The sequence below is a fragment of the Miscanthus floridulus genome, chromosome 4 (assembly GCF_019320115.1).
Source record: "Miscanthus floridulus cultivar M001 chromosome 4, ASM1932011v1, whole genome shotgun sequence".
NCBI lineage: Eukaryota > Viridiplantae > Streptophyta > Magnoliopsida > Poales > Poaceae > Miscanthus > Miscanthus floridulus.
In genome coordinates, this window is record NC_089583.1 from 117864394 (window position 1) to 117933414 (window position 69021).

Consider the following 69021-nt stretch of genomic DNA (forward strand, 5'->3'; position numbering starts at 1 on the left):
ATCGTCCATCGGCGCCAAGTCTTGCTCAAGCTTCACCGCCACGCGGTCCATCACTCAAAAGCCTTCGACTTGCCCTTCACGCTTGCAACCGGTCCATCAAGTCAAGTCTTGTCTTGATCTTCTCCACCTTGATCACATGACTCAATGTCATGTCTCATGTGCATTTAAGCTCCTTCATCATCACATGTGTGAGCTTTGCAACATCTCCAAGCCATTTTCACCTTCATGGCATATGTTGCTCACACACATGTACCTGTGGACTAATCACCTATGTATCTCACATAAACATAATTAGTCCACCTAGGTTGTCACTCAATTACCAAAACCAAACAAGGACCTTTCACCCGAGCACCTAGAACAGATCCCAGAACTACTTGGGATGATCCTGTGGAGGAAACTAGACGGTCCGAGCATGGTCGGGAACTTCATCAGCCGAAGGATCCAGCCCTGCTAGAGGAGGGTACATCCTGGCTACGAGTACCAAGGTAGCGTAGACCCAACGAGGATCAGGCAAGAGGCGCTTGACAAGATCGAAGTCAAAGCCAGGATTAGAGAGCTATTCAACTTAGCTGATCCAAATTATGTCAGATTGAGCGACATCGAGCACGCTTTCAAGCTTGCCCGACCTCCCCCAAAGGTAAATCAATCTACCTTGTACCCGTAGTGTTATGTTGTAACAGAAACTTACTGTGTTATCGCCTTTGTGTTTCCCAGATTAATGGTTGTGATAGAGCAACGGTGTTTGTGTCTCCACCCCCTGGTGTAGATTGGCCGCAAGTTGCCGGCCCAACCGCCCAGACCAACGCCGGGACCGAAGACATCGACTGGGCCGTGCTCGGAGTTGGGGAAGAGGCAGCGGCCAAAGCTGCTGGTAAGCGGCCGGCGGCCAGCAAGCATCGTCAGGCGATCTTTACACTGTCAGACGATGAAATAGAGGATGCAGACATCTTTCGACTCGTCCCTCGAAAGAAGAGGAGGCAACTGGAGTCGATGGAGCAAGGTGGCACCTCCGTGCCGGTGGGACCCGCATCACCAACCACTGCGGCGCGGAGGACAAGCGGCGAAGGGGTCGAGCACCAAGCCTCGGCGCCGGTGCTGGTCATAGAGGGAGACTAGGTGGCACCCGCAGAGCATGTGGAGCAAGCACGGCCGAAGAGACGTGCCTTCGCCACATCATTCCGTGCTTCCAACATGTAAGTATTTGTAGCCTTGATGTAAGCTTACAATTTATATTGATTACTGTTGTCTTCTGAACTTATCTCGGATATATTAGGTCGGCGTCCACCGAAAATCCAGACCAACTAGCCGGGAGCGGCGTGGCTCCACCAGCAATGTCAGAGAAAACTACCCAGTAGCCGGCCATGGAGGAACCTATAGCAGAAAGTCCACCGGAGCCTCAGCAGACAAGCGGCCAGACAATAGTCCCCGAGCAGGTGGTTGAGGGGAGAGCTGAGCCGAGTACAAGTGCTCTGAGCACCAATCCTGCGGAGGGCAACACCTCAACACTAGGGGTAACGGGACAGACCGATGAGCGGCGGCTAGAGTCAATAGCACAGAGCACGCTTGTCGATGCTAAGGCCCATGGGAAAGCCATAGTTATCGTAGAAGCTGCCAACTCCGGACCAGCACCGGTACCTAAAGAAGAGGACAAAGTAGAGGAGGTCCTGGGCCGTCCCTAGGACAAACGACAACATGTATACGTGTCGCGCTAGTGGAACGACCATTGGGTTGTTCACGAGGAAATCCCAGAGGACGAAGAGACCATGAAAGTTGAACGAGCGGCGAAACGTCTCGTGACGGAAGTCCAGGTATGCTTTGCTTGACCACCTGATCTTGCTATCTAGTCAAAACTGTCTTACTTAGCTTTTTACATGCAGGACTTAATGAAGACCACAAGGTACCAAAAGAAGTGCTTCGACCAAATTGAGGGGATCACAGCAAGCAATAAAGAACTGGCGGTCGAGGTGGAACGCTTGCGCCACCAACTTGAAACCACCAACCATGAGAGGATGGAGCAAGAGGCGCAGAACCAGAACCTGGTCACCCAGCTCAGTAACAAAGAGCATGAAAGAACAAGTAAGTTGTCACTTTATCACAACGAGGGCATGACACATGTTGTTGCATTGTTGGTGGTAACAGCTGTAGTGCAGGCTTAGAAGCCAAAGTAGTCCGTCTCTAAGAGGAGAATAGCCATGTGGTCGTAGAGTGTGATCACCTAAAGGAGGACAACATGAAACTGGCGCATGACCACACAACCAAGATAAAGGAGGAACTAAAAAGTAAGTGTTCCAGACCACCTTGCTCACTTTTGTTGCCCGCCTTATCTTGTCGTGGCATGACGTTTTAATGTCTTGTGCGATTTGCAGTTTTAAAAGTCAATGCCAAGAAGCATCTGGAAGCCGTGATAAAAGAATGTGACAGCTGGAAGGCGCAGTGCCAAGAGATCACCAAGGATCAGGATGCATGGAAGAAACGGTGCTAGGAAGTGGCAACCAGCATTTTGCCAGTCCTCAACCTTATCGACCCAGCACTTACAGAGGAAGTGACAAGGACACCGCAGCTCAGACTGGTCGATAGATGCTGAAAGGCATGGGGATAGTTCCAAGAGTTCATGAAGGAGGCAGGTGAGTACATAGGCGCACATGTGCTAAGCATGGTACGTGCTCACTACCCCTTGATCGATCTCAAGCGCCTGGAGGCTGGATACCCAAAGGAGGTAGATCTAGACAAGGCTGAGGAGCTTCGGATGACCTAGCTGGACTTGTCGGCAAGAATAATTGGCGACATTAACCTGTGTGGAGGCGGGACAGCACCTGTACAGGGTATGCCATCAACAAGTCAGCTGGAAACGCCATCAGTTTTGAGCCAACCGGCGAAGCCTGCGGTCTCGACCAGCCAAGAATCGGCGGGGGCATCTTCTTCAGCTCGATCAGTACAAGAGTCCTTGGGACTCAAGCACAATATCAGGCCCAGCGAGCAGCAGGTGCCGGCGTGCCGCATAACCTGATCAACCAATAGTATAGGCTATAGCTGTAGAAGAAGATGTAGTTGTGTTATTGTAAACTTGGACCTTTTCAGGCACGCTTGTAATAACGTAACTGTATATCATCATAAGCTTGTTTGTTTTGTGAAAAACGTATTTAAGCTTGAATCTCTCGTTGGTGTAACTAAGTGAGAACATGTTAGCATTCTGTTTAGTTGTACTAGTTTAGTCGACACGTCATCCTAACAGGTTTGTATGGCCCTAGTTTGTCTTGTGGTCGGAGTGTGAGGAGCGTAGCCTGTGCACATGTAGACGCTAACAAGTCAAACCAGAGGGGACCTACCGATCACCCGCAGCGTAGAGAGCAGATCTCATGCACGCATTGGGAGGAACCAGAGACAGGGCCTGCTCCGAAAACCTAGGAAGGAATGGAGGTCGGTTTTAAGTTAGAATAATAATGGACTTCGAAGTGACACATTAGAGTGGTCGGAGAAATAATAATAGCTTTATTGAATTAAATCGAAAGTACAAGAGGAGTACATATCTTAGTAGTTAAGCATAGAAATGCCTGAGCTTGTCGATGTGCCATGAATTGGGTACGTCCATACCGTCCAGGTGAGCTAACCTGTAACACGTTGGTCGTGTGACTTCCTTGATCATGAAGGGCCCTTCCCATGGAGTTGCGAGTTTGTGGACACCAGCCTGATTCATCTTCCACTTCAGGACCAGGTCCCCGACCATGAAGAACCGCTCTTTAACATTCTTGTTGTAGTACCTACGCAAAATAGCAAGGTATTTGGCTGTACGTACGCAAGAATCGAGCCGCTTCTCTTCTACACTATTCACTTCTAGCTCCCGCACTTCATTGACCTTGCCTTCGTCGAAGTTCTCTACCCGTGCTGATCTGAAGGCTATATCTGCTGGGAGGACTGCCTCAGCACCGTAAACCATAAAGTGTGGTGATACGCCGGTATTACGACTGGGCTGGGTTCTAAGGCCCCAGACCACGGCTGGTAACTCCTTGAGCCATCTTCCGGGAGCTTTGTCATTTTCTCTGTACATCCTCTTCTTTAGTGCATCCAAGATCATACCGTTTGCCCGCTCGACCTGTCCATTAGCTCTAGGGTACGCCACCGAGATGTATTTTACTACTATGCTCCTTTCATCACAGAAGTCCCAAAAGGCGTTCCCGATGAACTGAGTACCCAGATCAGGGATGATGCTGTTGGGTATGCCGAAACGGTGGATGACCTGGTCGAGGAACGTGATAGCCTTTTCTGAGGATGCCTGTACCAGAGGCATGTACTCTATCCACTTAGAAAATTTGTCGATCAGCACAAAGACACATGTAAATTCCCCAGGAGCCGGTTTGAAGGGCCCAATCATATCTAGTCCCTAGCATGCGAAGGGCCAAGAGGCTAGTATTGTCTGGATCTCTTGTGCTGGTACATAGATTCTTTTGGCGAAGAACTGACAACCCTCACAGTGGTGAACTAGCTTCTCTGCATCGGCTACCGCTGACGGCCAATAGAACCCTACTCGGAAAGCCTTGCCAACCAATGTTCTCGAGGCCGTGTGGTTGCCGCAGGAGCTAGAGTGGATTTGATCCAGGAGATGTTCGCCATCCTCCTGGGTTATACACTTCATCAAGATTTCCTCCTTTGTGTTCTTGCACCATAATTTGCCATCGACGAGCAGATATTGCTTACTGCGGTGCATTAGGCGCTCGTTTTCTATCCGATCAGTGTAACCGCTGCCATCTGTTAGGTACTTGATGAAAGGTACTCTCCAGTCGGGCTCATTAGTGGTCGGAGGTGGCTCGGTGATGCTTGACGCCGGAACTGTAGCCACCAATAGCTGGTCTGGAGGCTTGTCGACTGTGGGATCTTCCTCTTCGATGGAAGGCGTGAGCAGGTCTTGAACGAATACGCCATGTGGGACTTTGGCTCGGGATGATCCTAACTTTGACATCGCATCTGCTGCTTGGTTTTTGTCCCAGACCACATGTGTGTACTCGATGCCATAGAACTTGCCTTCCAGCTTTCTAATCGATTTGCAGTATGCATCCATCTTTTCGCTGGTCGTGTCCCAGTCCTTGTTGAGTTGGTTAATGACCAGAGCCAAGTCTCTGTAGACATAGAGACATTTAATGCCGAGCTCGACCACAATGCGCAAACCATGTAGGCATGCTTCGTACTCGGCGATGTTATTAGATGCTGGGAAATAAATCCTGAGGACGTACCGGAGCTGCTCCTTGGATGGTGACACGAAAAGAACTCCTGCTCCTATGCCATCGATGTTGAGAGAGCCGTCGAAGTACATCTTCCAATACTCATTGGGCCCCTGAGAGGCAGGCGTGCTTAAGTCTGTCCACTCGACGATGAAATCGACAAGTGCCTGAGACTTGATTATAGTACGGCTTGCAAATTCCAAGGAGAAAGGGCATAGCTCCATTGCCCATTTGACGATGCTCCCGTTTGCGTCCTTGTTGCGAATGATGTCTCCCAGAGGGTACTCGGTCATGACCACCACACGATATCTATCGAAGTAATGTTTCAACTTTCGGGATGTTATCAGTATGGCGTAGATCAGCTTCTGAATCTGTGGATACCTGGTCTTGGATTCATTGAGTACCTCACTAATGAAATAAATTGGTTGCTGTACCTTATAGGCGTGGCCAGGCTCGTCGCGCTCGACCACCATGGTAGTGGAGACCACCCGATTAGTTGCCGTAATGTAAAGTAGGAGAGTTTCATCTTCTCTGGGAGCAGTGAGGACCGGAGGTGATGTAAGGTATTGTTTCAGCTGTGTGAAGGCAGCGTCTGCTTCCTCCGACTACTCAAACTTCTCGGATGCTTTGAGCAGCTTGAAAAATGGTAGTCCTTTTTCTCCTAATCTTGATATGAAATGACTGAGAGCAGCCATGCATCCGGTAAGCTTCTGGACATCCTTCACCTTTTTGGGCGGCTTCATGTCTAAGACAGCTTTGACTTTCTTCGGGTTAGGGCATATGCCGTCGTGACTGACGACGTTGCCAAGCAATATACCAGAAGGAACACCAAAGATGCACTTCTTTGGGTTTAATTTCCATTGGAAAGTATTAAGGGCTGCGAAGGTGCGTTCTAGGTTGTCAACAAGGGTATGTGCTTCCTTGGTTTTGACAACTACATCATCAACATAAGCCTCGACAAGGTCGTCTTTTATCTCGTCTTTAAGGCAGGCCTGTATGGCGTGTTGGTAGGTAGCCCCGACGTTCTTGAGCCCAAACGACATGGTCGTGTAGTAGTAGGCGCCGAAAGGCATGATAAAAGATGTCTTGATCTGGTCGTCCTTTTTGAGAGTGATCTGGTGATAACCAGAGTAGCAATCGAGAAAGGAAAGCAGCTCGCAACCGGCGGTTGAATCTACGACCTCGTCTATGCGAGGTAAGCCGAAGGGGTCCTTAGGGCAGTGTTTGTTGAGATCAGTGTAATCAACGCACATTCTCCATTCATTATTCTTTTTGCGTACAAGAACCGGGTTGGCTAACCACTCCGGATGATACACTTCTTTGATAAATCTGGCTACCACAAGTCATGTAACTTCTACCCTAATCGCCTCCTTCTTGTCGCGAGCGAACCATCGTAGCTTCTGCTTGATAGGTTTGGCCTTGCCGTTGACATTCAAGGAGTACTCGATCAAATTCCGAGGTACACCGGGCATGTCAGCAGGTTTCCATGCGAACACATCCACGTTGCTCCTCAAGAACCTAACGAGCATGTCTTCCTATTTGGGATCTAGGTTGGCCCCGATAAGGGCCGTTTTGCTGGGATCACCGTTGACCAGCTGGATCACCTTGTGCTCCTTGGACTTGATGTTCTTACGTGGAGCCTCAAGCTCTGGGATCTCCAGTTGGTCGGCTGGGGTCTTCTTGGCGTCGAGCATGGTCTTAGCCATGCGAATAGAGAGGTCGTGAGCCTCTGCTATTTTGAAGCTATCGTCCTCGTAGGTATAAGCTGCATATACGTTGCCCTAGAGAGTTAGAACTCCTTTCTCGGTAGGCATCTTGAGCACCAAATACCTGTAATGAGGTATGGCCATGAACTTGGTGAGCGATGGTCGACCAAGGATAGCATGGTAGGTGCCGTCGAAGTTAGCGACCATGAAGTTAACGTAGTCGGTGCGGAAGTGGTCTGGGGTCCCAAACTGCACAGGTAGTGTGATCTGCCCGAGAGGTGTAGAGCTCTGTCTGGGGAGAACACCCCAGAACTGTGCCTCGTATGGCTTGAGATCCGCCTGGGTTATCTTCAGGGCCGGTAGACTGTTCTTGAACAATATATCGACGGAGCTGCCGCTGTCAATCAGCACTCTGTTGAACTGAACCTTGTTGATACAAGGATCGAGGACCAGGGGAAAATGTCCTGGTTCAGGTATTGCGGCCCATTGGTCCTTTCTGCTGAAGGAGATCTCGCGGTGAGACCAAGGAGGGAGTCGTGGATCAGTGATGAGGTTGTCGGTGTTGGCCACGTTCAAGCAAGCGCGGGCGAGCAGCTTGCGTTCTCGTTTGGTTTCGATGGACACTTTGCCTCCAATGATGGTGTGCACGCGATTGGTTGGCTTGACGTACTTGTGACGGGGATCTGCGTCTTCATCGTCGTTGTCCTTGTTGTATTCTTCCCCTGTGTCGTTAGGCTTGTCGGATGTATCCGGAGCCTGTTGACGTGTGTAGATAGACTTGAGAACGCGGCAATTCTCCATGGTATGGTTTGACTTGGGATGGAGCTGGCAGGGCCCTTTCAATGCTTTGGCATAGTCTTCTTCGTAGTTACGACGTCTGCCACCTTTTTTAATGGTGTTGACCTCGCCGTCATCTTCCCGAGCACGCTTGCCCCTGTAATCGTCATGGCGGTTACGCCGCTGATTATGTTGGTCGCGGTGGTCGTAGGAGTCGTTGCGCTGGTTGCGGCGGTCAAAATTGTCTTTCCGACCACGATTGCCGTGGTAGTCATCGCGGTGTGGGGGTGGTCAGAGCATGGAACCCTTGCTGCTTCTTCGATAATTATCTTTTTGGCGTCGTCGGCGTCCGCATATTTCTTAGCAGTGGCCAGGAGCACTGTGACTGATTCAGGTCTCTTGTGGAGGAGCTTATCCCTTAGGGCGTCGTGGAAGCGGAGGCCAGTGATGAAAGCCTCGATTGCCTCATTGTCAGAGATTGACGGGACCTTGATGCGCATCTCCAAGAAACGCCAGACGTACTCGCGCAGTGGCTCATCTTTCCGATCTCGAATCCGCTGCAGATCGTATTTGTTGCCGGGTTGCTCGCAAGTAGCAATGAAGTTGTCGATGAAGGCTTGCTTGAGCTCTTGCCAAGAATCAAAGTAGTTCACTAGCAAGCTGACCAGCCATTGGTGACCTGCATGGCCAACAGCGACTGGGAAGTAGTTAGACATAACGTGCTCGTCAGCCATGGCTGATCTGCATGTAGTTTCATAGAGCATGACCCATAATTCGGGGTTCTCCTTGCTGTCGTACTTCTGAAGTTTTTTTAGCTTGAAGTTCTTGGGCCATATGACTTGGCGAAGGTGCGGAGTAAACTGCTTCAAACCCGGTGGGCCATGGGCAGTATCATATTCCATACGGTGATAGCTTTCGTGGGATGCATGATCGTTGGCTCTTTGGTTGATGTGATCGCACAGATCACGTCCTCCGAGGTAATAGCGGAGATCGTTATTGCCATCACGGTGATCTCGGTTGCCATCCTGATTGACCCTGTGACCGTGGTTATCATGGCGATTATCGCGGTTGTCTCAGCGGTTGTCGTCTCGAACGTCACGGCGGTTGTCCTCCCGACAGCGGTTGTCATCCCGACCACCATCATGGCCACCGTTTCTGCCTTGACGGTTGTCTAATGGGTTGTTGTTGTGCGAGCCACGTTGGTTGGGTGGCTATGAGCGACTTGAGTGCTGGCGACTGTGGCTTGATTCGACTGAGACGGATGGAGCCCGGGCTTGATTTACAATCTCTGCGGTCTAGGCCATAGCAGCCGTCAAGTAAGCTTGTATATCATCGCGAACTGCCTAGGTTTCTGAGGTATTGGGTAGCCATTGCATTGTCGCCATAGCAACGGCTACATTGGCGCTTGGAGTCCTGAAGACCTGTTTGTCCCCCACCCTGTCGAAGGCATTGTTGAGGTCGCATGGCTGGACCCTTATGCGTCGTGCCTCCTCTTCTGCTTCGGCTTTGATTTGTCGGCGATTAAACCGGTCAATATTGCGTGCTTCGCGTGCAATCCTTTCTTGTTCTATTTTGCCAACTGCTGGTGGTTCATCATTACTGACAACATTGATCAAGTCCCCTCGCCTTGGTGGGAAAGACGGGAATTGTGGGAACCCCGGGGCGTGGTCTAGGATATCCAGCGTATTCAATGCCTTCATCGTCATGACGCTGGAGCTCGGTGTGGACAGAGGCATTAGATGCGATGTTAGATGAGGAGCTGGAGCCACCCTCTCGGACTGTGTGGACGGATCCTTCTTGATAATCCTCAACCCAGACCATGTTGATGAAGTTGTGTGGCTTTAGCTGAGGTCGATGTATAAAACATAGATCTGAGCGGCGTTGTATATTGTACGCGTAGTTGGAGGCAGTATTTCGCAGGCCATAGGGCTGGGCCTGGTAGTTCTCCGTCGAGGCTTCGTACTCAGAGAGCCGGAGACCCATCGCGGAGGCTGGCCGGCGACGAGCGGAGCGCCCTTTAGGAGTAGATGTGACCACAAGATCTGTACCGAGTTGTGCAGGACGACTAGCCCGAGCTGGTCGGGTAGATCTGTTGTGGGTTGCGGTTACCTACTCATTAGGTTGACTTTGAATTAAACTTACCAGAGCTAGGGTTTCAACAAGTTTGGTGCCGACCCGATCGATGGAGTCGAGCAGGTCGGTGTTGTCGATCTGCTTCCCTTTGTAGCGAGGAAGCGGTCGATAGGTTGTCGGCGTGGCTGGAGACGATGCGGGTGTGCTCGAAGTCAGATCCACCGTGGTCGGAGCCAGATCCACCGTGGTTGGAGCCGTAGCCGATGCAGGTGAAGCAGTGGTTGACGCAGATTGAATCCGCGCCTCCTCCGTGGTCGTGGCGATGAAGTCGTCAAAGCCGGTGGTCCAGGTGATCTGGCCGACGGTGAACGTGAGGCCGTTCGGTGTAGCCATGGAGTCGGAGATGATGGCCATCTTGTTTGCTTGGAGAGCAGTACACACCCCCCTACCTGGCGCGCCACTGTCGACGAAATATGGTCAGCAGTCTACCTAGGGGTATGCCCAAGGTAGTAGATTGTTGGCAGACAGATGCACAAGCCACAAATAAGATGGTGACGCAAGATAGACACGAGGTTTTATTTAGGTTCGGCCACCAAGAAGGCGTAATACCTACGTCCTGTGTCTGATTGTATTGCTGTATGTCAATGAGAGATATTTTTTGGAGGGGTCCCCTGCCCGCCTTATATAGTCCAGGGGCAGGGTTACAGATCCGGAAACTAATCCTAGCCAGTTACAATTGCCATAGGTGGCTGGATAAGGATTCCTATTCTAACCGACTAGGATCTTGCTTGATATCCAAATCTGCCTTGACTCCTTGCGCGGGACTCCGAACAGGTTGCTTGGGCCGGACGTCGTCTTCTGGTGGACCGAACTCCCTGATCCGGGCCGGCCCAAGCCTAGCCGTAAGGGTATAGGGGTTAATACCCCCACAGCGAGCTACTCCTTCATCGGCTCGTAGACGCGCTCCTCCAGGAGGGGGACAGGCTCGAACAGCCCTCCCCAGTTGTCGGCGACCACAACGACATCAAACTGTCTGCTCAGGGATGACGATGCGGGACTCGACGACGGCGACGCGCCGCTCCCGTGCGGCTCGGGGCTCGGAGTGGCGCCACTCCCAGCGAGCCTCGATCTCGTCGAACTTCCTGAGAATCTCATGCGAAGGCAAGCTTGAGGGAGGGATCCATGGTGGAATACCAAAATCGACGGCTCCGGTACCAGATGTTAGCAACCCAACTAGGATTGCCCTTAGATAGTAGCAAGGAACTAGATACAGTATAGAGGCCTAGGACGAAGATGAACAGTAACTAAAGGTAAAAGGTAATTGTTGATTTGGTTGATGCCCCTTCGCTGCTGCCCCCGTGCCTTCTTGTAGATGACGCCTAGCTGTCCAGCAAGCCATTGCTCGACTAGGCCCAAGCCCACGGCCCATACTAAGGCCTAACCATGGGTAGTCCCGGACAAATAACGAGAAAATAAAGTTGAAAACAGAAATGGATCTCTTAAAATAATAAAAACACCACTACTGAAAAAAAAACATATGTTCCTAAATCCCGGATTCCATCCAAATTGTTTTGATTCCTATCATTGGTACAAGAAAGGTTTTAGGAGATATATATGCTCTTTTATCTACCAACAAATAATGTCAAAATGTGTATCTATCTTTAAAAATACCCCTAGGATGTCCATGTAAAAATTTATTGACCCCTAGGACGGCGCTAAGGTGTCTTGTAGTGAATATTTTCTCTACCTTAATATAAAGACGTACATCTTTTGTCTGATTGAGAGAATAAAAAACACCCATCAATTTTCAGACCAGTCGACACATTTTTCAGACCGGCCTTGTGTGGTAGATGTCCAGATGTCAACGGGGAATTCCCCGTCGGGGAGTGCCTCCCCATCCCCGTCCCCGTGGGGAAGAAAATTCCCCATCCTCATCCCCGTCAAGTGCCACGGGGGAGACTTTCTCCCCATCCCCATCCCCGCGGGGAATTAGTCCCCGTGGGGATCCCCATGGGCCGCAGATATTTCATCGTCATCTACAAAGTTTGCACTTCAAACTTTATTTAAGTAGCACATATATGTTCTATAGCATTTTCGCTTAATAAAAATTGGTTTAAAACCCTAAGTGATATAATGGGACTATGAAATGTAACTTTCGTTTCGCGTTTTCGTTGATCGTTTCGACACGAGCTAGGGTTGCAACATTGCTTATATATCACAGGTATTGGGCATTGCCAGTATATGGGCCTTTGGAATCGGGTCCCTGCGAGGACGGGGGCCTGCATACCATCCCCGTCCCCGTGATCTCCGACGGGGATAACTTCAGCCCTGTTTAATCCCCCGTGGGGGTAGAATTCATACAATCCCCGTCCCCTAATGGATGAATTCCCCGCGGGGATTCGGGGAACGGGACCCGTTGACATCTATAGGTAGATGGTGTCGGCTTACCTCGCAGTAGAGCGGTGGCATGATAGTTGAGCGAGAGAATACTTTCAATTCCTAAGTATAGTACAGTTTTTCTGTGTCTGCTGTTGCACAGGCACAGCACAACACATTCACACCCTGTTCGTTTGATCGTATCAACCATATTTATCAGCCAAGATATAATGTTTCTCTCACACAACGAAACAGCATCAATCGGCTTATAAGCCATGTAAACAATCAAGCCAACATGATGTCAATTCTTAGAATATTCTCTCTTTCGCTAGGCACGAATCTTATGATTCACGGCAGCATGGTATGTACCTCATGGGCAAATTTTACTTTCTCATAGTCACAGCAAGTACCGGGACTTTTCACGTACGACGTGGTCAACACTCAACAGTCACACACGATTGTATTCCAGTTCCAGCTGCGATCAAGCACTCGACTCCATGAACGCCTTCATCTTCGCCGTGAGCTTGCCGGTCTCGGGGAGCTCGGGGAACCAGAAGAAGCCGTGAATCGCCTCATCGAACTCCTCCAGCTGCACCACCTTCCCCTTCTTATCCAGCACGCCGGCGTACTGCCGCTGCCAGTCCTGCAGCGGGTCGAGCCCGCCGACCACCACCATCGCCGGCGGGAATCCGTCCGCCAGGTCCGCGCTCTCGTCGGTCACGTGCGCGGCCGGGTGGTTCCGGTCGGCGCCCTCAGGCAGGAACGCCCGCCACGCCCAGTCCGAGTCCCGCACGGTCACCACCCACGCCTTCCCGTCCAGCCTCTCCTCCGAGCCCGTGCGCGCCTCTCCGCCGAAGAACGGCTGTATCAGGATGGCGCCGGCGAGGCGGAGGATGGTGGGGCTAGAGGGCGCCATGCCGCCCGTCCAGCGCTGGGCCACGTGGTGGACGATGTTGCCGCCGGCGCTGTCCCCGGCGAGGAAGCACCGCGAGAGGTCCACGGGGACGGCGACGTCGTCGGGGAGGCCGGCGGAGGCGAGGTGCCGCAGCACGTCCACGCCGTCGTCGTACGCGGCGGGGCACCGGTGCTCGGGGGCCAGACGGTAGTTGACGGACACCACGACGGCGCCGAGGCCGTGGCAGAACCGGCGGCACATGTCGTCGTACGGGATGGACGAGGCGGACAGCAGCGTGAAGGCGCCGCCGTGGAAGTAGACCAGCACGGGGAGCGGCGCCGAGGCCTGTGACGGCGAGAACACGCGAGCCCAGAGCCCGCGCGACGCGTCGACGGTGACGTCGGCGGACCGGACACCGTTCTTGTCCTGGCGGGCGCTGGTGCGGGCCGGGCGGTCGACGGCGGAGAAGAAGCGGCGGTGGACCGTGCCGCTGCGGCTCATCGCGATCCTGCCGACGGCGACGATGATGTAGAGCTGGAGCTGCACCATCCATGGCAGCGCTGGCGGCGGTGGAGCGCGTGCCTCCGTTTCTTGCCCGTTGCTGCCACCTTCCAGCTCCATTTCCATCTCGCTCGCTCTTAGTCTTAAGCTCTTCTTAGCTGACGCGTTGGAGATGGTGGACTGATTACTTAATTAGTAGTAAGCCACAGCCACGATTGCTGCATCTTATCCTGCTACATACTCGTACTGGGCTAGGGCCCATGCTGCCATGCATCCAACCTGAGCCAACCACACCTCATCCAGTAGTCAACCTGTCACCATCGCCGACATCTAACGATTTTTTTTTTGGGGAAACAACCGACATCTAAAAATTTGGATTAAACCAAAGAATTCATGTCTAAAACGATATATATTAAGAACAAAATAGCAATTTCATTCCCATACGAGTTTGAAATAAACATCTAAATAGATAGTCCTGTAAAAACACAGTTCGTAAAGGCAAATTTGAATAAACTAAAAATATAATATATAGTTTGATGTCAAAGTGAATCGTAAAGAAAGAATATCTACATAAGTTACTCATATGAATTATAATAAGTAAATATCAAAATCCAAAGTTAAAACTTTCAGAAAAAATAGTAATTTGATTTGTATACGTCGGAAAAAGCACCTAAATAAAAGGTTAGTGTATTGCTAAGTAAATGCAAAAAGTTAATGTCTTTCACGCTAGAGGCTAAAACCTACCACGTTAATCTTATTCTTATAGTTTTAGATTGTAATGGTCTAGATCGATCAAAATATACGAGGAATTTCCTTTCATATAATACAAGTTCGGCAGAGTTGCTGACCGTTTTAAAAAAAAAGATACAAGGGAAAAATAAACACTCCAATACATATACTACCGATAGGGAGGAAGGTAGTATTGTAGGATTTAATGGATGTTACAACTAAATTTTTCATGGTAATTAAAAAATAAGGAATGTGAAAAGAATTACACATGCACAAGAGGTATCCAAGCGAGACACCAATGATAATACGTCATTGGTCTTAGCACTCAAATGAAAAATAATCAAAATCCTTTTTTCATGTCGTACTTTAAGGCCCCGTTCGCGTGCCCTTAAACCTGGCTTGATCCGCTTATTTTTTCATCCAGAACAGTGTTTTTCTCTCACAAATTCATCCAGCATTCCTCCAAACCATTCAGATTCCTCCAAACCTCCAATTTCTATATGTTCCCTTGCTATAGCTCTAAGCTCGTTGGAGTTGCCCTTTCCCTTCATGACCGAAAAAATCTGCATCATCATTGACGTCAGCAAAGAGAAAACGACAGAGTGTCGATTCCAATGATCATGATAAAAATTTGACAGATTTCAAGGCGGTGACCTAGAGAAAGAACAAGTTTTGGCATCATGATTCTCATATTATGACCAAATCAAAAAACATATTGTCTTTTGACACTTTAAGTGCAATTTACAATTTGTCAATCTATTCCACGATGCACATGCGTAAGAAGCTTGCAAACAGCCTAATAGATATCATTAGATTTTCTTTCTCCATAATGTTTCAAAGCAAAAGGAAGTGAACCTAGCTCAACTGGTTGGGTGAGAGGTGTGGCTATGCACCCAACCACCCAAGTTCAAGTCCTGTCTTGGACTGAATTTAGGTGTCTATTTCTCTTCTTAATGAAAAATCACCTAGTTCCTCGTAGGTCACAGATAGCGAGCCTGAGATGAGTAGATGACTGGTGATGGTTCTACTGTTTGTTTTTGGGAATGCTTGAGGTGATGGATATTAGCACAACAGCAGGGTTGTCCGCCGGGTATTTGGGACATTAGTAGTTCTAGAAGATATGAGCAATTGTGGGGGTTGTAACCCCAGGTACCCACGGTAAGGGACATGGGCCGCACAGTCAAGGACGGTCCAGCCCACAAGATTTAAGACTTGCGGCGCACGACACTGCTCGGCGTACATTGTAAGACATCTAGAAGATTTGATCGGATACTTCAGATATTGTAATCTAATACTTGCCATGTAATCGACTAGGATACTTTCCTTGTAACACTACCCCTTCAGAGTATATAAGGAGGGACAGGGGGCCCCTAGTCTGCATGCCCCATCCCACATCCAATCACACGCGCAATATCATATGATAGCCAATACAAACCAACAGATCACAAGAGTAAGGTATTACGTCGTGGAGACGGCCCAAACCTGTCTAACTCTTGTGTCTCTATTGCCTTCTTGTTCTTGATTACGCACACCTCTGTCGATTAATCTACCTTCGTGGGATACCCCACAGAGGACTGCTGATGATATTCTATCGACAGTTGGCGCGCCAGGTAGGGATGTGCGCGTTGTTTACAAGATGGTACACTTTTCAAGCTCTTCGTCCTCTCTAGAGCCCGACCAGATCTTTATGGTCGGATCGATCTCTTGGGTCATCAATGCTGACGGAGACGGAGAGATCTTTAAGCCGGTGCAGATCGATTCTGCGCTGACCACACCAATGCTTGCGACAGCAGATTCGATCTCGGAACCGCCTCCGAGATCGTCTTCACCAACAACTCGCCACCTGCTGCCCCGCTACTAGAGGAAGCAGGTCGACAACGATGATCTGATCGCATCCATCGACCAGGTCGGCCAGAAGCACGCCAACTGTGTTTCCCTCATGGAATCAGCTCTGACCACTCTGGTTCGGCGCCGACCACCTTCCAGTTCTGATCTATCGAAAGCCGATCGAGAAACTCTAGGGGATACGGCCACCATCCATCGGGATGCCCTAAGGGACAAATTCGTCAACCAAATTGGAGACATCTATCCTCTCGCCGACCCGATCACTGACCAGCCCTCGCCAACTGTCAATATGCTGCAAATCGGCCAACGTCCCGAAGAATCCCTCCACACCATCCTGGAGGAAAATCCATACTCTGAGTCCTAGGGTTCTACGAAGATTGTCGCTGAAACTGTTGTCGTCCAACCTCCTTTTCCACCCTTCCGAGGAGGCGGGATTTTTAATGTCAACATCGACAGCCCTCCACGGGATGGAGAAACCGATGAGGACCGCATAGCTCGCATCAACAGAAACGCCAACCGTGTGCAGCGCCGAGCGAATGAGGCCGCCATTGTGTTAGCCGAGGCTATTCGCAACAGAGAACAACTCGACTCACAAGGGAGGCCACGCCCACTCCACCGCAACCTCAATAATGAATTCATCCGTGTTGATGGCCATGATGTCTATAAGACCCCAAGCGCCAACTTGGCCATGGCCGCTAACGAGCTCGCTCGGCTCAACAAATGCCAGAGGTCGCCAAGGTCGCCGCAATGCTTAAAGCTACGCACTGCCAGGTCAATGAGATCCGCCAGGATCAGGGACCTTCCTGCTGCTCCTACACCATCGCTGATTGCGAGCTGCTAAGCGAATCTCCTAAGCCATCAAGCTAGCCGCTAAGCAAGCCGCTCGAGCCATCAATCAAGCCATCCACACAACATTCACCTACTCAGACATCATTACACGCTGACTGCTCCGCTCGACCGTCTATCAAAGCGCCATGCAGTATCGCTTCTCCGACCAGATCGAATACGGTTACATCAACAATCTCCCCGAAACTGATCTGCCTAAGGCTGACCAGCACCATAAGGACGACGTCGCCTGGACTACTCGTTCCACGCCAACTGCATCGCAACGATGATCGCTGCGTAGAACTATGCTATGATGACCACGACCGCTGCCATAACGACAGGCCAAAGAGCTGCAAACCCGACCAGATAACATCATACGTCGCCGATCAGACGTTCTCACTAAAGATAAGTACCCTTCCTATATCTAAATTTGATATAATTTTCTTCAAGTTTCGCCATGTTTTCTCATATTGTTATTTCTCCAATGTCTCCATGATTAATGTCTCCAATAATCTCCATTTGTTCTGTATGCGAATTATATTTAAGATATTCCCCAGTCGACTCGCCGACCAGCCATGTTCTTACTCGCGGCACCTAGAAACAGCCCTTACCTCGACTTCGCTCCTACACGTGCATAAGCCACGCTCTACGTTATGGACAGTCAGCAGGGGCTCCTTGGCGACGCTCTCTCTCTTACGTGTACACGGGTGCCGACCACTCTGCGCTATAGAGCTTGGGCTAGTTAGGGCTGGTGACACGATATAGAACCAACTGGAAGGAAGTTACTTATATTTAAAATATGATCACTTCAAACAAACATAATGGTTATCTACCCCGCTCTGTTTTCTTCATCGTCGAGTTCATATATTTTATTTTTATATCATGTACTACCTGTTCTACATATTTGTATTACAGGATCATTGTCCAGGTGGTTGGACCACCTGGTACTTGGACTTCTCCACCGATTAACTGGTCGGACCGCTAGGTTTATGGACTTCATCAATGACCAGTTGATTAGACTGTTCGCCGGTCACTTCTATTCAATGCTTACTTCGTCGCCGACCAGTTGGCCGGACTGTCCGTCGCTCATGTTTCATCATCAGCTACGCTGTGGGCTTACCAGCTAAGCTGGAGACTCATCGGCATTCGGATTCTTCGTGCAAGAGTTGCCAGCTAAGGCTAGGGACTCCCTTGGTGGCCGGGTCTTGCTACATCTCATCGATGTGCTATTAAGTTGCTCCATGCTATTCGGATCAGAGTGCGAATCTTGGGCAGCACGTCTGGGGTCTTGATACGCGCATGTCAGATGACGTCGGCAAGCTTTCAGACTTCTTTTCTTTGACCCTACTTCAAGATTCATTCTTCATCTTCCAGCATGCTCGAGGACTAAGTGGCTACACTTCACCTGGCGGTGAATGTAGTGCTTATTTCTTGATTTACCCTCCTTATTAAAGGGTCTAAGTGGCTACACTTCTCCTAAGGGGAAGAATTTTCAAATTTTATCTTGAGCCCCTTACATCCTGCTGGCAAGCCTTACTTGGCTAAGTCCGAGGTCTCCTAACCAGTAAAACTGGTCGGCATTGACTTTCACCGTCCAGGTCACCGGTTAAACTGGTCGGCTTTAATTTTTACCGCCCAGGTCACCAGTTAAACCGGTCGACTTTGACTTCCACTGCTCGGATCACCAGTTAAACTGGTCGGCTTCACGTCAAACTGGTCAGACTTGTTCAAGACGGCACTGCTCAAAGGATACAAAGCGCTCGGAAACTAGCTGTAGGGGGTGTAACCCCAGGTACCCACGGCAAGGGACATGGGCCGCACGGTCAAGGATGGTCCAACCCATAAGATTCAAGACTTGCGGCGCACGGCATTGCTCGACGTACACTGTAAGGCATCTAGAAGATTTGATCGGATACTACAGATATTGTAATCTAATATTTCCCATGTAACCAACTAGGATACTTTCCTTATAACCCTACCCCTCCAGAGTATATAAAGAGGGGCAGGGGTCCCCTAATCGACATGCCCCATCCCACATCCAATCACACGCGCAATATCATACGATAGTCAATACAAACCAACAGACCACAGGAGTAGGGTATTACGTCGTGCAGACGGCCCGAACCTATCTAACTCTTATGTCTCTGTTGCCTTCTTATTCTTGATTACGCGCCCCTCTGTCGATCAATCTACCTTCGTGGGATACCTCTCGGAGGACTATCGACGATATTCTGTCGCAGCAACGATGTGATAAATTTCGATAGTGTTTTAGGAAAAAAAACTATAAATCCCCAAAATAATGTGCAAGATGATCTAAAATTTAATATAGAATAGGAGCTTAGGTTCAGTTCAGCAAAGCTCCGCTCCGAGCTTCTTGGGAGCGGATTCTGTGGAACCCTACAAAACACTTAAAATGCAACTAAATTTTGGTGAAGACCTGATGAGGATCACTTCTCCATTTACATTACGAGCTGTGAGCTAAAAAGAACCCCGCTCTCCACCGTACTCCATGTTCAACCGCCACTCGAATCACTTCAGAATTGATTCTCACCTGCTCCCCACCCTACTCCTCCGCTAAAACCACTCCATTTGAGAAATTAAGAAGTGAAACTCAAGAATCATGAATGGGGGCTCTAGCAAACTGATACTTAATGAACCGAACAATTTGTGAGAGACTTGATAGTGGTTTATAAATGAATGGAGTGACTATAAAAGGAAACATCGTCCAAAAAAAGACTATAAAAGGAAACATAAGTCTAACTTAATTTGACATCAGTATAAATTATACAGCTGATAATAATTTTAAGGCAAGAATGATGATAGTTGTACACAGTTTGTGCACATGGATAAAGCACGCGGAGAGAGGACCAATAGGGCCAAGTAGGTCCACGTTGCTTCCGCCGGGACCTCTTAGGGTTGATGATCAGTCAGGCAGCCGAGTCAGAGGATGCGTTGCTGTCATCTATGAACGTCTTCATCGCCTCCACGAGCCTAGCGCAGTCGGGGAGCTCCGGGAAGAAGAACGTGTGAATGGCCTCCGGAACTCATACCAAACCCGCACCGCCTTCCCCTTCCGCCGCAAGCACGGTCGGCGTACCCATGGGCGGATCCAGAACGGGGCTACACCCGAGCTTGAGCTGCTGATTCACGTTCAAAACAGGCTGATCTTGCCTTTCTAGGCCTCCGTTTGTCTAAATTAAGATAATAAATTTTAGGCTAAACACCACATATGTTACAGGGGCTACATGGGACTCGCCCCGGCTGCAGCCCGGGCAGCCCGGCACCTGGACCGCCCCTGGGCGTACCGCCTCTGCCAAGCCTGCAACGGGTCGAGGCCTCCGATCACCACCATCGCCGGCGTAAGCCGTTCCGCCAGGTCGTGTGCTCTCGTCGTCCAACGTGTGCGGCGGGGGTGGTTTCCGGTCGGGCGCCTTCCGGCAGGAAAGCCCGCCCACATCCAGTCCGAGCCCCGCACGGTCACCACCTGCACCTTCCCGTCCACCTGGACCTCCGCGTCCCGTCCGCTCCTCGCCGCCCAAGTACGGCTGCACCAGGACGACGCCCGCGAGGCGGAATGCGCTGGAACGCGGCACGGACGAGGAGGACGCGACGCAGGCCGTCGTCCAGCGCCGCGCCACGTGGTGGGCGATGTTGGCGCCGGCGCTGTCCCCAGCGAGGAAGCAGCGGGAGAGGTCGACCGGGACGGCGACGCCGTCGGGGAGCCCCGCGTTCGCGAGGTGCCGGAGCACGTCGACGCCGTCTTCGTACGCGGCGGGGGCAGCGGTGCTCCGGGGCGAGGCGGTAGTCGACGGACACGACGACGGCGCCCAGCTCTTGGCAGAACCGGCGGCACATGGCGTCGTAGGGGACCGAGGCCGCGGAGAGCAGCGCGAATGCGCCGCCGTGGAAGTAGATCACGACGGGGAGCGGGGACGCGGACGCGGCCGCCTCCGACGGCGAGAACACGCGCGCCCAGTGACGGACCTAGGTTTTTACCTCTGGGTATGCGCAGCAAAAAAAATTCTTATGCAATTCGGTAAACCAAAAAAAATTCTTATACAATTTTTTTTATATTGAAAATTTCTACCTATCTCTATGACTGGCAAACCCCAGGGTATGCGGTGGCCCACCCTGCATACCCTGTAGGTCCGTCGCTGCGCGCGCCCACAGGCCGCTCGATGCGTCCACTTCCACGTCGGCGGACCGGACGCCGTGCACGTCCGGGCGCGCGCTGGCGCGGGCACGGCGGTCGAAGAGGCTGAAGACAGAGCGGTTGATGGTGCCGTCGCGACGCATCAAGAGGCCGCCGGCGAAGTTGAGGGCGAAGAGCATGAGCCGCACCTTCCACGGCAGGGCCGGCCTGCGCGGCGCGCTCGGCGCTCCTTCCCCGGTGCCGGGCGCCTGGTTCCATCTCGCTACTAGCTCTCGCTCCTGGGATGGTAGTACGTCATTATTGGCAGGAGACCAGGAGTAGTGACTAGTGAGTACTGAGCCACACGTATTGTCTACAGTACGGATTAGGAAGTTTCGACACAATATCACGCTCACGGCAACAATGAATGGTCACATGGAATCGATCTTATCCTGCTGGTCGTCGTCAACCGCAAATCCAACCAAAACTACTCACTCACCTAGCCGAATTCAATGAGGTGTTGCTGTCGGCGGATCACGTCGCTGCCGGTGCAATCCTCTCTCCAGATAACACTCATCCATCTATACTGATCGAGCCTGCACTGGCAAGCACGGTCACCACGTCCACGTACTATACGTACGTCGCTGACCTTGCGCAGTCGGGCCACGAGGCTGGCGGCCTTAGGCCTTAGCGGAAATGGCAAACAGGACGACGCCATGTGATATTTGTTCTTGCCACCTCGATCATCTCTAACTGTATGTCAAAGTCGATCTCAATCACGATTGCGCTGGCAGAGGTTAGTGGCAGCACGTGAATGAACGATCTCCATTCCCTTTAGAGGTAAGGTAGGTAATAAAGCGCTTTGGTTGGAGTTTTGACGCTACATCATCGATCAGAATATACTACTATAAATAATACAGAAAAGCTAAAGCTTGCGTGTGTGATTTGTTTTGCCTCGTCACACGAATTTGTGTACGTTGGATTTGCCCACCGACTTCATCCGTGCCATTCATATCACGCCACGCGTCAGTCTCTGATCTTCTCGTCTTCTGCCATAGTGCCATTATTTTACCTTTAACTGTTCGAACGGCAGTGTCACCTTGAAGTACGCTCTGACATACAAATTTACGGAGTACACGCCATCTCAATGACATTTCATTCCATTTTGTAGTTTGTATACCTGATGCCGTATGCTTCTAGCCTACACGTACACCAACACAAAAACAGTTTTGCTTTGTCAGGGGACAGTAATTATTATTTCTAGTTCACTCATTGTTACTGTAGACTTTGCCTTTTGCTTTTTAGTTCAGCGTTGAGTTTTTAATTATGTTTTTTTTTTATTTTTTCTGTTTGTTAATGTTGTTTATTTTGGCAATAACTCTTGTTTTTTACCTAGATGGCTAATTTTGTTTCATTTTTAATACAAGGCCCTCTAACATTGTTAATTTGCATTCATCAAATACTATCATTTGATGTTATTTCTCACCCTTTTCCTTTGTAACATGAGATTTCCCTATGTTTTTTATATGTTTGAAATTGAAGGCTCAAATATTTTTTACAATTTTTTAAACTTCGATTATTTGTTGATCTCGATATGCATTGTTCCAATTCTTAAAATTTATTTAGTTTCACTACATATATCATGCTCGGTTGTAAATCTTCTTTTTCTTACCTAGTTTTTTTTATTTCATCACCTTACAATTTCTTTTTCCTAATTAGCATTCATGAAAGGAACTAAGATTTGAGTCCTCTCTCCTAGAATATGATTTTAGTTACTATGAATTTATACTAGATTTACACTTTACTCGGGTTTATGTTATGGTGATTATTTTGGTATAATTTCTAGGTAGTATTAGTGTAACTTAATATTAATGTGAAGATTTGTGTTTTTCTCAATTGTATTTATTATTTGAAATTTTCCAATTTTGATATGTTTGGTTAATTGAAGGCTCAAATATTTTGTTATTTTGCAATCCCTAATAAACTTTTGTATTTTGTAACTTTGATATAATACTTAAAATTGAAGGCCCTCTATCTTTGTTAATCTGCAATTCATAGAATAATATGTGTTTCTTTGTTTTTTCTAAATTTTTTGTCATTTGAATTTTTCTATTTTGATATGTTTGATTAATTGAAGGCTCAAATATTTTGTAATTTTGCAATTCCTAATAAAATTTTGGATTTTGTAACTTTGATTATTTGTTCATCTACCTATGCAAGTTCCAAAACTTGAAAATTATTTAGTCTTACTATATTGCTCGGATGCAAATGTTCTTTCTATTACCGAATTTTTGCTTTTATCTCCTTTTCCATTTATTTTTCCTAATTAGCATTCATGAAAGGAACTAAAATTTGGGTCAAATTCTTCTCTCCTGGAATCTGATTTCAGTTACTAATTCAGAAAAGCTATCCTTTACCTGAGTAATTTGTTTGCGTTCATCACACAAATTCTGGTTCATCCGATTTGATTGCCCCCCCCCCCCCCCCCCCCCCCCCCCCTCGTGATGAAATTTTGCTCAATGAGAACACATGCGCTGGGTACGTGGTGTTTGGTAGGTAGACCCTTTGGTCATTGGGATGGTCGCTGCTTTCGTGAACTGACTATCAACTACCTACCTAGTACTAGCACTATGTATTATTATATGGACTATAAATTAATAATTTTTCCATTTATACTAGATTTCATCTATACTTACAGTCCTTATCAGGTGTAATTGATAAATATTATGAATGTATGTAATACTAATTATAAAAGTTTATTAGGCACATGTGTGTCTCATAGTTTTATTGCATTGTACTGTGCTTACTTTGATTTGTTTGTTTGATCCAATGCCGTCAAAATCATTTTGTTTTTTGCATTTCATAGAAAATTTTTGCTTTTTGTACTTTGTATATTTTTTGTTTTGTTTGTTTCATGCAATGCTTTCATATTGTTTTTGGTATTTGCAATCCATAGAAAATTTTTGTTTTTTTGTATTTGCTTATTTTATTTGATATGTTTGGTATATCCAATGGCCTCGAAATGTTTTTGGTTTTTGCATTCCATAGAAAATTTTTGTTTTCCGTAGATTGTTAATTTTCTTTGATTTTCTTGGTTCTTGCAATGGCCTGAGAATTTTGTTTTTATAGTTTTTTTTGTTTGTTTTATGTCCGACTACTTGGATCTCACTAATTGGCAAGGTGTAATGGTTGTTTGAAGGTTATTTTTCCTATATTAATTCATGTTTTGTTCTATTTTTTGAAATGTCATTCAAGTTTTTTCATTTGCAGTTTTGATTTTTTGATTATGTGTTTGTTCCTTATCATCTTGCTTTCTTCTTGGCAAATTTACCTTTTTTATGGAGTATGAATTAATTTTTTTATTTACACTAGAATTGAACTATACTTACAGTGCTTAATCAGGTGTAATCGCTATGTATTATTGATGTAGGTAATACTAAGTGAAAAAATTTGGTAGTTGATTTGTTTGATTCATCCATAGAACAATTTTTTTTGGTTCTTAGTTTTTTCTATCATTTGTTCTTGTTATTTTGAATATTTAATTTACAAGGTTTATTGTATTCATAATTTAGCAAATTCTTGTTGTTTTTTATCGTGCATGAAGGTGTTTCGAGGGAATGCAAAATTCGTGTGATTTCAACTCATGTTTCACTCAGATTCCAGTTCTAGTTAGTTTTGAGTGATTTGACCTCTAGAATTACTCGTGTGATCATAGGGCCTCAATCACTCAGATTTTGTTTTTGGTTTCATTTGTGTGATTTGTTCCCTCAAATTGCTTGAGTGATGAGAGGGGTGAAATCACTCCAGTTCCAAATAGACAGATCCAAATAATATAGTCATACACGCGAGAAACATGAGCACTTTCATAATTGGGTTGGCAGCAGATATATCAAGTGATGAACCAACCAACACAACACTAGAATGGAATGGAGTTCGTCTGTTCGTTCATCACGCGTCGGCGAGCTTGGGCGTGGCCCTGTGGCTGTCGACGAAGGCCTTCATGTCCTGCAACACCTTGGTGGCCTCAGGGAGCTCCGGGAAGCCGTAGAAGCCGTGGAACATGGCGGGGTACTCCGCCACCAGCACCTCCTTCCCCTTCCGGCGCAGCACGTCGGCGTACCGCCTCTGCCAGTCCATGAGCGGGTCGAAGCCGCCGATGATGACCATGGCGGGCGGGAACTGCTCGGCGAGGTCGGCGTTGTCGTCGGTGACGTGCGCGGCGGGGTGGTCGCGGGTGGCGCCGACGGGGAGGAACGCGGTCCACGAGAAGTCGGAGCGCCGGAGGTTCACCACGGGCGCCACGCCCTCCAGCGCCAGCTCCGACGGCGTGCGCTCCACGCCGCCGAAGTAGGGCTGCACGGGGAAGACGCCCGCGACGCGGAGCGTCCGTGCGGACGCCTGCCACGCGGCGGCCCAGCGGTTGGCGACGTGGTACACGATGTTGCCGCCCGCGCTCTCCCCGGCCAGGAAGCAGCTGCCGAGGTCGACGGGCACGTCGTCGTCCAGGCCTGGGACGCCGCCGCGGGCGTCGAGGAACCGCAGCGCGTCGACGCCATCGTCGTAGGCGGCGGGCCACCGGTACTCGGGGGCCAGGCGGTAGTTGACGGACACCACGACGGCGCCGAGCGCGGCGCACAGGCGGCGGCACACGCCGTTGAAGGGCCCGATTGCCGGGGAGAAAAGCGCGAAGCCGCCGCCGTGGTAGTACACGACGACGGGCAGCGGGCGGTCCGCCGTGGCCGGGGCGAAGACGCGCGCCCAGATGCCGCGGGACGCGTCCATGGTGAAGTCGAAGGAGCGCACGCCGGACGCGTCCGGTCGTGGGTTGGCGCGCGCGCTCAGGAGCCGGTCGATCACGCCGTACAGGCAGCGGTTCACCGTCCCGTCGCGCCGCTCCACGGCGTCGCCGTCAGCCCGGCCAACTGGAGCCGCACCGATAGAGGCGTCGGTGGCGGCTTCGGCTTCGGCTTGGCTTCTGCTGCTCCTGCTTGGTTGCTGCTGTCGCTGGCCATGGCCTCCGGTTCTTGGCTCTGGCCTGCTCGGTATCTTTGCTGGATCGGTGTCGCCCTGGAGTTGGACGCGCGATATATCAGCATGTTGCTGGTTCGTATCGTCGCTGGTTCGTGAAAAAGTATTGTTGATTGATTTGTGTGAGAGAAAAATACTGTTCCGATTAAAAATTTACGATCGTTTACGACAAGCCAACGCGTGCTCTGTGTTTCTCAAGACGGGTGTGGCGAGCGACGTGGCCACGCGGGGGGCCAACCCTTTCGAAATTACGGCAACGGAGGGAATGCCCCATCCCATGTAATCGGCCGGCGCGGCAAATTGAAGTCGTCAACAGAGGCAATGGCGCGCGCGTCGCGGTCGCGTGCACGGCCGCCGCGAAGCTACTGGGGGCTGGTGCGTCCACGCTGGCGTGGGCAACCACATGACGCCCGCTGCTGCCAGTGCCAGGCCACACCGCTTTTGCGTGCGGATCTCGGCGGAGGAGCCACGATACGGCAAAAAAAAAAAAAAAAATCAAAGCATACAGTATCCACTCAGCTTACACGCTCCTATCGACTGCCACGAGTCCACCTAAGGGGAATCGACGTCAGTTATCCGCTCACCTGTAGTTCGGCCCACTCGGCTTCCACGCGCTCACACGCTGAAAACACCTGCCGTCGAATACGGACAGTGCCCATGCAGCAGTCATCCGGTGTACGGTACCTAGCCTGATCGGCTGGGAGCGGCTGGCTGGGCTGGCTGATCCGTCCTCTCACATAAACACTGTTCACACGAACCAGTCAGCAATACTTCTCTCTCACGTAAACGAACCAGTAACAATATGAACCAGCCAACCGAACAGGATGGAGCATACTGTATGTATGGGGGTCGGTGTAGCTGGTCAACGATCTCTGCAGCAACATGGGGCTTGGGGCAGTTTTCTCTATTAAAAAAAAGCTACTCCCTCCGTCTAAAAAATAGAGTCGTTATATGAATCGTGCTGGTGAAACTTTCTTAACTTTAATTAGGTTTGTAGAAAATACGTGCAACATTTATATCTTCAAATAGGTTTATTATGAAAGTATATTCAACGATCTACCTAATGATACTAATTATGTATCATAAATATTAATATTTTGTTAAATATATTTGATCAAAGTTAAAAGTTGCTGATTTTTTGAGAAGCGAGAATGACTTTTTTTTTGGACAGAGAGAGTAGGTAGATAAGGGCAGTCCCAATGCTAGAAACTATATACCTATTAATTTTCATAGAGACTACATATATAAACCATGGTTCCAATGTGATAGTTTCTATATAACAATTTTTTATCCAATTACATACATTTTCTCTCTATTCTCTACCAATCATATTCCTTTATGTCTTGGTTCTTGTGTAGACATGGTTTCTAATTTAGATCCGGTTTCTATGATTTTTTTCTCTCTCTTCAATAACTACCTTACCACATCATCCAAACGTTTAAGTGGCAGTACAATTAATGTTCATAGAAACTATGATGATTTCTGTATTGGGAGTGCCCTAAAATCATGCACAACACGAGGACGTGGAAGGGGCTTGGGGGGGGGGGGGGGGGCAGTTTTCTCAATTTCTTTACCACGGTGTGGAACTCGTTGCATACTTGCATGGCTTTAGACATCGCGGTTACTGTTACCTCAATCAATTGACAAACCGCAACCACCAGACACAACGATCTTAGCAAAAGAAGGGCTCGGCACATGCTTTCAAATGACAAAAGATGATAGAGAGAGTTGTAGGAGGAATTTTTTTTTGAATGCCTCGATACTTCGAGTAGAAGTTGTAATATTTGAACTTACGTATGGAGAAAAATTGAAAAGCACAGCCTGCCATGAGTGAATAAAGAGAGTTGTAGTCTCTTGGTCACTTTCTCAGTCTCTTAACTATTTACGAGAGATTACTAATATTTATAGTATGTTTTTTGTGTGATCGAGAAAAAAATATTTATAGTATGTAAAAAAAATCATTGGATTAATTAATCATTGAATATATTTTGTATTAGATTTATTTAAAGATATAAATATTACTAGTACTTTTCTATAAATTGTGGGTAGAACCATAAGACGGAAATCTGGCGGATATAACCTGCGATGGGGCGCACTTGTGTCCTGAGGCTTGAGGTTACCAAACAGGACGCTACCAAGCCACCTGTCGAGTTCATCAATGCCTAGGGATACTATATAGCACCGGTAGTCTATTCCCTCCGTATCAAAATAGATATGCATCTTGCATTTTGAGAAGTTAAAACAATCTAAAGGTCCTGTTCGTTTGTTTTATAATCTGTATTTTTCAGCTTGTTTTTTCAGCAGAAACAGTGTTTTTCTCTCACAACAAATCAGCCGGAACAGTGTTTCGTCTTGTTTTTCAGCGAAGCGAAACGGGACCAAAATTTAATCAAATACATATAAGTACCCATATTCATAATATCAATAAGTATCTTTAGATTAATCACGTCCTATATTTTTATGCTGAATCTATTTAAGTGTAAAAATATTAATACTATTTTGTAGAAATCTAGTCAGATTTAAAATTAGGTGACTACTCAAAGTATTTTAGGACGGATTAGGCAGCGCTGAACGGTGAACGCACGGATGGAGCCGTGTGAGGCACTCGTACCTCTCTCTCAATTTGCTCCACGAACGTCGGAGGAACTATCATTCTGTCCCTTCACTAAGTCCACGTATATCTGCCTGTTCGTTTGGCTAAAGTCAATGGTCGAAACTCGCCTAAAGTCATGGCGTAGCTCCTGTAGCTCCCTGACTCACTCATGTCTACAAAAGAATACAACTAGAAGATTTACGCCAATTAAACAAGTCAGTTTTATAATAAATAGTATTAACATTTATCTCTAAAGAATTATTATAAAAATATGATTAATCTAACAATCCTTATTTTGTATATGTTAGTATTTTTATATAACTTTAGATAAAAATTAATTTGATTGACTCTATAAAAGCAAAAAATACAATTTTTTTATGGACAGAGAGAGTAGGGATTTATGAATGAGTTCTACTCCATCAAAAAGAATGTTACTCATGACTGCCACTGCAAAACTAGTTCGCAGATTATATTCTTATTCTCACAGCATTACCAATACAAAGCCAAAGGAATGTTGGGCTCCCTAGTTCATACCTTAACAGCATTTTCTCAACTCAATCCAAAATCTAACAACAGAACTGCTGATTGCTGAATACATATACTTTGTTTGCTATCCAGCTCCTGCAGCAATTATTTTCTACAACTCTTGGTATTAGATTAATACAAGCCTGGAAATAAACAACAACTAACCAACATATAGATTAGAAACAGGAACGTTCACAGTCCCCGTGTAAGCTCAAGAAATACAACAGCCGAGGACATCTGCACTTTAAGATCGGCAATATCAACGTCATGACCTCCTTCCACCAAGCCCCATCGGTCAACCTGAGTACATTCAAAAACCTTAAGACGAAATAAAGGACAAATGATTCTAAACATCGGAGGAACATGATGGTTGCGGGATAAACACCTGGTGGTCTTCTTCTAGCCTGATCAACTCAATGGCCTCTTCAATACCCAACCTTTCTCTAAATATTGCAAGAGGGATCACCAGGGAATGGGCTGCTGCAGCCATAGCATCAATAGATGCCAACTCACAGTCAGTTGCTTTCTTAAGAACAGTTTCTACAGCCTTAGCAAGGCCCTCATCTTGCTTTCCCCCAAAGAAGGTCGTGTAGACAACGGGCTTGAACCCAAATTCAGTATCTACCCACTCCAGAATTGGATCAATTTTCTCCTTCTGCTTTTCTACAGACAGAAATTCACGAAGCATAAGAAATTAAGAATTGAACCAAACACTGGTATAGATCTACTAGGGGGATTAAAACAGTTTTTAAACATATGAACCTCGTTTATACCAAACAAAGTCATGAGAACACAACTTACCATGAACTCCAATGGTCAGTTCACTATCAGCAGGTGAACGACAGAATACCAAATCTTGATGAAATTTCTTCATCAAATTATCAATTACTTTTCTACGTGTCAAAGGAACTCTCTCCAATGCAGTGCAAGCAAGCTTCATGAGAGGCATTGTGAAAGGTCGAATTCCATCTGATTCCTATCATAACAAGATAATCAGGATCAGTATCTATTCCATGGAAATTAAGAAAATAAATGAAATATAACATCCGCAAATAAGATAACTGAGATATAGATGCAAGGTGGTAGACCAGAAAAGAAAGCAACGTGCTGCAACTTCTCTGGTTGATTATTAATGGGCACATGTCACAGGCTCATGACATGAACTCAAACATACACAAATGTCATAGCTGCAGGGGGACCAAGCAGTGGGATGACAAAATCATGGTGTTAACAGAGAAAAAAAAAGATGAAATCAATTTCTTATCAGGTGAAAACTTCATATAAAAATAAGGAATACAATGTTTTGTTATGTTCACCCATTGCGGTAAGCAAGAAAGACATTTTGTGGTGATGCTCAATCAGTAGTATTTGTTTTGTATCAATGCCTAGGTTTAAAACAGAATACAATTTATTTGCCTGTTGGAGGAGTTGAAATTGACAATTTATAATATTAATCAACTTCTGTTGTAGATGTAAGAAACAAACAAATAAAACCAAAACGTTATATTATCTACACAGGTGAGGTCCATGAACTACATATCCTGACATGATGGAACAACCTCCAGTATCAGACTTCAAATTACTTGGTTTATTTTCTTCAAATTTTTTATCAATCTTTTTAGTTAATCTACAGCCCTCTAGCCTCACCCAGAAGAAACAAAAGGAACAGATAGCAGTGTCTACCCAGCCAAACTTGTGTAATTTGAGTGTACACATTTCAAACCCACCAGATAGAGTGATATCAACCCAGATTACACATGAGACGAGGAATACTAAGTGAGCACTATCGAGCTCGCACTTCACTACTGGCCTGGATGAACTAAACCTTGAGATCAGATCACGGTCTAGTAAGGCGCTAACTAGAATGTCTCCATCAAAATCATTTGAAGTTCATGCAAATATGCATAGGCCACTCCAGGATTCGAGACCTGGAGAAATCATCAAAATAGGTCATTCTTTAACCCCTATGGATATACTTAAGATAAAAAAGGCTGAACTCAATTCATCTCAAATGATGAACTAATGGTCGCAAAACTCTCATAATTCACTACTAACTACTAAGCTAGAGGATAAATCAGGCGCTAATCAGATACTTTTTCCATCCAAACCATTTGAAATTACTTGCAAATATGCATGAATAAGTCATTAAGTCAACACGAAATTTGCGGCCTGTAGAGATTTCCATTGCACTAAAGTAACTTGATGTTGTCGGACCATTTCAAGAATACAGCAGGAGAAAGGGATGGATGGGATGAGGACCTGGTACTCCCACTCAGCGGCGATGGCCATTGCGAGAGAGCGCGAGGGCAGCTTGACGGGCCGCTTGGCCGGCGACTTGAGCGTGCGGTAGTCCAACATCACGGTCCACCCGTTGCCGTCGTCGGAGCGCCGGACGGTGGCGTCGCGGTAGAAGCGCTTCCCGACAACCGACCCCGTCATGAACGACGTCGGCATCGCCACCGACGTCTCGTCCCGCGTCGTCACGGCCGTGGCCGCCGACGGCTTCTTCACGTAGATCGCGTCGTCGGATCCTCCCCCTCCTCGCTCGCTGTCCCCGCCGGGAGAAGCCTCCGCCGCCGTGCCCAGCAGCCGGCACCGCCCGCCGGCCACCCATCGCGGCTGGAGGAGGCGGCGGGCTGCGACCGTCGCCATGCCGGTTTCACCTGGGCCTTCCTCCTCAATCTGTCTCTTACTAGTACCCTACGCCCAGCAGTTTCAGCCCATTTAAAAATGCGGCCCAAGTTCTAGCCTGTATGCATTGAGGCCCATTCCAGCGGCCCATCGAAGGTTCCAGAGGCGTCCAGCTCCATGCTTTGACCACACCGCCACGCACGGCGGCTTCGTCTCCAACACGGCGACCAATTACCCCACCGATTCCGACGACCGTCCCCTCCCGGTCCCCCACACTTTTTTGTGGCAAACCCTGCACGCCTCCGCAACCGCGTCGTCGGCGAGCGCGATCCGGAGAGACTCAACCATCAGCCTCCTCCGCGGGGTGCCGGGGTGTGTGTATGCGCATACGCCGGCCGTGACCAGATCAGGCTAAGGCAAGGCCATGGCGGAGCCGGCCCTCCTCGCGCCGGACCCCTTCGCGGACCTCCCCTTCCCCGAATTTCAGGCGCCCGTCGACGGCGAAAGCTTCGCGTTCGAGGACTTCGATCTGGAGGATCTGGACCTGGACGTCGACTTCGACCTCGACCTCGACCTCTTCGCGTCGGACGGGCAACTCTCGCAGCCGCCGCCGCTCGCGACCTCGTCCTCCTCGGCTGGGTCTCCGGAGCGGGGGTCGTCCTCTTCCGGCGCCGGCAGGGACGGCGGCGGGCTGAGGAACGAGGAGTCCTCGGAGTCGTCTTCTAGGAGCGCGAGCGGCACTGATGGCAGCGGCAAGGGGAAGGGGGAGGAGGACGAAGCGAAGCGCCGCGAGCGGCTGGTACGCAACCGCGAGAGCGCGCACCTGTCGCGGCAGAGGAAGAAGCAGTACGTGGAGGAGCTGGAGGGTAAGGTGAAGGCCATGCAGGCCACCATCGCTGACCTCTCCGCCAGGATCTCCTGCGTCACCGCCGAGAACGCCGCTCTCAAGCAGCAGCTGGGTGGCGCTGCTGGAGCCGCGCCCCCGCTGCCGATGCCGATGTACCCCGCGATGTATCCTTTGCCGATGCCGTGGATGCACCCGGCGTATCCCATGCGTGGATCACAGGTACCGCTGGTGCCAATTCCTCGTCTGAAACCCCAACAGCCTGCACCTGCTGCAGCAGAGCCACCGGCCAAGAAGGCTAGGAAGACCAAGAAGGTTGCAAGTATTAGCTTCCTGGGGTTGCTTTGCCTTGTGATGCTTTGTGGGTGTTTGATTCCTGCAGTAAATCGGATGTATGACCCTGTTGATGCTGGAGAAGGTGCTTCATTCCGTCCACCTCGTCATGGGAGGGTGCTGGCTGTTGAGGGGCCTCGTGATAATGTCTCGGATGGTATCGATCCAAAGCCGCCACAGAGTGCCAGTGAGACGCTTCCAGCGCTGTTGTATCTACCGAAGAATGGGAAACATGTCAAGATTAATGGGAATCTTGTTATTAAGTCAATTGTTGCTAGTGAGAAAGCTTCATTGCGGTTGTCTGGCTATGATGGGAAGAGTCCTCAAAACCAAAAGAAGGAAGAGACTAGCTTGGCAATTCCTGGTTATGTGACTCCATTGGAAGCAGGAGAGGTTATGGAATCAACCAAAGGAATGATGAAACATGAACTGATGGCTTTGGCTCCTGCAGATGGAAGCGTGTATAGGGAGGAGGATGGATTGCTGCCACAGTGGTTTAGTGAAGCAATGTCTGGTAAGATGCTATGAATTTTACATACTTTGTTCAGTTTAATATTTTGTTGTGTTTGGAATGACCTACATAACATATTGCTATGATGCTTTCTGTAGTAATTTATACTAGTAGTGATATAAATGAGATCTGAAGATCAGTCACTACTTGAAGCTTACTTTCAATATTAGCAAGTAGGCTAACTTACACAAAGTAATGAAGCCTCAAAGATCATGCAGTCACTTTTAAGTGCTAAGCAATTGAAATTTGAGGTTGATATGACTGGACAACATATTTGCACATATATGCTTGTATATCTTCCCTGCAATACTAGAGCAATAAATCCTTGTTTGGGTTTGTAGGCCACTTAGAAAGTAGCTACCATCATACCATGTGGAGTGTTAGTAGGTCAGGCCAATAGTTGTCACTATTGAAGTTAATGCGGACGAGCTCTAGCTCAGTTGGTAGTGCTGGCAGTGGCCACGCTGCCCACCCACTTGTTCGAATCCCAGTCTGGGCGACCGTGGGTGCTGCACCGGGGATTTTCCCCAGAGGGGACTGTAGGCATGGTGTGTGTATAGGGTGTGTGTGCCTCAGTAGACGCGTTCTGAGATCTCTTAGACAGTCTCAATTGCGCTTGAGCACGAGGTCAAGTGTAGTTGCCCATTTACGAGTCTTACATGATGCGCCAGTGCTCCTGGCAAGTTTCAAAAAAAAAAAAAAACTATTGAAGTTAATTGCATTGGTGTGTTAACATGCATGAATAATGTGGATATGTGATGTAGCTACGCTCATAGTGAGGATAAAGGTGTTTCTGGATAATTCAGTTGTAGCTTCATCATACATGCTTTGTTTCTATATGTAAAAAGGGTTTTATGCTTAGTGTTTTCTTAGTATACTTTTATTCATTTGTACCTGTTAAGTTACTGTTCTAACTGTGGATGTTATTCCTTTGTTTACTGATGGCATTGCTCCTGCACTCGTTTTCAGGCCCCTTGCTGAGCTCAGGAATGTGCACTGAAGTTTTCCAGTTTGATGCATCTCCATCATCTGCTCATTCAAATGGCATCATTCCTGTCTACTCCAATGCCATGTCAAACTCGTCACAGAATTTTACTCAAAATCTTCCCTCTGCTCATCCTCACACGGTGAAGAACAGAAGGATTTCATACTCTGAGGCCATTCCTTTAAGAGGTTCAACATCCAACGACACCGAGCACCTCGAAACACCACCGAAGAATGAGAGCTTTGGCAGTACGAAGCCTGTTTCATCGGTGGTCGTCTCAGTGCTGGCTGATCCCAGAGAGGCTGGCGACGGGGATGGTGAGGGGAGGATCTCTTCAAAATTGTTGTCCCGGATCTTCGTTGTCGTTCTTATAGATAGTGTTAAGTATGTTACTTACTCTTGTGCCCTGCCGTCCAAAAGCCATAGCCCTCACCTTTAGGTCTGGGTTTTGGAAGCGAGTATATGCGTTCAGTTTTATATACATTAACTTCATAGCATAGTAATTCTCTCTGAAGGAACTAATCTACTCTTCTAAGTATGTAGATAGAGCTGGACTTGTACATTCTACAGCGCAAGAGGTGTAAGACAGCTGCATTTCTTCATTTATTCAAGTTTTCTGTGCTCCATGGTGTGTTTTTGCCTTGTGGGCTTGGATGATGCCGCAGTGCTTTTGATATGTCATCAGTTCATGCTGTCCTGTGTGGCTGTGCCAGGAATCTAACAAACACAAACCTATATAAACGCACTGTTCCAAACGTATGTATACGGATTGCTCATTCAGGTGCATTGTTCCAAACCTATACAATGAAGCAGGTGCATTGCTCCAAACATATACAATCAAGCAAAGCATTATACGTATATGTGTTGAGCATGGGCTAAGTTTTGCGATCATAGAACTGGAACCTGCAAAAAATAAAAATAATTCAGAGGATGAACAGATCATTTCGCGGGTGTAGGTCCGAGCCCATGACACTCGGGGCCCATTACGATACTCCTGAAGTATCTCGGTCACTTCAGAGTAGAGTACACCCTACGTCGTCCCAAAATAAGCGTACATCTCACTTACCGAGAAATTAAATATTTTAAATTTAACTAAATATATACAAAATAATTATGATATGTAATAAATATTATTAAATTAATTATATTGATTATAGAATACATTTTTATAATAAATTCATTTGAAAATACAAATATTGATACTATTTTATATGGAACTATGGAACTAGTCTAACTTAAAAGAGTTTCACTTCTCGATAAACATAATACACGTTTATTTGAGGACGGAAGAAGTTGCATAGTAAATTTATAGGTCCATGACGCTTGTGGCCCACTACACAATGGCGATGGCAGACAGAAAAAAAGGCTCCAAAGTGATGGTAACCATGCAAAAGCCCCGACAAAATAAACTATACTTTATCGGAAGATAAGATACATTTACCATTTGTTGCAAAAAGAAAATAAAATGCAAGGACTACTCCAAGTCTCCAATAACCTACTAGTACATATACACATATCCTACTTTGCCTCATGGGGCATACACTACACACCATGTATGTACAACCAAAAAGAAAAGAGAAATATTCACTGTGTCTTAGGGCATGAACCACCAATCGTCTCAGTCCTTAACGGCCAATCTGTCATCACCTCGTCCGAAAGGTTAGCTGGGTACCACAAATTTTGCAGTACGGCCAGAAGCCTGCGATTCAGTAACAAGGTTAGGAAAAACAAGCAATGTAAAAGGCCACGGAGTGAACAGAGACAAAAATAAAAAAATTGAAAACTATGGCAACAAGAATATCTCAAGCCCTCCACTTCTCTATACGATGAGATGTTTTTTTTTCTCGAAAACGCAAGAAGATACTAAAATGGGATAAGAACCCATACAACACAACACACAACTCTACACACACACTACACTATACGATGAGATGCTATTAATCAGACAGATTGACATACCCCGAAGGCGCATATCATTCACTTAATCACTCGTTTACGAGGTATTACAAATGAAGTACTACTCATAAGTCATTTAATGCTTCCTGCTGGTCTCACATGCATCTTGTCTCGGAATGAACAAAATGCATAAAACATATGTCTGCTGTTGTTGCTGTCCAGCATAAATCAGAAGCTTGGGAAAAATAAAATAAAATTCTCTAGAAGGCATGGACAAACCATATAGCGTACACACATAATACACTTGTATAGGGTAATCAAATGCAATGCTATGGTATACGGGTATAGAAAATGATGCTTCTAAAAATCTCATAAGGACAATTTATCTGCTTATTAACAAAATGGTACTGCTGGTTTTTCCACGGGAGTTCTGCAGGGACAACCATCGCTGCTGTGGCAATGAAAGCTAAAAAAAAATTATAACCAAATAACCAAGAAAATACCCAGTGTGTTTCAGCACCCTGACAATCTATCTGTTTATTAAAAAAATGGTACTGCTGTTTTATTAGTTATTACCCATGCAAGTTCTACTTCGACAACAAGCATTACTGCTGTTGCAATGAAAGCTAGAAGTATAATCAAATTGCCAAAGGAAATACCAGTAGTGTGTGCTTCAGCACAGTTGCTGTGCAGATATTACTACCATGTTCACGAGATATCACCAGGCGGACATGTGGAACAGCTTTCCAGCTCTCACCAAGAGCAGGCTTGACAGCTCCATTGCCAGCTGAAACCATATGGTTGGTTACCTGGTTTTGATGCAAGAGAGTAACTCAATGAATGAACTTAAGAAAAAAAAACTTTTCGTTTCAGACTTGAAAGTATGCGCCAAAAAAATTTGCTGTCTGATTCATAGCAATTTGTAAAATCAATTGTTTAAGGCAAATAGTTTATGAATGCCTATAGGAAGCCAAGCAGTAACATAAACTTCCATTTCAAATGCTAAAACAAAGGCGGTATGTGGTATTCGTTGAGTCACCAACCATGCAGTGATGGTACATCCTAAACAGCTGATTATATGGAAGAATAAACGTTCTCGGTACATGATGTTAACCATTTTTAGGTCATTGGTACCTTATTACAAGAAAATATTGAAGACTGAAGAAAAAAATATACTGGTCCATCCTTGGAACCTTCCTCACTCAAATACTTGGAGCTAACTGGTAGCTAGTTCAGACTTCAGACCAGAGAAAATGGAATAGAGAAAAAAGCGCCTGCTACATAATTTTTTGTGGCTTGAATACCAATAAAGTACATTAGCAAAGTACATGCATGACAAGACCAGCATATATGGAAATTGGCAAGATCTGGTTGCTGCTCCTCCAAAGTAGCCTATAACGCTTTCTTTGCGGGCACAATTAGGTGTATTCCATGGAAGCGTATTTAGAAATCTCGGGCTCCTTTGCGCTGCAAATTCTTGGCCATTCGCAGTCACAGTTGGACAGCAGATAGGCTTGCCAAATGTGGACTACCACACCCCGACTGCCAGGCATTGAGCAATCAAAGGGATGAAGACTATGCAGCACTTGCTAATTTCATGGGTCTTCTCTAGGCAAGCGTGGTTTATCATTCTCCAGTGTCTGGGTCTGCAACAGGAGCTGAACTCTACAGCTTTCTCCTCATGGTGGTGCTAAGATCTTAAACAAATTGACAAGCAAATGAGGAATGGGCTCAATTATTTGATTATTGTAGTTGTTTCACAAATTTGGAAACATCATAGTGACTGTGTTTTTAACGGAACGAATGTGTGGCTGGTAACTAGGACCATTTTAGATAAAGGAGCCTTGTTGTGTTATGCAGGTGCAAATTACAGAAACTAACTATGGTCTAGTCCGTAGTAGTTGTTTTGTGGTCATCTCTTTTATGTTTCAACAGCCCATATGTAATCTCTTTTTTAGTGTGTTTAATGCATGGAAGGTAGTATGTAAATTCAAGACCAAACACCATACAGATTCAGCCTGTCGAATAAGATCAAACAATCTTCAGCATGAAAATTCAGGTGCTATGCATCATCAAGATAATCACCACGATATTACAGTTCTTATTCTCTCAATGCATGTAAACAATACTGCTGAGTGAACATTGCACAGTTGCACAACGAATTTGACAAATAAATTGAATACATATATTATCCCCATGACCAAAATCAAAACGTTAGATAGTTTTTTTTAAAAAAAAAAACATCTTTTTTTTTTTAAAAGTATCTTCCCGTTAATAAGAAGAAAAACAATCAAAATCAAGCCAAAGAGTTGAATCTAGGTTTACACCAAGTTAACAAGTCTCAATTGCTCCAAATATTTCATCCCAGAGCATGCAATTAGCATTCCATGAATGCTTACCAAAAACTGGGGTTCAAAGAAATTACCAGAACAGATAGATTATGCTTATAGGCTAACTTCTTTAGAATCATCGCCACTGATATCATCATCGACCGCCCTGTCAGTTTATTAATACAGGTTCAGAGAAAAGAAACAAAAGCTGTGAATTAAGGACGCCTTCCTCTTAGGAAGCAATATCCCAGAGACTATTGTTTAGGAACTTAACTTAGGGAAATCCAGTTTATGACCAGCTGAGATTATAAATTAGCAGTTGTATCATAGACATTATTATTAAGTTTATACTAAATTCATAAGCTATCTTGCATAAGCACCAATTCAATTCAGTTCCTAACTCACAGAATCATATTCAAATCTAATTTATCTCAACCTCTTGATATTCCTGGATAAAGTCTGTGTGGTGGTGATGGGGGCTTCAAGGTGGTACCTTGTGGATACTTGCCACCAATGATGGGAGCAAGCAAGGATGATATTGAGTCAACGATAAGTAAGCAAATTTTCCTACCACCACTTTTTACCTGTACATGTGCCATGTCAGAGAAGTATTTGACAAGAAATCTGAAACAATAAGGAAGGCTTCATTCATACCTTGTCATTCAGTAGAGAGACTTCAAGTTGATGTAATACTTCAAACATACCAAATATATCAAACACAGACTTGCAGACGATGCTTCTCATCATGGTCTTGAGCCTCTCCTTATGTGGCAAGTCAAAACCTGGTTGCTGTAGATCTTAAGCTATATATACAACATATGGTAAAGCTTTTGCTGGCAAACTGCTGGAACAAATTTCTATTTACACCATAAGAATTGAAATAAATTATGAGAACTCAAAGAATGACAAAAGGTATGAGCAGGCTAGACATATAGGTAACTGTCTACCTCTTTGATCAGATAGGTCGTTAGTTCCATCAATTATGGTGGCAATGCGACTAGGAGAGAAGGAATTACTAGTATCCAAGTACATAACCACACCCATATGCTTCACTGCAGCATGTGAAGCAGAATGTAGACAGACCTGAAATGGTATATATGCAATAGACAAGAGCATGATTATGATTTAGCCCATACTAGTTCCAATACAATCATCCTAAGCAGTAACCATAAGCATTTTAAGTGTATATAAAAGATAACTCATCTTCTCACCTGTGTTTTACCAGAAGATGATGGTCCAGTAACCTCTGTCAGCTGACCTTGGCGCAGGCCGCCTCCAAGAAGTGTGTCAATGCTGGCAATTGAAAGATTAAATAAATGATACTAGGATCATATTGATCATAATAGGTAATATAGACAAGGATGTTAATGTAGCCAATAAGAGACGAAGACTGAATAAGAGAGGGCATGACTATACCCTTCAAGCCCAGTAGGGAGGACATGCTTGTTTTCAGTGACGTCCTTGAGCAAGTCCATCCCATTCCACAATCGCCCACACCAATCTTCCTTAGAAGACTGATCTTGATTCATCGTCTCCTCCTGTGTGTATCATATCATCTCATATGTCATGAATTGAAAACAATCGGTGATTCAGTAGTACAAAAGTTCTTCGCTACCAAATGTGCCATCAGCTCTGTTAGTTGGCAATTGCCGCATTACGATGTTACTTACAACCCCTAAATTCAATTTGCGACGAATTTTCAGTTAGTGGAGCAGTTAATTTTGGGTTCTTGACATTCCGGAGGTCATTTTTACTTCTAAATGTAATGATGGACATGGACTCTTCTCCCCAAATGTTTAAGGTCAGACATCAACCCCTAAAGGAAGACGAATTGGCCGACTCAGTCGTCTGCGAAATGGTTTCAACGTGCAAAATACCCCACTAGCAAGCCGAACGTGCAACGTCATGTGTAGTATCAGTCAGACTAACATTTCTAGTACAGCAAACATTTATGCGATGATGGCAGGCGAGAAAACACTAGAAGAAGAATAAGAAGAATGCGGACCTCCTGGTCGTGTGGTGCGTAGCGGCGCTTGAGACCGCAGCCGGATGTGGTGGCTCGCCCTCCGCCTCCTCCTCCGCCACCGGCCGCCGCCATCACCGCCGCCGAGTAGTTGACGCTTGCCGCCGACACCACCGTTAGTGATCTATAGCAGTTATGGGCCACCGCTGGAGACCTCCGCCAGCACGCGGTACCCCTGGAAGGTCACCAGTAGGGCAAGGTAGGACGCCTGCCCCTACGGGAACCCCGGCAAACCGAGCGGGAGCGGCGGCCGCCGCGTCGGGCGAAGGAAAACGAAGGAGACGAGACCGAGTACTGGGCCAGCCCACTTTGATAATGTGTGGCGGGGTAAGCAAGCACAATGGCAGGCCCAATAGCCCAATGCGCTGAGTTGCGCAGATCCTTTCCCGTCTCCCCCACCCTCGCCTCGCTTCCACCTATCCGCCGCGGGTCGTCTCCGTCTCTGTCTCCCGGCTCCTCGGCATCTCGCTCGTCAACGCCAGCGCCGCCGTGCCGCGCGCGTCCGCCGTCGGCCCCATCGGCCCGCGTGCCACCCCAGGGGAAGACAGATCGGCGATCCCCAGGGTGCGTCTCGTTTTCCGGCTCGCGAATCTGACCAACTCTTGTGTACTTGTGTGTTCAATTCATTGGCGTGCGAGAGTAGCTGGGGGCTCCGCAGGCGGCTTTTACGCGTAGGTTTTGTTCGTTGCGGGGTATTGTGTAGTCACTTTGCTTCAAGAACCATTGGGATCGAGTATAATTTCATGATTTTAGGGTAATACTTCGCGTTGCCTGTTACCAGAACGCATTTGTTCTGGCATGCTTGTTCTATTGTGTTTTCACTATGGGAATTTATTTGTACCTTTTACAGCTGACTGCGTGTTTGTATACATGATTGATTCGCTCAATTAGACACTTATCGAGCCCCTTTACGTAATCCATGTCCAATGCAACCATAGGATTTCATTGCCCTCAGCAGTTTTTAGGGTATTATTACTAAGATAAGCAGTACGCTTATCACTATAGTGCTACTACATTCCACCAACCCCTGGAGTAGTGAATATGGTTTCTGGGAAGCAGAGATATTTCCCTCTGTTGCTGGTTCCATTCCATCTGTTTCTGGTAATTTTTAGGCATTCTGCCGATGCAGGCTTGCAAACATGTATATCCGCGTGAAGCGCAACAAGACTACCTACTTCATTCAGTGTGAACCAACAGAAACAGCTTTGAGCATCAAACAGAAGTTGCATTCGCTGATAGATCAACCTCCTATTAATCAGCAGTTGTTCTTGTGGCCCAGCACTGATGTGCTTGAAGACTCAAAGACGCTGGCAGATCAAAAGGTACCATATATCTAGCTGTTTCTGTACATATTTTCCTAAAGTGATTTTTTTTGCCTAATGCACAATCTCATTATTCTCATAGAAACATAAGTTAAGGCAGCTTGTTAATGCAGATATTTAGTTTGTTTAGTCACGGTACAGTTTAGTTTGTGTAGCCTTAGCATATCAGTTCTCTTTGAAGATTAAACCCACAGCTTGTCTAATTCATCTGTCGGTTGTGTGATATTTTCTTTTTTATACTTGTTCAGGTGGAAAACGATTCCATTGTTGCATTGGCACTAAGAAAAGGTATCGTGGGTTTTGTCTACTTTTTATTTTCCTTAGTATCTTTCAGGTAGTGCTTTTTGCATTATTATTGTTTCCATTTTTTTGCTTACTCTTAGTATACCACTCAATGGTTATGATTATTGCCCAGCAACTGTTTAACTTTGTAGAAAATACCTTTGTTATGTCTTGGGTCATCATTCACTAATCATTGGCTTGATCTGTTTTCTGGACTGTGGGTTGGACATACCAAGTCATATTATTGTTGAGGCTATGCTTTCTCTAGCAAGAAATTTACACTTTTTCCCTTATTTCTATGTTAATTAATAAATCAAGAAGAACCTATAATTGCAACGTGGTTTATCATAGCAGAATAGCAGGTTGGCCCTATTCTAAATAAAGTGAATGCATCATGCTAGTCCTTTTCTAAAATCTCAACCTACTCAATGCAGCTTCCAGACTGTAATTTCTGTAGCTAATATTGCATTTTCAGTCTGACAATTGCTGACTGCAATTTCTGTTCTTCACCAGATGACGATGAGTTTGAGGAAGTTTTCATTGCCAGGCCAGAGGATTTCATGTCATCATCATGATAAAGATTAGTCCGTCATCTCAACAAGGGGCTGTGTGTTCTCGGAGTGGACCCGTTGCTCTACGTTGGTCCCTCTAGGATCTGGGATGTAGCTCGGTTGTCCCTTTGGGAGGAAAAAATTGTTATGAAGATCCCAAACCATTGCGGATTATATTAAGCTTTGATTTGACGCTCCAACTGATGCCGTGCTCTTGTACCTACTGGTGTCTGCCTTGATGTTGGGATCAAGCGCACCTAATTGTCCTTTTGTACCAGCTCTAGCGTGTGAATCCATCTGTGCCTCCGTCACCTAATACACTCACTGTTGCTGCTGCTATTGCTGCTTGGCTGTTGCTCGATTCAACTACGCTGTCGGTGACATAATGGGCAACGCATTAGGCTGGCATCACAGGATTACAATAGTAGTTGTGGGCTTGTCTCTCTTTCTCAGGACAAAAATTTACTATGTTCGGACGGATTTCGTCTGCTCTAACATTCAGGGGAAAAATATCTGCATTTGTAATTCATTCAAATTCATAATTCGGCAGAATTGTAATTTCATAGCCTACTTTGGTCTACCGTTTCCGTTCTACCAGTTTTTGAACTTGCCATTTGATTGCGAAAATCTGCGAAAGTGCTCCAACCAATGGGGTTATATTATGTTATTATTAAACAATTGAAATGCAGCAGTAAAAAATCTCCAAGCTTGCTTTTTCCTTAGAAAAGGCAGCAGAGACAGCTTTTCAGGAGCTTGAGCATTTGATTTGGTAGCAACAGCTTTTTGAACAACTCAACGCGGACGGAGTTTTTGCTCACATATCAAGTTTTGAACGGCGCGCGATGCAGACAATACATACGAAACGTCCTACTCAAACTAAAGTCACCGTTTGTGACGTTGTCCTTGTGTTTTTCCCTTGAAGAGTCAAATAAACAATTTGATCCGCATGATTTATTATCACTCTAGTCTATTTGGAACGCAGGAATCTCGCAGGAATTTCACAGGAATCAATTCAATTTCACAGAAAAAACATAGGAACAGGAATTTTTTCTCGCAATCCAAACAGGCCCTAAATCAACTACAATCGCCAATTACCAAACCCCCAAAAATACATCATCACCAATTCACCATTCAAGAGGACGAAAATTGTTAAAGGCCATATTTGGAATGCTGGATATTTTACGCTGGCGTTCTTATAAGAATGAATTATTTTTTTATAAAATGTAGATATTTTTTATATAATTCCTGCAAAATCTCTACGTTCTAAGGATCCCTAAATGGTTCTATCTAATCTAAAGAAACAAAACGGCCGAACCAGTATTAGTTAAGGCATCTTTCACCTCCCAACCAAAACAGAAGACAAATTAATTAACTAAGTAACCAACGGAGTAACTACAACTCCAGACAAGAAGAAAAAGAACAACCATTGCAAAATCTGAATTTGATTTAAGTACGCGTTTGACTGACATCAACCGGAGGAAATTACCAGCCTCTTCTAGTCTTTTATATATTTTGCAAATGGTACACGAAGACTAGGTGCACGTGCACCACACGCTCCTGCTCGTTCACATTTCAAGCCATGGCCCCTCTTCGCTTTTGTTTGCTTTTGCTCGGTTTGCCCTTTTTGAGTTCAAAAGAAAAAGGAAAGAAAATGCGGCCTTGCCCACGTTTCAAACCATCTTAAAAAGGAATTCAAGAGGCATTCCTACGGCACCGTTTTTCCTCTTGATTGTGAGCGCGGGACGAGATCACGAGAGGGATCCGTGGAAAGGTCGGAGCCGTGCGAAAGAGAGAGCGCGAGGTCGGGGAAGTCGAAGTCCGCGCTCCGGCCTGCGGCTGACGAAGCAGGTGACGACCATTCTTCCCCGCCTCCGCCGCGACGCGTGTTAGGTTGCTCACGTGATCTTGCTGTTAGAGTTTTAGAGCTGCCTCTTCTTGCTGCCGCTGCTTGAGGCATCTCTCATCTGCGGGGAGTTCGGAGCCTTCCTTGGCCCGTGCGTGATTCTTCGCACCCGAATCTTGGTTCTGCTCTTGCTCCTCGCTGGCTGCCGAGGGTTTTGGGGAGCGTCTTGCTTCTTGGAGTTGGAGGCTTGTCAGAGCTGAATCTTGCTCACCTCGAGTAAAACCAGCCGTCTTCGGATCTTCCCTCTCTTCATCTCGCGGGGGTTCTTCGCCATTTCGGAGTTCAAATCCCACCTGGGATTTCGTCGGCTGCTTGGGTTTGCTCTGTGTCGCGCGAGTTTTGGTGAGAGGTTATTCCCGCATTTAGTGGAGCTGGTTCTCATCTGCTCCTCTCCTCCTCCATTATTGTTTGTACCGAATCCTATTTCAGGGTTTCGTTTGATTTCGTTCGTTTTCTCAAACTTTTTGGGCCTATTTGTTCCTGGTAAACTTTGTTGAGCACTGCTTGAAGCAGATTTGCAATTAGCGCTGCATTGGCAGCTACATTGTCGAGTATGTTACTTCTTTTATGAGCAGCTGTCTGACTGTAAAATCTGTATTTGATTTACCAGGATGCACTGTGACGCGCTGGCACATAGTTATCTGTTGCAAGCTGAAAATGGTATAGCACAGTGCTCCTGGACTACAGTTATTTGTCCCCAATGCTTGATGGTAGCAGCAATGCCTGATCATTAAAATCGTGTTTGTGCTTGCAGCACCCTTATTCACTTAAGAGTTCCAAGGGAGCACCAATTCTGCCACGGCCAGTGTTTGTTTTCTTCATTGCGTCATTTGGTTTCTATGTATGCTACCTCTCCTTTAATCAGATAACACTAGAGAACAAAAAAGAGGGGAATAGTCGAGAAGAACAAAGGGACAATATTTGCAGAAAGCCTTATGTGCCACGTGAGGAGCTCAGTTATGTGCACTTTCCAAAACCTACGAGTTATAGCAGGTAACATCCACCACCTGACTGTGAGGATAGATAAAATCTTTGTAGTCCTCAATTATGTAGTACAGTATATTTTATGGCTGATGTTGATATTGTTGTGCCTTCTGCTGCAGGGGGGAGTGCTCATGTACTCCTGTTCGATACTTTGTAATTGTGTCTATGCAAAGATCCGGAAGTGGATGGTTTGAGACCTTGCTGAATAGTCACCCTAACATTAGTTCCAATGGCGAAATCTTTAACAGAGTGGATAGAAGAAAAAATATCTCGTCTATCTTACAAACACTTGACACACTGTATAATTTGGACTGGCTCACCAGCGCAGCAAAGAATGAGTGCACAGCTGCATTTGGACTGAAGTGGATGCTTAATCAGGTACTTTAACTATGGCTTTCTAAATGGAAAAATACAGCATAACATGAGGAGTCCTTGCCAGCGGTGACTAGCACTGTGTTATATACTACAGTTCTATCCGGTGGAACATGGGCAAACCTTTTTATATGATCTATTTTCCTTGCCAAGAAGGGCGGGCCTGGTGCAAGCGGTAGAGTCTTACCGCCTATGACCGGAAGGTCCCGGGTTCGAGTCGCGGTCTCCTCGCATTGCACAGGCGAGGGTAAGGCTTGCCACTGACACCCTTTCCCAGACCCCGCACAGAGCGGGAGCTCTCTGCACTGGGTACGCCCTTTTTTATTTTCCTTACCAAAGTTTGGATTCTGTAAGAATTATAGCTAGAATTCAACTCTATTATACTGCATATATGGATGTTTTTCTCAAAGCTATGGCCTATGTGCTAACTGCCAACTACTAACATGCCTACAGGTTGCAGTTCTTAAAACTGTGTACTAAGCAAAATTCACCATCCAAGCTCGTTAACACTTAACAATGATGATCCATGTTGAAACTTGTTCTGCTCCTTTTTATCAGAACAATTGGAGTTATGCTTATGCCTACCAGATGTTAAATATATGCCTGGCTCATAACTTCCAACATTGTGTTTTCCCAGGGAATTTTGGAAAAACCTGAAGATATAGTTGGTTATTTGAACAAGAAGGGTGTCTCTGTGATATTTCTGTTCAGGAGAAACACGTTACGCAGGCTTATATCCGTGTTGGCCAACGACTATGACAAAGATGCAAAGCAGTTGAATGGAACTCACAAGTCTCATGTTCACTCAATAGAAGAGGTAATTTCAATGCGCAAACAGTTTCAAACAAGTTTACTGGCATAGCTTTGTTCTGTTGGTAAGGAGAGAGAGAGAGAGAGGCTTTGTTCTGTTGGTCCCCCTTTTGAGCATAGTGCTGTCCACAGCTCATTTTACATGAGTTGTGGCTTAGTACATATATCACTTATTTTATGGCAGCTTTGTGATTTTGATTAGACACTGGTGGGTAAAAGATAAACTGCATCTAAGCTGATATTACACTGCAACCTCTTATCTGATTAGTACAGCTCATTTTGGGCAGGCTGAGATATTAGCAAAATTCAAACCACATCTGGATCTGTCAACTCTGATTACAAACATCAGAAACATTGAGAAGGCCATCAGAGATTGCTTGGACCACTTCAAGAGTACGCGGCACATGATCCTCTATTATGAGGATATAATCAGCAACAGCAATGTACTGAGCACAGTTAGATGTCCCACTGAAAGATCCATTGTTTCGTTCCTGGGTTAACTAATATTAATGCCATCTCTTGGGTGCGCAGGCATTATCACAGGTGCAAGAGTTCCTCAGAGTCCCGGTGAGGAGGCTGATGAGCAGGCAGGTGAAAATTCACACGAGGCCTCTTCCGGACCTTGTCAAGAACTGGGAGGAAGTTAGCAGCAAACTGAACGGGACAGAGTTTGCTCACTTCCTTGATGATTCAGATTATGTCGAGTGATGGAGGGCGGGTTATTGGCATTTGGAGTTGTAGTCGCAAAAATGCTTTAGAATTCTTTTTTGTACAGATGAGTTTGTTAGGCATAGATGACACACGTGCTGATGGAATCATAGAAAAATTTCCAAGTTTTCTCCTTTTTGTATTGTTATATATTATGCGAGTTTACGACAGCCAATAAGATTTTCAGAAAGCGGCCAAGGATAGCTGGCATCTGACTATGGTTGTTCACTTGTTCGAATTCAACTCAGACGAAATTCTGGCCCAATGATAATAATGTTTCGGCATCATGTTGTTCTTTCAAGGAAGAAGGAATCCCAAGACTACACAAAAATGGCCACAGGATATACCCCGATCAACTTCCGTAAATGCTTGTGCAAGAACAAAATTCCACTCAAAAAATGTTTACATGTAACAAGTACAACATTGCTAAGGCCCCGTTCGGCTTACCCCATATTCAGCTTGTTTAGCTTCTTTTTTCAGCTGGAACCGTGTTTTTCTCTCACAACAATTCAGTCAGAACAGTGTTTTTCAGCCAGTTTCAGCCAAAATTCTGTCAGCCGAATGGGGCAGCTCGTGCTGATACCACGGTGCACACATGGGGTCTCATCTTAGCAGCGGCACACTATTGGCGCCGTCTCTTTATCCTTTCGAGGGCGCCCAGCTGCTCATTCCCTTGGGCACCTGAGCTTTCCTCATTGTTCTCGGCAGCTCTCTTGCCAAGCTCACCAAATACCGCAGCAGGAACACTCTTCTCTGCAATTTGGACATCGGGTTCCTCGTCGTCACTCTCGTCGGGCAGCTCAATGTCCTCATTGTTACCAGCCTGTTGCCTGCTGCTCTCGGCCTGCGCCTCTACTCCAGCACTGACAAAGTTCATCATCCTGTTAGCAGAGGCTGGGGCAGTGCTTGGTGCTGCTGCTGGTGCAGTGGATGGTACGGGAGCCAGTTGCCTTTCCAAGGCTGCCATCTCATCTTCAGGGACGCCAGCACGCTTCAGAGTGTCAACTGCTTCGTCCAGGTTTAACCTCTGATCCCTCTGCATCAAGTACTCCGGTAGTATGAAATGTGTCTGCACAACATTATAAGTCAGTGTTAATTTGTGATACAAGAATTAATGTTCATGTCAAACTGCAAATTAAGTTGATAAGTGTGGCATACCTGACTGCGGCTAGCAGCCACTGTACGTTTGATACGAAGCATCTCTCTGAATGTGTCTTCGTTACCGTGCTGAATCTCAAAATCATTCCACTTCTTCCAAAAGTCAGGATTGTTTGGATCAGCATAGTTGGATGCATGCACATAGATGGCACGCGAACGATCAATTTCCCCAAGGCTTCTCTCTAACTCAGCGAATTTCATGCACATTGTCAGAACATCTCTGTCTGGGAGGCCAGATTCAATTGCTTGCTGCAAATGTGACAAGGATAGCAGGGAAAGTATCAAACTATCAGTAACCAGCAAAACATTTGCAAATATTGAAGACACAACCAGGCTAAATCTGGAGTGTGGAGTGCTCAATAAAATCAAACATATGGAATTCTAGATGGCCGATGGGAGCATAAAACACGTATTAATTCACGACATTACTAATTACTCCCTCCATTCCAAATTATAAGTCGCTTTGACTTTTTTGGTACATCCATTTTGTTATGTATCTAACACTTATAACATATGTCTAGGTACATAGCAAAATGGATGTACTAAAAAAGTCAAAGCGACTTATAATTTGAAACGGAGGGAGTAGTAAAATTGTAAAAACAAGCTTAGCCAGCTCACACTTCTCATGTGCTAAAATATTGTAGCAGAACTAGATCCTAGATAAGAGTATAACACAGCCAGTCTATCAATTAAAACAGATACAAAACAACAATCGAAAGCAGAGGGCGAGCCCACTAGAGAGTATAGAAGAAACATCAATATTAATTAATTCATCCAGTTACCAAATAGTTAAAAAGCGGCGTTAAAGAGCTCAGATGTCAGATCCATATCAATTTCTTTCATCCACAACAATGATGCGAAAAAAAAACTGAATCTCAAAACAAATGATCAGCCAAAAACCATAAGGCAACAATCACAAGCTCAAGGGAAAGGATAATACGTTACCTCATATATTTGTCTTGTCCTTGGAACACCGAAGAGTTCGGCAGCACGTGCTATATAGATTTCATACATAGCCATTTTTTCACTGTTAGGAACAGCTCTTACAGCTTCATCATATACATTCATAGCACGTTTGGCAAGACCATAGTCTTCCTCCAGTTTTGCCCATTGTAAATATAGGGGCTTCTTTTCCTCTGGAGGAGCCTGATCAAAAGAAGTACAGTGTAAGTACAGAAGAAAGATGTTGAAAGTAACTTTTTCAAGAAATCAAAGTTGCATGCAGGAAAGAAACAGGTGTCAGTGTCTCAAACAAGTAAATGAGGCGCAAAGAATAATGTGACATACTACAACAGGAACAGAGGGACACATGGTTCCAAAAGAAGCACAAAATCAAGTGTAGTTTGGAATTGAAAAACTTGCCATGGTGCTTAAATTGTATTATCAATCAAGTATTTTTCATGGCATGCTCTTATGATGATGCTAAAAAGTGGTGAATATGATTATGAGTAGCATATTGCGCATAAAACAAAGCATGGGTGAAATTTTACATACCTGTTGGACAGCTTCATGGAAAAGCTCTCTTGCTCGTTCTAACTTGCTTCTCTTGTATCTCTGTACAAACTTTGTAAGGTAGGTCACCCAAATGGCCTTAACGTGGGGATACTTGAATATTTTCACGCCCCTTTCATACACTTTAAATGCATCTTCGAAATAATTGTGCTCCTGTTGTGAGAGAAACAGTAACAAACAGAATATTAAAAGATGCATTAAAAGATCCTATTTGAAACGTAAAACATGCTGACTTTGGAGAAAGATCTTACCTCAAGAAGATATGCATAATTGAGAATTATCTGTGGAGTGGCAATTCGTAAATCCAATATTCTCTCATAAACTGCACGGGTAGAGTCTAAGGTTCCAAGGCTCTCCTCCAGATCAACATAAAAGCTCCACATTTTCAAAGATTTGTGCACTTTCATTTGGACAGGCTCGTCCCCGTCAGCAGCAGCTGCATCAATCATATTGTTAGCATGAATGTTTTGTAAAATACACAGGAAAATTTAAAATTGACACAGATCTGACAGAATAAATTATACCCCGCCTCTTAACCTCAACAGAGGGCTCTGCCGTTGCTTGCCTCATCAGCTCAATAGCCTTGTCAAAATTGTTGTGGCGCAGCTCCATCTCTGCCCACTCACACCAGATACTGGCTAAGTGGTCAACTGCCTTATAATTCACTTGAGTAGCCCGTTTGAAAATATCTTCAGCACTATCTAGACGATTGTGTTTCTCATACATCTTTGCAAATGCCACCCACAAAGTATGGGGCTTCCCAACTGCCTTCATTGGGTCTACAGTTTTCACGGCCTCAACATATGTCGCTACTTGCCTCGCAGGATCCTTTTCAAAGAGTTTCACCCTCCTGCACATATTGTTGCATTGTTAGCCAATTCCATCAAGCCAGAGAACACAAAAGGAAATGGTAATGTGCATTAGTAGCAGTGTAGCACACTACATGTTTGCATCTCATGACATCACTTATTTAAAGGAGATCTGAGCATAGACTTCCAATCACTAAAGAATCAATAACTTGCCCAGCTAGAGAAAATGCGCTTACAAATGCACTCTCTGTTCGAAATTATTGTTCACTTTAGCTTTGTCTTGAGTCGAAATTCTATAAATTTGACGAAGTACTTAGAAAATATATTAAATACAATTTCGAATAAATGCACTATCAAGACATATTTCATGGAGAATTGAATTAAACCAAATTGACTTACGGCGAAGCTAAAGTGAACTATAATTTGGGAACTAAGGGAGTAGATTTTACAGCATACTTTGTTTTGAAAAGGGAGACACAATGTTGCAAGTTTTGCAGTGCTAGTAACTCTGGAATGGGTTGATTGGTTCATCACGAATTTTCAAAATTGATGTAGTAACCAACAATCTAGAAGGTTGATATCTTAGCTTGTCTAAAGTTCTCACAAACATCTCTGAATGAAAATAATGGGGAAAAAGCATGCATTCAAAGGGTGACAGAAACTGAATAATCAATAATCCCTCAGAAACATTAACGGGTGACTATGATACATATTTGGTGGCTCAATCTGCACACATCCAAGTGATAATTAATCTGCCTAGACAACACAATCAATAAAGTGCAGGTGTTATAGCAAGCCTCACCTGTGCCACTCCTCCACATTGTGTGGATTCTGTCGCAACAGCACACTGCTAAGAAGCTCTGGTCTGCGATCCAACAGCCGCTCAAACCTTGCCATCCTCAAATCAGTATCATCCTCATCGTTCAACCAGAATTCATCGAGGAATTTCCTTGATAACTTATCCATCCCACTCTTCCTGCCACCTCCCTCGTTCTCATCCTCAGCCCCTTCTTCCTCAGCAGCCTCCAGCTTTGCCGCAAGCATACTCTGCTCAAACTGTGTATATGCCTCAAACACCACGCTGAACTCCTTGACGGTAACCACTGAAGAAATGCCCTCCTCAAATACATCCCTAGCTTTTTCGAAAAGGCCTCTCCTGACATAGTAATCAGCCAGTGAGGTCCAAAGCTTGCCGACCTCATCGGTGAACTTGCGTATCCCGCCACGCAGGATGGCGTCCACCTTGAGGCCAGCAACCTCATCAGCATGCTTGGTGAGGATCTCGCAGAGCTCGAGCCAGAGCTGGTGCCTTGTTTTCCCCTTGACGGAGCGGAACCCGTCGTCGTTGAGCACTGAAGCTAGACGGTTGGCGGCCTCCTGCCAGTGGTTGGCGGATATAAGGAAGTTGATGAAGTCCTCGGCGTGGGAGGGGTCGAATTGGAGGTATCGGCGGAAGACTCGGAGCGACGTCTCGACGGGGCAGGCCGGGAGCGAGGCGAGGCGGAGGTACAGCGGCCAGATGCGGTCGTGCTGCGTGACGGGGAGCGCCCGCAGGGCGCGGTCGAAAGAGCGGCGTGCGCGCGTGAGCAGGCGCTGGTCGAGCAGCGAGGTGAGGTAGAGGACCCAGACGCGCGGCATCTTGTGCATGGTGGCCAGCGCCCGCTCGAAGGTGTTGTTGAGGGAGGAGTAGGCCGGGTGGTCGATGGGGTACGGGCGCGCGTGGTCGAGGCGGTCGCGGAGGTAGGCGTGCCAGAGCTTGTAGCTCCCCGGGAGCGCCTTCAGGGCGCGCTCGTAGATGACGGCGCGCTTGGCGAACGGCGCGGCGGCGCGGGCCACGAGGTAGCGCCACCACCCCTTGAGTTTGAAGGGCTCCCGCAGGATCTCCTCCTCGTAGGGCAGGTCGTCCTCCGTCGGGTACAGGTCCGGCGAGATCCCGACGGCCACAGACGGCGCGGCCTTCGCCGCCGCCGAAGCCGACGCCACGGCCACCTGACCCGACGCTGACGGCATCCTGGCGCGGGGATTGGCTGAGACTCGCTAGGGTTTAAGAGTCCGGCCTGGCGCAGTAGCAGGCGAGGAGACGGGTAGGGAGCGCGGGGAAGACCAGCAGCCGCCTTCTGGAGATTGTGAGCGGTGGAGAGGGGGGCGGGGAGGGGGGGAGCGGGGCGGTGATTGGCGGCGCGGCGCGTCCTCGACGCGATGGAGCCGGCGGCTGCAGGGGCGTCGCGGCCTCACGGCAGATAGGTGAGCGTCTCGCAGGCCACGGTGGAGAGGATGGAGGTGGATTCTGCGGACCAGGCCCAAGCGGCGGGCTCGGCGATTTTTGACACGCCGCGGGCTCCGGTTTACAGTCGGTAACCGATAGGTGGACAAGGAGACCGCGGTCCGTGGGCCGGACTGATGGGTGGTTGGGTGGGAGGGATCCCGAGTTGGAATTAGACGAGGCCCGAGACCAAGCGCGGGGGTTTGGGCTCTTTTCAATACTTCCGGCCGGCGTACTCTTTATATTTCAAATTTCAAATTATACTAGGAATTGCTACGGGCAAACAAAATCAAAATGCAAATTACGCGTCTGATTTCCCAAATTTTAGTCAATTGATATCGTTCATCCATATGCCATCAAACAAAGACCAACACAACAGTAATGCAGCTTAAACGCATGTGGGAGATCTAAGATAAATTTTCGATAAGGCAGCATATATCAATGTTGCAATGCAGTCATGTAGCAAAACATCTATGACCTGTTTTAGGGCATCTCCAACAGTATGAGCTAGCACTAGCTGTAACCTAGTGAATATAAAGGGGAGAAAATAGTTCCTTGCTATAGTGCACTAAAGAGTCAGAGCGGGTTCAGCCAAAGATATTTTTTTTTAAATGAACGGAGGAGTGGGATAGAGTTTTCCTAGCTAGAATTATATTTCAAAAGAACTCCATGTCAAGCCACGGAGTTTCGAGTAGTATTATAGGATAAGAGAAACAAGCGCCAATTTCTAAGTCCCGAGGTATCTCTCTCGGACCTCAAGCGTTTTTGCCATAATATAAGACCATCACAGACTCGAGTCACTATACGACGACAAGACCAACATTTGCTCCTGTAGATTTCTCCGTTCCTAGCATCCAAAATTTTCCAAAGAATGGTGAGCAAGACAAACGGCAAGAGCCATGCACTCGGGCGCAGGGGTATGTTCGCAGACCATATGTCTGCATTTCCAAGTTTTATAACGTGGTGTAGTTCGAGACGATTCTAGAGCGCAGCACTGGAGGAACACTCAAAGAAGACATGTTTGCGATCTTCTATGTTGTTGTTGCATCGGCGGCAGGTTTCATTACCTAGAACATGCTTGGCGAAGAGGTTGGCGTGTGTGCTCAATCTATCTTTGAAATAAAGCCATGCGAAGGCCCTGACCTTGTCTGGAACGTGGTTTTCAACCAAAGATTGTGTTTTCACCGACTTCTAATTCATTCTAAGAGGAGCAAAGACATAATTCTTCTAAAGTGCACAAAGGAGGCAGAGTCAGGTGGATCTAGCATACGGGCTCTAAAGCGTCTCCAAAAGTTCCCTAAATCCCTTCCTAATCTATGTTTTTAGCAAGATAAGAAAAAACCCATTTCCAACAACTCATAAATCCATCATCCTAATATTTTAGAACTTAGGAAAAGTCCTCATGTTCCGTGTAAAGTTACGCGCTTCCCAGTCGTGCGTATCTTATCTCTCCCGCGTGTGTTTGTCGGCCAATCTAAAAGTGGAAGGGCGTATAAAGAATAAAGAGTAGGAAAGGGTTCCTGATGCAAATGTACAAAGAGAGAAAGAATATATAAAAGTGGTTAGGATAATTTAGAAATAATATATGATTTTCTGATGTAAAACTGTCTTCTACATTTTAGGAGTGAATTATTAGGAGCTCTTGGGATGGCTTTCTTTATTCCTTCCAATACTTTTTTTAGGAGTTGTAAAATTTCATATTTTTAGGAAAAAAATATTGGATATTCTTGGAGATGCTCTTAGATGATAAAACTAAAACGACCTGAAAATTAGAAATGAGATAGCAAGATGCACAGCTCCACGTCTGGGGTCTTGTGATTTAGCCAATTTATTGACAACGGTGTGTGGTTTATAATAATATATATGTATATAGGAATCTCAATCAAAATTACACTTGGTCCACCTAGAAATTTATCCCCCACAGAGATGGTTTTTGCTATATCTATCTTATTTCGTGCGATCAAAAAATCCCATATTTTAGAAATAAATGACTAAGATCTATTCTCATGAAACTTCGCTACGATCGGATGACCTGAGTTGTTTTGGTGGTGAAGTCAGGCTTCATCGCACCCACCGGCGGCCTTCGGCGACGCGCGCGCGTCATCCACTGAGAACCCACGCGTCCTCTCCTCCTGATTTCCCGTTTCAAAAAAACAGACACGCATGTCAAAGGGAATTAAATCCTCCACTTCCTTTTCTACAGTCCAAATTTTTTCTAGCTGTGACGTTATGAAACCTTCCTCATTCATCTCCAATCCGTAGAGACACCCTGCTCCATCCCCACACATCTTTCAGGCGGCAGCGGCGCCACGGCGGCCGGCGGGCTGCAGACGGCTGACGGTGGGGCGGTGGCGACACCAACATCCAGGCCGCCGAGCTCCCGCAAGAAACGCCTACTCCGCAAGAAACCCACCGGCCGCTAGGATACGCCGAAGCACCGGTCCGACATCCCGGCGCTCGTGCCGTTGCTGCGGAGCACCGACCCCGTGGCGCAAGAGAGCGCGGTCACCGTGCTGCTCAACCTTTCGCTCGAGGAGCGGAACCGGTCCGCCATCACGGTGGCGGGCGCCATCTAGTCGCTCGTCTACGCGCTGCGCACCGGCCAAGCAGAACGCCACGTGAGCGCTGTTCAGCCTCTCGGGCATCGAGGAGAACCGCGCCACCATCGGGCCCTGCAGCTCCATCCCGCCGCTCGTGGCGCTGCTCTCCGCGGGCTCCACGCGCGGCAAGAAGGTACGCAATCCGGCTCTGCCCGTGCCAAGCACAAGGAACGCAGCACAAACCCTACCATTCTCTTCGACAAATCTCAGTGCTACTAGGTTTTACGTCTAGCTATATCCTATTGGCTAATCGAGCATTATTTGCCTTGCTACTTTTTTTTTTTGTGTAGATCAATGTTGAAGTCGTTTTGACCGTTTGCTGATGCGACTGAACTCACTTTTGCCAGTCAGTTTAGAACTGATTGTACTAAACACTATGAAGCGAAGTTATCAGTTTTAGTATGATTGAAGTCTGATTGACACCAAGTACTGAAAAGTACAATAAACCTAGACGAAGGAAAGGGCTCGCTGTAAATGTAGTCATGTACTCGTGCTTTAGGTGGATTTTTATCTAATCCTAAGAAATGCTCGGTGTTATCCATGTTTGTTAAAAGGCCTTCGTGTGTGCGCGGAGTCGCCAGCCGCCTGGCCGCCGGCGCAGAGGACGCGCGGGGCTGCCGGCCGCGGGAGCCCGCGGCGCTGGCTCACCGGCCGTGGATCCGGTCGCCTGGCCCCAGGGAGGAGCCGACGCTACTGTTTGTGGTTAATAAATTAGTAAATGATGCAAGAACTTATATAACAGTTTTTTCAAGCAGTAGGAGATATCAAGCTGCCAGACCCTTTTCCAAGGTTAACATATGCAGAGGCAATGGATCGCTATGGGCCATGGGGACAGATCGGCCTGATCTTCGGTTTGATTGGGAGCTGAAAGATGTTAGGATTTGTGATCCTTCTGGCTTTCTGCAGACATTTTTAATTACCATATTAATGATTTCATCAGTTAACTTATCCCCACAATTTACATTATATTTTTTTTGTTAGTGCCTGCTATTTTGATCTGATGTTGCTTTTGCCTTGTAGCAGATATGTTGAACTTGTGCTAAGAATTCTTTTCCCTTTTATTAGTTGCAAAATGGATCTCCTCTTTCTTTTCCGAACTTTTGCAAAGAAAGGAAAGGCGGCATTTTTCTTTACAACGTATGTGAGTTGTACACTTGTACTCAAAGCTTATGTGATTGCTGATTAGAAGGAAGGAATGAGTATATCCTTGTATCTCTTCTCTCTAGTACAAATTTCAATAACATGGCAAAGAATTCCGTAACGGCGTTATACATTATGTTATTTGGTTTAAATTTTATATGCGGGGTCTTTTTCTCGTGTTAATCTTAGGCTTCTTACTTTTGACATTATTATTTTCCTCTTCCTTTAAAAAAATTATCTTTTGGTTTTCCTGTAGCGCTAGCAAGGGCATACATGAATCATATATGATGCAACGCTTCTCTAAATCGATGCATCCTCTCTGAATATCTCTATAAAAAGACTTAAATATTGGGTGTGCTTTATAACAATCTGGGGGGTGCTTTATAACAGCACGTGCAGCTTTACGAAGCAAAGTGGCACTGCAGAGTTGCTTCGTAGGACATCTTTAATTATTTGGGATGAAGTTGCCATGACCAAGCGTCAGTGCGTCGAGACACTTGATAGGTCCCTACAGGATATTATGGAATGTGGTTTGCCATTTGGAGGAAAGGTCATGGTATTTGGTGGAGACTTCAGACAAGTCCTTCCTATGGTCACACGTGGGACAAGAGCACAAGTAACTAATGCAACATTGCAAAGATCCTATTTGTGGGAGAAAATAAGGAAGATAAGATTGTCACGTAACATGAGGGCGCAGTCTGACCCTTGGTTTTCAAATTACCTGCTACGAATTTGAAATGGAACTGAGGAAACGATTGGAGATGATTATATTTGACTCCCTGATGACATTGCGATCGGTTTTACTGACATGGAGGTGGCTGTCAACAAACTCATTCAACATGTTTTCCCGTCACTTGTAGAACATGCAACATCAACAGCTTATATGAGCTCCCGTGCCATTCTATCGACCAAAAATGAACATGTTGATAGACTGAACGCAATAATGATTGAGAGGTTTTCAGGTGAGGAAAAGGTTTACCACAGCTTCGACACTATTGTTGACGATCCTCAGAATCACTTCCCTATTGATTTTTTGAACTCAATAACTCCAAATGGCCTCACCTGCATGAGCTGAAGCTAAAAATCAATTGTCCTATGATTCTTCTCCGCAACCTAGATCCTAACAATGGATTGTGCAATGGAACAAGGCTTATGGTCAGAGCATTGCAAGACAATCCAATTGATGCCGAGATTGTTGGTAGACAGCATGCGCAGAAAAGGGTTTTCATACCAAGGCTCCCATTGTCTCTCTCGGATGATATTTCTCTTCCTTTTAAGTTCAAGAAAAAACAATTCTCAGTACGGTTAAGTTTTGCCATGACGATAAATAAATCGCAGGGGCAAACCATCCCTAATGTTGGGATCTACCTTCCAGAACCCGTGTTCTCGTGTGGACAACTCTATGTTGGTTTATCAAGGGGAGTGTCAAGATCAACAACAAGAATTTTGGCTAAACCAAAAGAGGAATTGGATCCTACATGGAAGAGCACCAAGAATATTTTTTATAAAGACATCCTAAACTGGTGATTAATAGTGGGTATACTCAAACCATTTTATCGGTCCTCATATAAATATATATTGTTGGGCAGGTGCTTGATTTTTTATATATTTTTGGGCATGTTGATAATCTATTTTACTCACTGTGCATATTCACCTAAAATTTATTATTTTCAGGCGCAATGGAGGGGCCACTCAGGGTTGTCGGGCACGCTTCAATTTCCTCAGAGTACAACACTGACTTTGCCATTAACTTGATGCCTGAAATGCCAAAGCTGAGCGAGCGCACTTCAATTTCTAAGTCATGATTAAGGACTTAGACAGAATGTAACTTAGATGGTTAATGCAATAACTTTATTATGCTTTATGAAAAGTGTTTCTCGCATTGTATACATGCTCAAATATAATTGTGTAAAAGTTGAACTATGAAAAAAAATCATTATTTGATTGTTTTCATGTATATCTAAAATAAAGTCATGATTTTAACACGGATATTACACTAGTATATGAATAAAAGGATAAGAAAATATGGAAACCTATACGATGAAGATGTGGTAGCGTGCACGTCGCGGTGGATCCGGTCCAATCGTTCCTTGCCACTCCCACCAGTCCACCACGTGCACTTGCACAGATGGTCTGGATGGCACTCGCCAGAGCGCCACACGTGTCCGGGCGGCTGAGGTGCAGGGCGTGCGCTGTCTGGACCCACAGGTCGGCTATTTGTCGGTGTCGTGACAGTTCCTCGACTGGGACCCAGACGTAGCTTTCATGCTGAAGGCTGGTTTAGATTGCAAGTTTTTTCACTCTCTTTTCGTCACATCAAATTTTTGGACACATGTATAGAGTATTAAATGTAGATAAAAAAATAACTAATTACACAGTTTAATTATAAATTACGAGACGAATCTTTTGAGCCTAGTTAAACCATGATTGAACAATAATTATCAAATACAAACGAAAGTACTACAGTACCAAATACTAATTCCTAACCTCAACCTAAACAACCGAAGAAGATAAGTTGGCCCCACGTGGCCCGGCTCCGGGACCTACAAGCCGTGGGCAGTCATTGGCCTGTACTAGACTCTACTACTGTACTACTCCGTACACGACACAACACGAGCTCGCTAGTGACTGATCTGACGATTATTCAATCATTTGCCGATCTGACTGACTGCGTCAGTGCTTAAATAATTTAGCCCTTGTTTAGGTCCTGTTTAGATCCCACCTAAAATTCAAAAATTTTCAAGATTTCTCGTCACATTAAATCTTGCGGTATATGCATATAGCATTAAATATAGATAAAAAGAATAACTAATTGCACAGTTTGCCTGTAATTGGCGAGACGAATCTTTTAAGCCTAAATAGTCCATAATTGGACAATTTTTACCAAATACAAACGAAAGTGCTACAGTAGCCAAAAACAAAAAAAAATCGCATCTAAACGGGGTCTTAGTTGCCCGATTTTAGACAACCAAAATCACTATGACAGCACTGTAGCGCACTGTAGCATTTCATTTGTATTTGGTAATAATTGTCCCATCGTTGACTAATTAGGCTCAAAACGTTCGTCTCGCAAAGTACGACCAAACTGTGCAATTAGTTTTTGATTTCGTCAACATTTAGTACTCCATGCATGTACCGCAAGTTTGATGTGACGGGGAATCATCTTTTTGTATAGTGCCAAAGTTTAGATTCGGTGGGAACTAAACGCCCCCTTAATCCGCACTACTAATCCGACCCAAAAGTTTTTTCTCTCTTTTCCTTGTCATACATTAGTTGCAATTGCAACTTGCACGTTTAGTCAGCTGATGACCTAACATACACCGTCATCATGCTAATTCTATACCGTATCCAAAGTCCAAACCGGAGTGAAGAGAAGGTGAGAGAAGCTGCCAGTGTTGTGTGTGTGTGTGTGTGTTTTTCCTTTTGATAATGGCAAATCGTCCTGTCGTATACTGTGACGTAAGGAGCTTATCTTCAGTGCTCTCTCTCTCACCAGTCACCAACTCACAAGGACACCATGAACATGGACATGGAGACACAGGCCTCTAGCAAGGATCTCTCTCTTCACTCTTCACTCTTCACTCTTCACTCTTCACTCTTCAGTGCTCTGAGGTCCATATGATTTTTAAGTTTCTAGGATAAGAAACAGTTTAAACGTCTCCAAGGCCTAAACATAATTTATTATGCGTATTTCGGAACAACGTAATAAGATTTCTAGCTCTAAATTTTTTGTTCCAGAAATTGATTCTTTTAGAGGGGATAGCTAATATTAGTAACATTTGTATCTCCAACTAAATGTACTCCCTCCGTTCTAAATTATAAGTCGCTTTAATTTTTTTGTATATTCATTTTACTATGCATCTAGACATATAATTATATATCTAGATATATAGCAAGATGGATAAATCAAAAAGTCAAAGCGACTTATAATTTAGAACGAATGGAGTTTTATAAAATACACTCAATTAATTTAATAATATTTATTACCCATCATAAGTATTAGTAATCTCTTAAATATATTTAAAGATAAGTATGTTTAACTTCTTTGTACTCCTATGTGAAAAAAGTGACACAGGATTGCATCCCACGTCCAGGTCCGCCGCATCGCAGCATCACGCGCAAGAGCTGAGCGTATCAATCTCGGAATATGGCAGAACCGTCCGAAATAGCAAGCTTCCGGAGGCGCTCGTCTTCCACCAGACACTAAGCACCCCGAAAGCTGGCTACCTCGGACGGTTCCGTCGAGCACACCCCAAGGGAGAACTCGAACAATCCACGTTTTCCCTCCAGGATCCAATAATGAGAACGAGTTTACAATACTTAGTCCATTTCATACAACAAGATTTCTTAGAAATACATTATTACAATACCAAGTTCAGAGTGTGGAATTTAAATAGCGAAATTAAAATAAACATCTAATGGTAAGATATAAGGATCCGTCTGTGCCCACCAGAAAAATCCTCCACACAGCAGTCATTCCTCAAGCTGCACCTGCAACAAGGGTAAATAAACCCTGAGTACACAATGTACTCGCAAGACTCACCCGACCAGTGGGAATAATTTTCCGACTCTAAAGGATATGATAAGCTTTTATGGTTTGCTGGGTTCCCTTTTTGCAAAAAGCATTACTAGTAGTGAATCCTTATGTATGTATTTTATTAACATTCATGATTAATTCATTAGCTAACCATTCTAGGTAAGCACTTGTTCTACTTTCAAGCAAGAGTTAAGCAATCAGATCCACTCATTCCCTTTCATCTTCCAGTTCTTACTACGGTGCTAGATCATGGACAAGTCGTACCGTATTACACGACAATTCGCGAATCAATGTAGTCCAGCTGGGTACCCCGAAACACACGCTCCGCTTGTACCCTAGGCACAAGCAGGACCAACCACCACTCTCCTGTCAAGGGGTCCAGGTCCCCATCTAAACTTGGACTCCAAGCCCCCACACCTAAGTCCCGAACTTAGTGTGGTGCTTAGACCTCCATCATCCCTGCCTCCAATCAGTCGGTCCGAAATGAGCCAGAACCCACGATAAGAGAGCAACGAGCCTTTCCGCTCCCATAAACAAGTATGTGCTTAGAATAATAAGTCTGTGACCTGACTAGAATCAAATGCAACGGTCGGTCCTTAATCGACACGAATCAAGAAAACAGTGTAACCAAGCTATGACCCGTTGGCCGCGGAACACAGCCTATTACACCCACCAATACCCGTACCATATCCTTACCCGGTCTCCATTTCCTTTCACCATTTTATCATGAGAGTGATAATAATAATCACCTACTGTGAGTAACGGTAGGTTATGCTACCGATAGCCTAAGCATAGCAGCTACTCGACCTATGCTAGTAGGACTCATGGGTAGGGTTATCTATGCATGTAGTTTCAACAATAAGCCTGTAATGTAAATGCACATCACATACACACACATATATATATATATATTGAAAGGATCAAGATGCCTAAGAGGGTGGTGAATTGGGCTAATTCTAAATTTCTTTGTCATAATTAAACCCTACGGTTAGCCCAACTTCACCCCTTGTGCCTAGAAAGTGTTTCTAATGTTCTACCGCACAAAAAGTCTTGCAACCTAAGTTCCAATTCTACTCTAGCATGGCAATTCTATGAATGTAAAGACAAGAATTGAATTGAACAAAGTAAATGCTCAAAGTAAAGAGAGAAGGAGGAATACGACGATGTTTTGCCGAGGTATCGGAGAGTCGCCACTCCCCACTAGTCCTCGTTAGAGCACCCGCGCAAGTGTGTAGCTCCCCCTTGATCTGCGCAAGGATCAAGTGCTCTCTATGGGTGATTCTTTGACACTCCATCGCGGTGAATCACCCACAACAGCTCACAACTTGAGTTGGGTCATCCAAAAGCTCCGTCGGATGATCACCAAGCTCCCAATCACCACCAAGCCATCTAGGTGATGGCGATCACCAAGAGTAACAAGCACGAACTCTCACTTGAGCATGACAAGCCTAATGAGAAGGGTGAATGCATACTTTGCTACTCTTGCTTTCACTAATGAGGTCTCACTCTTGGATTCTCAAATCTCTATCACCTCACTAGGACCTTGCTCTTCTTAGCACTCTCAAGGGTGTTTCTCAGCTGTTGGAATGAGCAAAAGTACCCCCTCACGCGAGTGGAGGAAGTATTTATACACTCATGTTCAAAACGAACCATCATGTGCCTCTATGGGTGACCGGACGCTCTGGTCAAGTTAACCGGACGCTCCGGTCAGTTCTCCCCAAAACCCAGTGTTTAAGTTGTGACCGGACGTGTCCGATCATGATTTTCCCTCTCTAGAACCTTACTAGAGTCGACCGAACGCTGGCACCCAGCGTCCGGTCACTCACCTCTCAGCGTCCGGTCACGCCAGACGATTTCACCTTGATCAAATGAACTGATCGGACTTTGCGCCAGCGTCCGGTCACACCAAAACCAGCGTCTGGTCAACATTTGATCCTCCATTCACTTCCAACTCTCAATCATACGTGAATGAAGTTTGCTCCAATTGATCTAAGGGCTTTTTAGGAGCTACCTAGTGCTAGATTTAGGAAGTGTGCACCACACCTAACCCACTAGACTCACCTAGGTCAAGCTACCCATCCATACCCCCTTAATAGTATGGCCAAAGGAAGAACAAAGTCCTAAACTACTCTAAGTGTCTCTCCAACTCCAAACAACACTTAGAACTAGTACATCATTAACCTTGTCGTCCATCTTTTGAAAATCAAAATGATTTCCATCGTAGGGGCATGACAACCATGATTGCCCAATCAATCTCCATTACCATGACCTAACTTAATTACCTCTACAAAACACACATTAGTCATAGTAATTATGTATTATCATTAATCACCGAAACCCAACTAGGGGCCTAGATGCTTTCAATCTCCCCTTTTTGGTGATTGATGACAATACAACCTCAAGTATGTGAAAGAGATGAGGTTTTTAATATGCTTGGTTCATATAAGCTTTTGTCAATAAGAACAAAAGAGTTAGACAAGCTTATATGACCCAAGCCAACATAATGTACTCCAAAGATATGAAATAAGCATGAGTACAAGTAATAAAGCTCATTTGCATCGGAGTTAAACGCGAAAGCAAAGCAAATGAGCATAACACAAGTGATATGACATATAAATAATTCAAAGTAGAGAGCACACATGTCAAATATCATGATCACGTAGATATCACTATCACATAAATATAGTTCGATGCATGAAAGTAAACACATGAATACATAATAGTGTATCACACATAAAAACCAAATATAATAGATAAGCTAAACTCCCCCTAGATATGTCGCTCCCCCTAAGTCTAACATACTTGATCCCTCTCCCCCTTTGGCGTCAAACACCAAAACCTAAGGGTCGATCGGTGGGGCTGCAGTGGACGAGTCAGGCGCTGAGGTACGAGGAGCGAGCTGGAACTGTGTGCCATCATCATCTGATCTTGAGCTCTGAGTTGTCTAACCCTCTATAGCTAGAAGTGATGTTGAAGCGGTCTGGGTCAGATCAGGGACTGGTGCGGCCTGAGACTCTATAGGTATGACTGTAGCAGGCAGCTCTAATGATGCAACTGAAGAAGGGAGCGTCTCTATAGTCCCAATAATAGGTGCAACTATGGAAGGACCTAGGACATGAAGATATGGCGGAGTAGGCTGCCCTATCAACTCACTAAAAGTAGCACTAAGGCTCCTAAAAACTATAGTATCTAGCACTAGCAGCGAGGAAGTATGAGCCGGTGTGAAGCCCGTCTAAAAATGTGTGAACTATGGGGCTGGCACTGGCGAGGCAAACCGCTAGGACACCTGCTCTGTAGGAGAAGGAAACTGTACTGGTGGCTATCCCTGACTCTAAAGCCCACTAGGCTATAAAGCTGGAGTCGTAGAAGTGGTGGCAGGCTGACCAATCTAGGGTGAAGGCTGTGGCGGTGGAGCCCCAATAGCTGTCACAACATGCTGCATAAGTCTAAGGAGCTGCTGCTGATGCATGGCCTACTGCTGCTGCTGTATAGCCTACTGCTGCTGCTGTATAGCCTACTGCTGTCGATGGAACTCATCCTGCCTAGTCTGGAACTATGCAAAAGTGGCAGCGGTCTCTTGAGCCTGGCGAGCCTCATCCTACCTCATCCGCTCAAGTGTAGCAAGTAGAGCGGGGTCTGTCTGTGGTGCCGGTGGAGCTGAACTGGAGCTACCGACCTCATGGTCATGTCATCGTGGAGGCATCTGAGGGATAGCCTGGTAGTCATCATCTGAGCTATCACTAGGGTTGCTCTTGACCATCCCCTCCTACTGAGCATCAAGCTCCTCCTTCCTTATAGCTGTTATACCCCTGATGGTCTAATCCTGCTAGGCTATAGTCTCTAGCACCTCTAGACGATGGCGCGGCTGACTAGGTGTCCTCCTTGCACTGTGGCGAAGCATCTGAGTCATGTTGTATGTAGGAAACTCTGTAGTGGCACCACTATACTCTGCTAGCATCTTAGGTGGCCTCACAGTAACTGCCCTGTGTATCAAAAAAGTAATCCAGTGGACATAGGGCAACTATCGGTGACCTCTGAACCTCTCTACAATAGTATCCTCTATCTCTGACAGTAGAAGATCCCAAATATGAAATATAGTCTGCTGCATCAGAGAGTTCAGTAGCCATAACTATATGCAAGTCATGCCCTCGCGATATCCCATCCTCGGAAGTAGGGTCCTCATAATAGCATCAAGCACTCTAGCTGTAGGAGTGAGGTCTCTAGGTGTCCTGCTTGACCCCTCACCGAAAGGCTCTATGAAGCAATGGCAGACTAGATCTATAGGGGGTACAAGACCGATGTGAGGTGTGGCAGAACCACCCGAAATAGCGTACTTACGAAGGTGCTCGTCTTCTATCAGACACTAAGTACCCCAAAAATAACTACAGCGAGCGGTGTCCATTGGGCACACCCCAAGAGAGAACCCGAAAGATCCACATTTTTCCCAAGGATCCAATAATGAAAACGAGTTACAACACAAGTCTATCTCATACATTAGAGTTTCTTGAAAAGTACATTATTACAATACCAAATACAGAGTGTAGAATGATAAACAGCGGAATATTAAAAGATAACATCTAGCGATAAGATAACAAGGATTCCGTCTGAGCCCACCAGATGGATCCTCCACATAAGGAACTCCTCAAGCGTCACCTGCAACAGGGGTAAATAAACCCTGAGTACACAATGTACTCGCAAGACTTATCCGATAGTGGGAATACTTTTTCGACTCTAAGGAATATGCTAGGCTTTATGGTTTGCTGGTTCTCTTTTAGCAAAAAGCAATACTAATAGTGAGTCCTTATTGATACATTATTATCATCAGCCGTATTAAGTTTTCATCTAGTCAATCTATATAAGCACCTATTCTACTTTCAAGCAAGAGTTGAGCAATCGATATTGTTCCTTCTCTTTTTCCACTTCCAGTTCTTACTACGGTGCTAAACCGCAGACAAGCCGTACCGGATAACCTGGCGATTCGCGAATCAATGTGCCCAGCTGGGTGCCCCGAAGACACATGCCCCGCTTGTACCCCAGGCACAAGTAGGACTAACTCACCACTCTCTTGTCCCGGGTGTCTAGGTCCCCGTCCAAACTTGGACTCCAGGCCCCCGCCTCTGAGTCCCAGACTCAGTGCGGTGCAAGGACCTCCACCACCTCCTCTTCCCATCAGTCGGTCCGGAAAGAGCCGGATCCGCGACAAGAGAGCAGCAAGCCTTCCCTGCGCCCATATCCAAGTATGTGCTCAGGACAATAATCTGTGACTTGCCTAGAGTCATATGCAACGACCGGTCCTTAATCGACACAGACAGGGAAAAAGTGTAACCGGGCTATGCCCTGTTGGTCGCAGGACACAACCCCTCACACCCACCAGTACCAAATCCACATCCCTGTCCGGTTACCATTTTCCTTTCCATTATTTCATCATGATATCATAGTTTAATCACCTATTTGCGAGTAACAACAGGTTACTCACGCTACCGACATCCTGAGCATAGCAGCTACTCGACCTGTACTAGTAGGACTCATGGTGGATATATTTATGCATGTAGCTTCCATAAAAATGCCTGTAACATAAATGCATATTATATAAATATATTCAGTGATTATTTAAAAATAGGGGTTATGCACCGGGGCTTGCCTTGGGCAGGCGCGGTGTCAGCAAAGTTAGTGACGGGTGGCTCCAGAACGTCCTCCTGCACGAGGATCTCCTCGTACTCTTCGACGACTTTGTCGTACTCCTGCTCGCCGAAGGTCACGATCTCCAGTGGCTCGTCCTCTATATGCATGCAGTGATGATGATGCAATAATTAATATATAGGCAACCGCAACTCTTAAAATAAGAATACATCTACCAAGCTACTAAGCTAACTCTAATGACTAACACGCAAAGTTACCTATTATTCCCACTAAACAGGTATGAAACATTTCATGTATTATCTTAGCAACTAAAGGCATCCTTATTGTTAATATCAATTTACTATACATATAATAAAACAAGGTGCACTAGCTACCATGCATCACAAAAATTCATTCTCTAAATAACCATAATAAGCATTTCAAAATAATAAAGTAACCCTAAAGGTATCACTGAACTATACGAACTAATTACACTAACAGATAGATCATGAATTTAGGAATCTAACAAAATTTATTTCACAATCAATAAATAAATTCAAATGAGCTCTAGAGATGAAGAAAATGATGTTATTGGAGAAGGATAATCATGCTATTGGACTTGTTGACTTGCACATGACTGTGGGTCTAGAAATACTAGATGAGACCGCGGGTCAAGAAAATAATAGAGAAGGAGGATGAAGGAATTCTTGTAGGCTAACTACCTCGGAATTGAATGAAGTGCCTCCTATGGTGATCGATGTGCGGAGGCAATGCAAGATGAGAGACACCAGGGAGCTTAGCAATTGCTTGCCCTGTGTGGAGCGGAGCAGAACCATATATAGCACTGGTTGTGGGTGGTCATGACAAGCTAGGTAGTCTGGAAGCATGAAACGAGTTGGCAGGGTTGTCCTCTGGCTCCGTGCCGTGTGCGGTGGTGTGGTCTTTGGTCATGAGAGAATTAATTCAAGGATGAACTTTGAGTGGTCTTGGACTTACGAGCATGTCAGGACTGGAGTGGGCTTTGGGCTGAACATGCTTGGTGGTGGGATGCTGGTTCATTTATGCAGGTCAAGGAATTAATGGAGGAGGAGACCACAGGTCAAGGACACATTAGAGAATAAGAAGATCAATTGTAAACTAGCTACCTCAACTGATTATAGCTCGAGGAGAAATCGATAGACGTAGCTCTCTCGGGCAAGAACAGAAGAACTTGATTTGAGAGGAAGAAACAAGTGAGCAGCGGAGCGAGATGGCTCGGCAGCTCGGCGTGTCCCTTTTAAAGACAGGAGACGCAGGAAATGGAGAAGCAAAGGCGCGACAGCGACGCGTCGTAAGATTAGTGGCTAACTAGCTTGCTTAAAGGTAATAAAACACCGCGGGAATGACGGGTTTGCTCAGGTGAACAATGTTTCCATGGGGCTATAGTGTTTTCTTTGGAGCTACAGTGTTTTCCACGCGTGAACAGTGCTCCTGCGCGTCTGCATTTCTGTCGTGTTGAAAATCTGCTCTGGTACCGTTCTAACATGTTGAAACTCCTGCTGCTATAGTGCTGTGTGAGGAAAGGGTGCGTGCACCGTGTTTGCAGAGTAATGAGCGAGCGGCATGCTCACCGGTCGAACTTGTGAGTGAGATTAATGTATAGCGTGTGCGATACACTATGGCAGTAGCAGCGCATCGTGC

The 69021-nt window shown here is 45.9% G+C and overlaps 7 protein-coding genes and 2 pseudogenes across 12 annotated transcripts; 3 read left to right on the forward strand and 6 right to left on the reverse strand.

The window, feature by feature from the left end:
* Positions 1–12313: 12313 nt before the first annotated feature.
* On the reverse strand, positions 12314–13733 carry LOC136552831 (probable carboxylesterase 18). Its single transcript, XM_066544408.1, has one exon. The coding sequence runs from the start codon at positions 13665–13667 to the stop codon at positions 12627–12629; it is 1041 nt and encodes a 346-aa protein (XP_066400505.1). The 5' UTR covers positions 13668–13733; the 3' UTR covers positions 12314–12626.
* A 5946-nt stretch (positions 13734–19679) lies between these two features.
* Positions 19680–21743, reverse strand: LOC136552832 (probable carboxylesterase 18; annotated as a pseudogene).
* A 3162-nt stretch (positions 21744–24905) lies between these two features.
* Positions 24906–26139, reverse strand: LOC136552833 (probable carboxylesterase 18; annotated as a pseudogene).
* Positions 26140–29135: 2996 nt separating this feature from the next.
* LOC136550489 (uncharacterized) lies at positions 29136–31910 on the reverse strand. Its single transcript, XM_066542072.1, has 4 exons — positions 31478–31910; positions 30020–30194; positions 29604–29881; positions 29136–29518 (listed from the first exon to the last, which is right to left on the reverse strand). The coding sequence occupies exons 1-4, from the start codon at positions 31868–31870 to the stop codon at positions 29411–29413; spliced, it is 954 nt and encodes a 317-aa protein (XP_066398169.1). The 5' UTR covers positions 31871–31910; the 3' UTR covers positions 29136–29410.
* A 143-nt stretch (positions 31911–32053) lies between these two features.
* LOC136550486 (bZIP transcription factor 60-like) lies at positions 32054–35218 on the forward strand. The gene is made up of 2 exons (XM_066542068.1): positions 32054–33540; positions 34507–35218. Exons 1-2 carry the CDS (start codon positions 32274–32276, stop codon positions 34959–34961), a joined length of 1722 nt encoding a protein of 573 aa, XP_066398165.1. The 5' UTR covers positions 32054–32273; the 3' UTR covers positions 34962–35218.
* Positions 35219–35722: 504 nt separating this feature from the next.
* LOC136550488 (DNA repair protein RAD51 homolog 4-like) lies at positions 35723–40886 on the reverse strand. Of its 3 annotated transcripts, none has more exons than XM_066542070.1 (9): positions 40754–40886; positions 40165–40286; positions 39960–40041; positions 39696–39831; positions 39403–39530; positions 39185–39332; positions 38844–38914; positions 37122–37227; positions 35723–36221 (listed from the first exon to the last, which is right to left on the reverse strand). In XM_066542070.1, exons 1-9 carry the CDS (start codon positions 40844–40846, stop codon positions 36166–36168), a joined length of 942 nt encoding a protein of 313 aa, XP_066398167.1. In that variant the 5' UTR covers positions 40847–40886; the 3' UTR covers positions 35723–36165. The 3 variants fall into 3 exon arrangements, with proteins under 3 accessions (XP_066398167.1, XP_066398166.1, XP_066398168.1); XM_066542069.1 differs by having other exon boundaries at positions 35780–36221; positions 37078–37227; XM_066542071.1 differs by having other exon boundaries at positions 35783–36221; positions 37078–37227; positions 39242–39332.
* A 211-nt stretch (positions 40887–41097) lies between these two features.
* LOC136550490 (uncharacterized) lies at positions 41098–43506 on the forward strand. 2 transcript variants are annotated; one of them, XM_066542074.1, is made up of 4 exons: positions 41098–41335; positions 41901–42093; positions 42342–42381; positions 42889–43506. In XM_066542074.1, the coding sequence occupies exons 1-4, from the start codon at positions 41112–41114 to the stop codon at positions 42948–42950; spliced, it is 519 nt and encodes a 172-aa protein (XP_066398171.1). In that variant the 5' UTR covers positions 41098–41111; the 3' UTR covers positions 42951–43506. The 2 variants fall into 2 exon arrangements, with proteins under 2 accessions (XP_066398171.1, XP_066398172.1); XM_066542075.1 differs by having other exon boundaries at positions 41204–41335; positions 41884–42093.
* Positions 43507–44535: 1029 nt separating this feature from the next.
* Positions 44536–47901, forward strand: LOC136550492 (uncharacterized). Of its 3 annotated transcripts, none has more exons than XM_066542079.1 (7): positions 44536–44816; positions 45440–45489; positions 45584–45822; positions 45933–46191; positions 46823–47002; positions 47283–47438; positions 47527–47901. In XM_066542079.1, exons 2-7 carry the CDS (start codon positions 45487–45489, stop codon positions 47701–47703), a joined length of 1014 nt encoding a protein of 337 aa, XP_066398176.1. In that variant the 5' UTR covers positions 44536–44816; positions 45440–45486; the 3' UTR covers positions 47704–47901. The 3 variants fall into 3 exon arrangements, with proteins under 3 accessions (XP_066398176.1, XP_066398174.1, XP_066398175.1); XM_066542077.1 differs by having other exon boundaries at positions 44538–44774; XM_066542078.1 differs by lacking the exon at positions 44536–44816 and adding an exon at positions 44823–45171.
* A 67-nt stretch (positions 47902–47968) lies between these two features.
* LOC136550491 (uncharacterized) lies at positions 47969–53477 on the reverse strand. Its single transcript, XM_066542076.1, has 7 exons — positions 51985–53477; positions 50898–51223; positions 50625–50809; positions 50356–50526; positions 49807–50007; positions 48862–49110; positions 47969–48772 (listed from the first exon to the last, which is right to left on the reverse strand). Exons 1-7 carry the CDS (start codon positions 53190–53192, stop codon positions 48326–48328), a joined length of 2787 nt encoding a protein of 928 aa, XP_066398173.1. The 5' UTR covers positions 53193–53477; the 3' UTR covers positions 47969–48325.
* Positions 53478–69021: the final 15544 nt, after the last annotated feature.

Bases quoted from the DNA above. Each gene is read 5' to 3' on its own strand.
- LOC136550492 (XM_066542079.1), top strand. The intron at 46,192-46,822 runs GTACTTTAACTA...GTGTTTTCCCAG, and splicing joins TGAAGTGGATGCTTAATCAG to GGAATTTTGGAAAAACCTGA. The intron at 47,439-47,526 runs GTACTGAGCACA...TTGGGTGCGCAG, and splicing joins ATATAATCAGCAACAGCAAT to GCATTATCACAGGTGCAAGA.
- LOC136550486 (XM_066542068.1), top strand. From the start codon at position 32,274: ATGGCGGAGCCGGCCCTCCTCGCGCCGGACCCCTTCGCGGACCTCCCC. The intron at 33,541-34,506 runs GTAAGATGCTAT...ACTCGTTTTCAG, and splicing joins GTTTAGTGAAGCAATGTCTG to GCCCCTTGCTGAGCTCAGGA.
- LOC136550488 (XM_066542069.1), bottom strand. From the start codon at position 40,846: ATGGCGGCGGCCGGTGGCGGAGGAGGAGGCGGAGGGCGAGCCACCACA. The intron at 40,287-40,753 runs GTCCGCATTCTT...TGATACACACAG, and splicing joins ACGCACCACACGACCAGGAG to GAGGAGACGATGAATCAAGA. The intron at 40,042-40,164 runs GTATAGTCATGC...TTCAATTGCCAG, and splicing joins CTCCCTACTGGGCTTGAAGG to CATTGACACACTTCTTGGAG.
- LOC136552831 (XM_066544408.1), bottom strand. From the start codon at position 13,667: ATGGAAATGGAGCTGGAAGGTGGCAGCAACGGGCAAGAAACGGAGGCA.
- LOC136550490 (XM_066542074.1), top strand. From the start codon at position 41,112: ATGGCAGGCCCAATAGCCCAATGCGCTGAGTTGCGCAGATCCTTTCCC. The intron at 41,336-41,900 runs GTGCGTCTCGTT...CTGCCGATGCAG, and splicing joins ACAGATCGGCGATCCCCAGG to GCTTGCAAACATGTATATCC. The intron at 42,382-42,888 runs GTATCGTGGGTT...GTTCTTCACCAG, and splicing joins TGCATTGGCACTAAGAAAAG to ATGACGATGAGTTTGAGGAA.
- LOC136550491 (XM_066542076.1), bottom strand. From the start codon at position 53,192: ATGCCGTCAGCGTCGGGTCAGGTGGCCGTGGCGTCGGCTTCGGCGGCG. The intron at 51,224-51,984 runs GTGAGGCTTGCT...CAATATGTGCAG, and splicing joins AATGTGGAGGAGTGGCACAG to GAGGGTGAAACTCTTTGAAA. The intron at 50,008-50,355 runs GTATGTAAAATT...TCTTTTGATCAG, and splicing joins TCCATGAAGCTGTCCAACAG to GCTCCTCCAGAGGAAAAGAA.
- LOC136550489 (XM_066542072.1), bottom strand. From the start codon at position 31,870: ATGGCGACGGTCGCAGCCCGCCGCCTCCTCCAGCCGCGATGGGTGGCC. The intron at 30,195-31,477 runs GTCCTCATCCCA...TTGTTATGATAG, and splicing joins CCGCTGAGTGGGAGTACCAG to GAATCAGATGGAATTCGACC. The intron at 29,519-29,603 runs GTGTTTATCCCG...GAATGTACTCAG, and splicing joins GGCTAGAAGAAGACCACCAG to GTTGACCGATGGGGCTTGGT.